General features: G+C 43.2%; 3 protein-coding genes and 1 pseudogene across 3 annotated transcripts; 2 read left to right on the top strand and 2 right to left on the bottom strand.

Annotated features, from left to right (window-relative positions):
• Positions 1 to 22,543: 22,543 nt before the first annotated feature.
• On the bottom strand, positions 22,544 to 25,510 carry LOC136505082 (protein NRT1/ PTR FAMILY 4.3-like). The gene is made up of 5 exons (XM_066500179.1): positions 25,403 to 25,510; positions 25,102 to 25,319; positions 24,369 to 24,809; positions 24,093 to 24,214; positions 22,544 to 23,418 (listed from the first exon to the last, which is right to left on the bottom strand). The coding sequence occupies exons 1-5, from the start codon at positions 25,488 to 25,490 to the stop codon at positions 22,596 to 22,598; spliced, it is 1,692 nt and encodes a 563-aa protein (XP_066356276.1). The 5' UTR covers positions 25,491 to 25,510; the 3' UTR covers positions 22,544 to 22,595.
• A 4,988-nt stretch (positions 25,511 to 30,498) lies between these two features.
• LOC136505083 (protein NRT1/ PTR FAMILY 4.3-like) lies at positions 30,499 to 53,767 on the bottom strand (annotated as a pseudogene).
• Positions 48,538 to 52,714, top strand: LOC136505080 (uncharacterized). Its single transcript, XM_066500178.1, has 8 exons — positions 48,538 to 48,634; positions 49,012 to 50,239; positions 50,376 to 50,827; positions 51,075 to 51,290; positions 51,370 to 51,981; positions 52,082 to 52,144; positions 52,221 to 52,348; positions 52,468 to 52,714. The coding sequence occupies exons 2-7, from the start codon at positions 49,155 to 49,157 to the stop codon at positions 52,343 to 52,345; spliced, it is 2,553 nt and encodes an 850-aa protein (XP_066356275.1). The 5' UTR covers positions 48,538 to 48,634; positions 49,012 to 49,154; the 3' UTR covers positions 52,346 to 52,348; positions 52,468 to 52,714.
• A 7,274-nt stretch (positions 53,768 to 61,041) lies between the features above and the next one.
• Positions 61,042 to 63,392, top strand: LOC136503333 (uncharacterized). Its single transcript, XM_066498446.1, has 6 exons — positions 61,042 to 61,057; positions 61,195 to 61,559; positions 61,666 to 61,719; positions 62,286 to 62,360; positions 62,494 to 62,528; positions 63,006 to 63,392. The coding sequence occupies exons 1-6, from the start codon at positions 61,042 to 61,044 to the stop codon at positions 63,235 to 63,237; spliced, it is 777 nt and encodes a 258-aa protein (XP_066354543.1). The 3' UTR covers positions 63,238 to 63,392.
• Positions 63,393 to 72,089: the final 8,697 nt, after the last annotated feature.

The raw sequence follows: 72,089 nt of genomic DNA, 5'->3' as shown, positions 1-72,089 counted from the left end.
TAGGCATGTGTTCAATCTTGTCAGAAGTTCCAACAACGGTACGGTCCTTAACCGGCATAGACGGAATCATATGAGTCAGCCTACGCATAGACTCCGCTCGGCCTTGATTTCCATCACCCCATGGTTCTGTTCCACGATAGCAAATATAGCCAACCGTGCTCCGGTATCCACCTATATCTCGTAGGTGACAGGAAATCACCCGACTTCTACTGGTCTAAGCATGGCTAAGCATATGTTCGATCCTGGACCTACACAGGGTTAACGGTGTATATATATAGACAAGGAATTTATATGCATCAAGTGATTCCATTCAATTCTTATAACCTAATGCATCAATCATAAGGACTTAAGTAATTATTTGTAAAATACTAGGAGACTTAGAATGCCCTAGGGCTTGCCTTTCAGAAAGGACGTGGGGCGGTGATTAGGACACTCTGGAAGCTCTTCAGGAATCTGCTCCTCTCCTTCGGGAGCTGCAGCTTGAGGATTCTCCTGCTGGTCCCCTTCCTCTACTTCGTCGAACTCCAGCAACGTTATTTCTTCCTCCGATCCTAGATGCATGAATATGGCATAAGGTATTGCGAATGTATGCATGCCGACAAGTACAATATGATGATACATGATGAATGCATTCTTGCAAGAAATCTTAACATCATGGTACTGAAGTAATAACCAGTGTATCGTGTTTTACTGAGTAGGTGCATATCTCTTCTTGATTATTTAATTAACTACTTCAACAACTCATGTACCACACTACAAAACAGCAGCTACTTATTTTACTCATAACTGCAGTTCTACTTATCCAAATGTGATGATCTTGGACTTTCTAGAAAGCTTATGAAATTGCCTACAACTCTTATTTAATCACCAAAAGCTAATTCACAATGTATCTTAACCAAAACAGACAAGCAACCCAATGCTGTCCAGAAATTCCAGAGAGCAAGCAATTCGGAAACACTAACTTTGAACAGCCATAACTCCTAAACCCTTTGGCCTATGGTCCTGAAATTTCAACACAAGATACATGAAGAAGTTTTATACAACTTTATTATTAACCATTTTTACAGAAACACCATTTTTACCATGCAACACATCAAACTATAGAATCTGTCCTAAATCCCGCTCAATTCGAATTATAAAGCAACAATACTTCTTCTTCATATAAGTATTCAAATTTTTACAACACAAAGTCTACCAATAGTGCAAGCATACCAAATACACTCAAGAAAACATAATGGTGGAGCCCAAAATATTTGTTTAAATGCCTTTATCATTTTATTTAGATACTTAGGTTAAATGATAAACCTATACAAAATGTGTATCATAAATTCTCAGAAATTTACAGTGCCTTACTAATGCTACCAAAAGACTACTATAACAGTTTCATGCCATTTTACCAAGTAGAACATTCTATATAAAAATGACAAGGCAGAAAGGCTTGAAATAGCATAATTAGAAAACCCTAGTGAAAAGTGTCAAGCAACAGATGTTATATTTTTCTTAGCATCCATATGGTACTAGGATAACCTCCAACAAATTTCATGAATATTGGATTCATAAATAATTTATAAGAATTCATACAAGGATTACCTATTTATAAAAGAAAAATCTATAACTACAAATCTATACATGCACTGATCCTCAAATTTTTACCAGAGCTCATACATGTCAAGAATAGCTTACCACAAAAATTTCATAATTTTTGGAGCAAAGGAACTCTAGATATTGATTAAACAAGTTTACATACATTCAAAAACACATTCCAAGTTTCAATTTAAAACCTCCAAAAATTCTACTACAAGTGTCAAGATTATATGTTTCCTAAATACTAAACTTCCTCAAGGACACTACAAAATTTATTCCACAATTTTTGAATCTACACAACTAGAGATATAAATATTACAAAACAACATGAAATCTTGAATCAAATGAGCTATCCTACTCCCTACTGTCGCTGACCGGTGGGACCCGTGAACCAGTGACCCCACTTGTCAGCGAAATGAAACAGAGCGGCGGCATTGTACGATGCTTGCGCGGCTAGAGCTCATCACTGGTGAGTTCGCCGGTGGTGCCATCTACACGTCATGACCCCCACGACCTCTTGGACCTATTGACCTACTTGACCGAGCCTACCGTCGGAGCTAGGCATGGCGGCGGCCTTCATGGTGGCACGGCAGAGCTGGACGGCGGCGCTACGCCGATGGAGGCCACGGTGAAGCAATCTAAAGCGCGGATGAGCTTCTACGGACTCAGGTCAACCTAGCGCACAAGATTGCTCGGCCAATGGTGGAGGGAGGTGCTCTAGCCACGGTGACGGGCGCGGCAGTGATGCTCCGGTGAGCTCATGCGTGGTGCTAAGGCTTACCGAGCACGGTCAGCGAGCACGGGTGGATACGGCAAGTCACGGGGGTGCTGGTGGAGCAGCTGCGGTGGTGGAGAAGCGGCGAGGGTGAGCTGGCGTCAGCAATGGCGACAGCGGCGCTCGGTGCTGAGGCGGCTGCTGCTGCGGGCGAAGAAGGAAGCCGAGGAAATGGAAATGGCGAGTGCGCTCAGTGTAGGCGGGTGCTGGGGGTGATGTAGTGCGCGTTGGCCCGCCTTGGCCACACTGGGCAGGGCGCCGATGATGCACGGCCGTTGCTGGCCACCACGCGGCACATGAGCCCTACCGATGTCGGCCACTGAAACCGACGTTTCGAATTGGATTCAGTTCATTCAGTGAACCAATGCCGAGCCTGACGACATAATTTGCAATGAAGAAAACTCCAAGACCGTGGACTTTCAGCAAAAAATTCCTACACCAAAGTTGAAGCCTAATGTACCAGCCCCACTTCTTATTAAAGAATCATGTGCTAATTCGTAACCAAAACCGAGTTACATCATCCCTAAAGTCAGCTTATCAGCCTATCAGTTCCAAATGACTTAGAAAAAAAATGCTGAGTGTTGAAATTGTTATTTTGCTGATTTTTGTGAGCTCCAAAAGACTAAGCTATGCACCTTATCATCTCATGACCCAAAAATAAAAGTTGTTCCCCATATCAAATACTACAACTTTGCTTTAGTGACCACCTCCATGCAAGGTCTCTAGCACATAGTTCAAACTTGGTCAAACATGTTACATTCAAATGATGGTATACCTTCAAACTAGGGCTTAATGACCTATTTACCCCTAACCATTAATATCAAAGTTGTTCATAATGATACTCTAAACGTGTTTAAGCTAATTCCAAGGTCACCCAATCATTTCATGCATTGGTCACACATAAAGCTATCTAGGTCAACCCATGTAACCTTACTTAAGTGCTTGATCATGAAGGGTGACATTCATGAACCATGTTCCCTTTGCTAACTTAAGTGTTGCTAATATGTTTTTGTGACCCATATTAATCAATTACATGTTTACACTCATGATCATATGCAGATACACATGGAAACATGAAATAATAAGAAATGTTGCATATGTTTCAATCGAATGTTTCAAGTGTAAATGCTTATATATGAATGCTTGATGATAATGCTCATGCTATGCAAGTCAAGTTATGCAAGGCTAACACCTAGGGTGTTACATCATCCCTCTCTTCAAATACTGAGCGCTCGGTCCCAATGGTCAAGTGATGACCGGACGAAGCACAGTGCCACGATTGGACGCAGGACCCTAGCGTCTAGTCACTTCTAGTAAGGTTCTAGCTATGACCGGACGCGTTAGTTTGATCATGACCGGACGTTAGACCCCAGCGTCCGATCAAAGACCGACGCCAGCATCTTCACTGCTTCCACTGAGCGGACGCACCAATCTAGTTGTGGCCAGCGTCCGGTGCACTCTGTGAAACCCTATCTTTTCTGTACAGTACGCTGGTGGCACCGTCGGACTATCCGCACTCTACGGGCGGACACTCCACCGATGAAGTTTCTTACCCTTGCTCCCAAGTGCTAAACATAATGTGTATCACCTTTGTGCATGTGTGTTAGCATATTTTTCATAAAAAATTTTCAAGGGTGTTAGCACTCCACTAGATCCTAAATGCATATGCAATGAGTTAAAGCATCTAGTGGCACTTTGATAACCATATTTCGATATGAGTTTCACCCCTCTTAATAGTACGGCTATCGAACCTAAATGTGATCACACTCGCTAAGTGTCTTAATCACCGAAACAAAATGGCTCCTACCACATATACCTTTGCCTTGAGCCTTTTGTTTTTCTTTCTTCTTTTCTAAGTCCAAGCACTTGATCATCATCATGGAATTGCCATCATCATGTCATGATCTTCATTTGCTTCACCACTTGGAATGTGCTACCTATCTCATGATCACTTTGATAAACTAGGTTAGCACTTAGGGTTTCATTAATTCACCAAAACCAAACTAGAGCTTTCAATCTCCCTCTTTTTGGTAATTGATGATAACCCTTACACAAAGATATGAATTGAAATTCAATTGAATCCATGTTGCTTGCCCAAGCATATTTACCATGTGTAAAAGGATATGGACAAGTTTCATGAACCCCGTATGGTAGCAATTGCTCCCCCTACATATGTGCTAAGAGTTTGGATTGTAGCTTGCACATATGCTTAGATAGGAAATATAGGAGACAATGTCTACCAAATGATGCTAAGGTATAAAAGATGGACCTTTGAAGCATGATACCAATTGGAGTGCACTAATATACCATCCTTAGCACCATTAGCATCTAGACATACACAAAAGCTAGAATACCCCGTGAGATCAACATTAGAAGTAAGGGTCTAGTTTTTATAATGAGAGCATGAGTCTGGTTACTTAACCTATGCATGCTAGTTTTTTATTTCATCATTCAACCCTACAACTAGCTTACACCACACAAGCATTGATATTGAAATTTAAAACTTGTGCCATGCAAGCAAACATATGAAATGCACATTCAAATGCACCATACAAGTTCATGAGCTTGCTCCTCCTACTTGTGTGCTCAAAATTTTAATTGATCCCTTTCCTTTGTCATATCTCTCCCCCTATGTCAAATTCTCCCCCTTTATTGTCTTTTCACTATCTTAGTACACTAATATATTTGTTTTTCTCCCCCATAGTACTAATATCACTAATATCTTTGTTTTCTCCCCCTTTGTCATCAATGACCACAAAGGTTCAAAATGTAGATAGGTTGGGATTATCAATGTCAATCAATGGGATGAGGATTATTTTCCTAAATTTGGTTCAATCTAGAATACTTGCCAAAGACATTTAACTCGGTTTGACCCAAGGACAAGCTTCTTCACACCTCCAAATAAGGGTTATCTTGTACCATGTTGAGTTAAACACTTAGAGCTCATTTTCTAGATTAAACACTAGGTTTACAAGCCCACAAACATGTCATATGCTACCACTAGACCAAATAAAGCATAGAAGCAATAGTGGTACCATACAATTATCAAATTCATTTGATTTTCATGAATGAGCCTATTAAATGTGAAAAATGTCTAGATGCACTAAACATGTCCTTAGCAAGGATGTATGCCATGCCAATCAAATTTTACCTTGGATTGCTCGAAGGAGAGGCATGTCAGATAAGTGGGGGTGCATCAAAACATATTTGAGAAATCCAATATATTCAACTCATTCCTTAGCTTGCAAAACATTTTCTCATCCAATGGCTTGATGAAGATATCGGCAAGTTGATCTTCGGTGCCTATACTCTCAATGCAAATGTCTCCTTTTTGTTGGTGATCTCTTATGAAATGGTGGCGGACATCAATATGCTTTGTTCTTGCATGTTGAACCGGATTGTTGGTTTACTTGATTGCACTCTCATTGTCACATAGCAATGGCACTTTCTTGAACTTGATTCCAAAATCACTCAAAGTGGCCTTCATCCAAAGTATTTGTGCACAACAGCTACCGCCGATATGTATTCGGCTTCGGCGGTTGAAAATGCAACACTATTTTGCTTCTTTGATGACCATAAAATAAGTGATCTTCCCAACAATTGACATGTGCCTGAGGTGCTCTTCCTTTCAACCTTGCATCCCACATAATCCGAGTCAGAGTAACCAACTAGCTCAAACTTTGCTCCTTTGGGATACCATAAACCAACATTTTGTGTATGCTTTAAGTACCTCATTATTCTCTTTGTAGCCTTCAAATGACTTTCTCTTGGTGAGGATTTAAATCTTGCACACATGCACACACTAAACATGACATCCGGCCTTGATGCGATCACATAGAGTAGGCTTCCAATCAAAGACCGATATAATTTTTTATCCACCATATTTCCACTTGCATCACTATCCAAGTTGCCATTTGTTCCCATTGGTGTACTAATGGCTTTGCTATCACTCATGCCAAACTTCTTGAGCATGTCTTTGATATACTTGCCTTGACTTACAAATGTACCATTCTTTAATTGCTTGATTTGAAGACCAAGGAAGTAACTTAACTCTCCAATCATGGACATCTCAAACTCATTAGCCATCATCTTTCCAAACTCTTCACAAAAGTCTTGATTGGTTGATCCAAATATGATGTCATCAACATGGATTTGCAACACAAATAAATCTTTTCTAATCTTCTCAATGAAAAGAGTGGTGTCAACCTTACCCATCATGAACCCTTTAGAGAGTAGGAAGTCCCTCAATCTCTCATACCATGCTCTAGGTGCTTGCTTCAAGCCATAGAATGCCTTCTTCAGCTTGTACACATGGTCGGGCTTCTTGTCATCTTCAAAATCGGGAGGTTGCCCAACATATACTTCTTCATTGATGTAACCATTGAGAAATGCACTCTTAACATCCATTTGATAGAGCTTGATGTTGTGGGCACAAGCATAAGCTAACAAGATTCTAGTTGCTTCCAATCTAACAACCGGGGCATATGTTTCTCCAAAGTCAAGACCTTCAACTTGTGTATAGCCTTGTACTACCAATCTTGCTTTGTTCCTTACTACTGTCCCGTCTTGATCTTGCTTGTTTCTATAGACCCATTTGGTTCTAATCACATTGTGTCCCTTTGGTCTCTCTACTAATTCCCATACTTGATTTCTTGTGAAGTTATTCAATTCTTCATGCATAGCATTCACCCAATCAACATCCTTCAATTCTTCATCTATCTTCTTTGGTTCAATGGATGACACAAATGAAAAATGTTCACAAAATGAAGCCAATCTTGATCTTGTTTGTGCACCTCTTAAAATATCACCAATGATAGTGTCCAATGGATTATCCCTTGCAATATTGGTTGGTGGGAGGATTAGAACTTGATTGCTTGCACTTTCTTGATCATTGGGTTGAGATGATGCACTAGCCACTTGATTTTGTTCATAATCATGGGAGCCACTTCTACTAGCTTGATTTGTATCATCTTGCACATTTGAGTTAGAGAGTACTTGCACTTGATCATCTTCATCATCATTCACTTGCCTAGGCCTTAATTCACTAACAACCGTGTTTTTCATAGAATTTGAAAGTTAAATGCCTCTAACATCTTCCAAGTTCTCATTCTCTTCTTGTGAACCCTTGGTTTCATCAAATTCAACATCATGAACTTCCTCAAGAGTACCACTATCTAAATTCCAAACTCTATATGCTTTGTTAGTAGTTGAGTATCCAAGTAGGAATCATTAATCACATTTATTGCCAAACTTACCCAATCTAGTACCTTTCTTCAAAATATAGCATTTGCAACCAAAGACCCAAAAATATGCAATGTTGGGATTTCTACCATTCAAGAGCTCATATGGTGTCTTTTCTTTCAATGGGTGACAATAGAGGCGGTTGCTACAATAGCAAGCCATGTTGATAGCTTCGGCCCAAAAAGATTGACTCGCATTGTACTCACTAAGCATAGACCTTGCCATATCAATGAGTGTTCTAGTGTTCCTCTTAACAAGGCCATTTGATTATGGAGTGTACTTGGCTGAGAATTGATGTCTAATTCCAAGTTCATCACACAACTCATCAATTCTAGTGTTCTTGAACTCACTACCATTGTCACTTCTAACTCTCTTGATGGTTGTTTCAAATTCATTGTGAATGCCCTTGACAAATGATTTGAATGTTGCAAACACATCACTTTTGTCCACCAGAAAGAATACCCATGTGTATCTACTATAATCATCCACTATCACAAAGCCATATTTGTTACCACCAATGCTAGTGCATTGTGTTGGTCCAAACAAGTCCATGTGTAATAACTCAATTGCTTTACTAGTGCTTATCAAGCTTTTCTTAGGATGGGTGTTTCCAACTTGTTTTCTGGCTTGACAAGAGCTACAAAGCTTATCTTTCTCAAACACTACATCTTTCAAGCCTTTAACCAAGTCATGCTTAGCCAATCTATTCAATTGTTTCATTCCAACATGACCAAGCCTTCTATGCCATAACCAACCCATGCTAGACTTAGTGAACAAACATGTACATAATTTAGCTTCACTAGCATTGAAATCAACCAACTATAGATTCTCATATCTAAAGCCTTTGAAGATCAAGTTAGAGCCATCTACACTTATGATCTCTACATCATCTACCCCAAATATGCATTTAAATCCAAGATCACACAATTGAGCCATGTATAGCAAATTGAAGTTCAAACTCTCTACTAGCAACACATTGGATATGCTCATGTCATTAGATATTGCAATCTTACCCAGCCCCTTGACCTTGCCTTTGCCATTGTCACCAAATGTGATACTATCATAACCATCATTGTCATTGGTGTTGATTGAGTTGAACATTCTTGCATCACCGGTCATGTGTTGAGTGCACCCACTATCAAGAACCCAATGCCTTCCTCCAGCTTTGTAATTGACTACAAAAAAAGATCAATTCTTTTTAGGTACCCAAACTTGCTTGGGTCCTTGAAGGTTAGTGACCAAGCTCTTTGGCATCCAAATGGCTTTCTTCTTTGAGCCCATCCATGGTTTACCAATGAACTCAGCCTTTACACCATTTGCACCCTTGGTAAGCATATAGAAAGAATCAAGCTTAATGGAGGATACATTAGCTTGTGACTTTTTGTTCATGCACTTTTGCTCTACATGACCAACTTGCTTGCAACTAGTGCAAAACCAACCATTGTTCTTCACAAAACTAGTCTTGTGAGGAGTAAAGGCCGCCTTGCCTTTCTTGGGGGTATAGCCCAATCCCTCTTTGTAGAGAAAAGCTCTTTGGTTACCCAAGCACATAAGCAAGCGGTCCTCACCACCATAGGCCTTAGCCCAGGTGTGAGTGAGCTTATTAACCTCCTTCTTGAGGGTCTCATTCTCAACCATTAGTGAGGCATCACAAGTGAAACCAACACTACTAGATGAGGTGGAAGTAGAAGTACTACAAGAAGGGTTAGCGGGAGCAACAATGATAGCCATAGATAATGATTCATCAATTATATCACAAGTTAAGCCTACATCACAAGTCTCAACATGCTTTTTTTATTTTGCTCATCAAGCAAAGAGGAATGAGCTTTTTCAAGCTTCTTGTGAGCCTTGCCAAGCTTCTCATGGGCTTCCTCTAGCCTCTCATGAGTTGCTTTGAGCTCATCAAGGGCTTGCTTAAGGGCTTTTACTTCCTTATTCAAGCTCTTGCATTCCCTTCTCTTAATCTCAAAGTGTTCTTTAGCATCTTCTAGCATGTCATATAATTCATCTTTAGTGGGTTCATCATCATCACTATCACTTTCATTTTCATCATCATGTTCATCATCACTTTCATCATCACAAGTTTGTACCTTAGTGGCCTTAGCCATGAAGCATGATGGTGTGTCGAAGAGAGAAGGCTTCTCAATGATAGCAATCCTTGCAAGTGCCTTCTTCTTGGTGGTCTTGTCATCGTCACTATCATCATCATCACTTGAGGAAGCATCACTATCCCAAGTGACCACATATGAACCACCCTTCTTCTTCTTGAAGGTCATTTTGTCCTTCTTCTCTTTCTTTTCCTTCTTGTCCTTCTTCTTGTTGTCATCACCGTTGTCACTATTGTATGGGCATTGAGCAACAAAATGATCCTTGCTTCCACAATTGAAGCACCTTCTTTACTCTTCCTTGTTCTTAGATGAAGATTTCTTCCTTCTAGCATGGTAGCCTTTCTTCACCATGAACTTGCCAAATCTCTTGACAAAGAGAGCCATCTTCTCATCGTCATCATCATCCCATGAACCTTCATCTTCACTTGATGTATCTTGCTTTGCCTTGCCCTTGGATGATGTAGCCTTGAATGTCATACTCTTCTTCTTGTCATCCTTCTTCTCATCTTTTTTCTCCTTCTTTTCTTCCTTCTCATCATCATCTCTATATGTGTCATAGGTCATTATATCTCCCAACACTTGGTTGGTGTCATGGTGTCCAAACCACTCCTCACTAGAATAGTGACCAATGTGCCAAATCTTGAAGGTAAACATCTCAAGAACTTGTGGGAGAAGTCCTTGTCCTTCACCTCTTCTCCAAGTGCTTTGAGATCATTGACAAGCACTTGAAGCCTATGAAACATCTCCAGCACATTCTCATCCTCCTTCATCTTGAAGCTTGCAAAGTTTTCTTTGAGAATGTATGCCTTTGCACTCTTCACGGCTTGAGTGCCCTCAAATGATTCCTCCAACTTCTTCCATGCCTCATGAGCTCTATCAATGTTCTTGATTTGCTCAATTGTTCTTTCATCCAAAGCATCATGGATGGCACTAAGAGCAATGTCATTATTTTGGAGAAGCATTTCTTCGGCGATGGTGGGAGCCTCTTCATCATCAATCTCAATCTTGGTCTCCACCGCCTTCCAAACCTTCCTATTGATTGACTTGATATAAGCTGCCATCTTAGCCTTCCAATAGGGATAGTTTGAGCCATCAAATTGGGGTGGCTTCTTAGTACTATTGATTTGAGCCATTTTTACACCGAAGGATGTTAAGCCTCAAATCACGGTGACCTCGGCTCTGATACCACTTGAAAGGTCCTAATGGCTAGAGGGGGATGAATAGCCTATAAAAAATTTCTACAACAACACTCAGCAAACTGGTTAGACAATTATGAGGCGAAGCAAGTGTTGCGCTAGCCTACTAAAATTGCAAGCCACCTACCACAATTCTAGTCTCTATAGTCTCTATCCACACAATGGCTATGTCACTACACTAAGTTAGTGTGCACTCAAAGACTAACTAAAGCGCCACACTAACCAAACTAACAAGCTCTCACGACTAACTACACTAAAGAGCTTGATAACTAGTTTGCGGTAATGTAAAGAGAGAGAGAGCAAGATGGTTATACCGTCGAGTAGAGGAATAAACCAATCAATCGCAAGAATCAATACCAATAAAGACCAATCACCTCGAAATCAAATGATGACACAATGTTTTTTACCGAGGTTCACTTGCTTGCCGGCAAGCTAGTCCTTGTTGTGGCGATTCACTCACTTGGAGGTTCACGCGCTAATTGGCATCACATGCCAAACCCTCAATAGGGTGCCGCACATCCAACACAAGATGAGGATCACACAAGCCACGAGCAATTCACTTGAGTACCTTTTGGCTCTCCATTGGGGAAAGGTCAAGAACCCCTCACAATCACCACGATTGAAGCCAGAGACAATCACGAACCTCTGCTCGACAATCCTTGCTACTCCAAGCCGTCTAAGTGGCGACAACCACCAAGAGTAATAAGTGAATCCCACAGCAAAACATGAACACCAAGTGCCTCTAGAAGCAAACACTCAAGCAATGCACTTAGATTCACTCCCAATCTCACAAAGATGATGAATCTATGATGGAGATGAGTGGGAGGGCTTTGGCTAAGCTCACAAGGTTGCTATGTCAATGCAAATGGCCAAGAGAGTGAGCTAGAGCCAGCAATGGGGCTTAAATAAAAGCCCACATGAAATAGAGTCGTTGTACCCCTTCACTGGGCACAGCTCAGGGCGATCGGACTCTCCGATCAGATCGATCGAACGCACCCTACCATTGTTCAGTCAACGGATGGCTGCCATGTCATCTCTCTCTTCAAATACTGAGCACCCTATCCCAACGGTCAAGTGATGACCGGACGCACCATAGTGCCATGACCAGACATAGGACCCCAGCGTCCGGTCACTTCCAGTAAGGTTCCAGCTATGACCAGACGCATCAGTTTGATCATGACCGAACATAGGACCCTAGCATCCGGTCATTTCCAGTAAGGCTCCACTCATGACCGGATGCCCGACTAGACTCACCCAATGTCCGGTCAGTCACTATCTCCTCTGTGCGCTACCACATCAGTAGGACCAGACGCACCCTGCCAGTGTCTGGGCATGAAGTGACCCAGCGTCTGGTCAAAGACAGATGCCAGCATCTTCACTACTTCCATTGATCATACGCACTGGTCTAATTGAGGCCAGCGTCCGATGCACTCTGTGAAACCCTATCTTTTTTGTACAGTGCACCGATGGCACCGTCGGACTGTCCACACTCTACGGGCGGACACTCCGCCAGTGAAGTTTCTTACCCTTGCTCCCAAGTGCTACACACAATGTGTATCACCTTTGTGCATGTGTGTTAGCAAATTTTTCACAAACATTTTCAAGGGTGTTAGCACTCCACTAGATCATAAATGCATATGCAATGAGTTAGAGCATCTAGTGGCACTTTGATAACCATTTTTCAATACAAGTTTCACCCCTCTTAATAGTTCGGCTATCGAACCTAAATGTGATCACACTCGCTAAGTGTCTTGATCACCGAAACAAAATGGCTCCTACCACTTATACCTTTGCCTTGAGCCTTTTGTTTTTCTTTCTTCTTTTCCAAGTCCAAGCACTTGATCATCATCATGGAATTGCCATCATCATGTCATGATCTTCATTTGCTTCACCACTTGGAATGTGTTACCTATCTCATGATCACTTTGATGAACTAGGTTAGCACTTAGGGTTTCATCAATTCACCAAAACCAAACTAGAGCTTTCACCATAACACCTATCCTAGTCGGCTTGACATTCCAAACAACAGTGGAATTCAACCCCACTACCACCGTAGCATTGATGGTTTTGAACTGCCAGTTTTCTTCCTTAGGAGGCCTCCCTATCAGTCCAATCAAAAGTGGAAGTATCACACCGACGCTTTTATTGCTACGGCAGTGAAAGTGGTGATAGTGATAAGTCAATCTATAGTAGTGTATCCTTCTTTTCTTTCTTCTTCTCATCCTTATCATTGTCACTATTGTCGGGGCAATCCGCTACAACATGATCCTTTCTCTTGCACTTGTAGCGTCTTCTCACATAATCTTTGTTCTTGAAATATTCTCTTCTCTTTCTTGCACCATAGCCCTTATTCTTCATAAATTTGCCAAACTTGTGCACAAAGAGAGCCAAAGCTTCATCATCAATATCACTAGCTTGCTCATCATCACTTGATTCTTCTTTCTTAGCCTTGCTCTTGCTCTTGGATGATGATGCGGCCTTAAATGCTACACTCTTCTTCTTGTCCTCTTCTTGGTCAACCCTCTCCCTTTCCACACAGTATGTTTCTTGAGTCATGACATCACCTAGTACATGGTTAGGGGTTACATCTTCCAATGCCAAAAGTCATATCTAGACCCATCACACTGTAAACAATTTGGTCAAATTCACACTCATGCCGCCTAGGCCAAAAACAAAATTCAAAGTTATACTCACCTTCATTCTTAGATAGATGTGTAGAAGTAGCGGCCATCATATTCTTAATCGTCCACGCATCAGATCCGTCACATTTTGTATGTTGTGGTAGAAGCAAACAATCAAAGGGAGCACCACCTTTTCTTTCTATCGAGCCGAACTTGAGGTACCATCCATGAGCACTGCCCAATTGTCGACGAGATAGGCCAAATGGTAATAAAAATATTGAGAAACAATTAAGAGGGTGAGACAAATTCGGCCAAGAGGGGAGACAACAACAACTAACCTACCAAGAATCAGAGGCTAGGGTTCTATGCCTATGATTTGGGGGCATGGATGTGGATGTTTGATGACCAAGAGCTAAAATGAGATGGGGCAAAGAAATATTAACAAAAGAGCTGGGAGTTCTTCTGTAAAATGTGTCAATAAAATGGTGGCAAATCTCTAGCCCTATCCAGCGGCGACCCATCTTGGCATGCCAGCTAGGAAGGATAGCGGACTGGGTATGTAGCCATTTGGACATGTACAATTGTACAGGCACCCGATAGGAGTTGATGTACTCATAAATCAAAAAACGAAAATTCAGGACCAAAGTGGCACCTTCCTACCAAGACCACCATTATATTTTACTCTTCTTGAAACTTATCCGTATTTCTTGTTTGGTGGAAACATATATATCCATCAACCTTGAACTGATAATTAATGAGTCTATCTATAGGGCACTTGAGTGCTTTGGAGGCCGAGAACACTCGATTTTTTCTTCATGACTTCTTCTTTCTCAAGCCCGACGCGCCGCCGCCGCCCACCGCTCACATCCCCATCACGACACGGTAGAAACCCTACCGTGGCCGGCGAGACCCTACCACCCCCATGGCGGCCTCCTTCTCCCCCCTCCCCTCGTAACCGCCATGGCCATGTGGGCGCCCCTGCCTCGACCTGGCTCGGCCACCTCTACCGCCGCCAGAACCCTAACGCCGCCCTCCTGCCATCCCCACGGTTTGGGCGTCCTGCCTCCCCAAAGCCCCTTCTAATCCCGCTGGAGTTGGGGAAGAAGAGGAGAGGCCAGAGATGGAGAAGAATGAGAGGGAGAGGAATCAAGAGGGAGAGTAACACTCGAGTGTTATTTAGCATTACTCAAATTAATTTCATGTTTTAGAAAGTACAACACAGATTGAGAACATAGGAATGTTAGCATGAACCACCCATGGCCCACACTACTACACCTTACATATCGTCATCCAATGTGGCTTTTTGATGACCAAGAGCTAAAATGAGATGGGTAAAAGAAATTAACAAAAGAACAGGGATTTTTTTTGCAAAATAGGTCAATAAAACGGCAGCAAATCTCCAGCCCTATCTAGCAGGGATCCTTCTTGGCAAGCCAGCTAGGAAGGTTAGTGGACCAGGCATGCACCTGATTGGACCTGTGGAACCATACTAGCACCTGATAGGCACTACTGGATTCAGGTTCTTTGCCGAGTGTGGCACTCGGCAAAGAACACACGGCAAAAAATTGATCGACAAAGTCCTCTTTGCCGAGTGTCTTTCATCGGGCACTCGGCAAATAAAAGCGATCATCACGGCGCCGGCCCCGTTGACAGTCGCTTTGCCGAGTGCCAACCCTGCAGGCACTTGACAAAGATTTTTTATTTTTTTAAAAAAAATCTTTGTCGAGTGCCCTCTATCCGGCCCTTGGCAAAAATGTTTTATTTTTTTTTCTAAAAATTATTTGCCGAGTGCCCCCTGGCCGGCGCTCGGCAAAGTTTGAATTTTTTTTTAAAAAAAATCTTTACCGAGTGCCCTCTGGCCAGCACTCGGCAAAGTTTGAAATTTTTTTTAAAAAAAATTTTGCCGAGTACCATGGTACCATGGTCATGGCACTCGGCAAAGCTAGAAAAATGGTTTTCCGAGCGCCCATTTTTCCAGCTTTGCCGAGTGTTGTGACCATGGCACTCGGCAACGGGGTCCTTTGCCGAGTGCAACACTCGGCAAAGTGACCCAAAACGGCAATTTTTAATTTTTTTTACATTCCATCATGACAAATAAATTCATACAAACATATATCACATATATATCTCATCCATCATATATATATCTCATTCATCACATATATATCTCATCCATCACATATATATCTCATCCATCCACACATCCATCCGCACATATCACATCCATCACAATATATATCACATATATAATAATAAGTGCTCAAGTCCATCCAAATAAATCCACAAGTCCATCAAAGTCCACAAGTACATCACAAGTATATCACAAGTCCATCACCAAGTGAACAACAAATGAAAAAATACAATGTGCACTCATCTCGGCCACTGCGACTGTGGTGAAGACCCAGCTCCATCATTCGGAGGTGCATGAGGTGGATTATTCGAACCACCATCAGATGGAGACTGCACAAAGGAGAAAAGATTACATGTGAGACAAGATTATTTGGATAGCTAATCTAGGAAGGTAGAGGCCATACAAGCAAAGCACAAGTGAAAGTAAAAAACTTTCATACTCACATGAGTAGCTGTAGCTGCAGGACGCGGAGGCGGAGGTGGAACCAACAGCCTAGCTGGCAGAGAGAAGCCAACACGTTGCCCAAGCCCATGTAGGAACTCCATAATGTCCGTCAGCCTCTGCGCCTAGGCCTGCCGCTCTACTACCCGGCCTCCAGCTCCTAACGTTGTCTCATTTCTTGTTCTAGCCGGGCCTGCAATATTTCACTCCAATGTTTCAGTAATGCAAAGCTAATTAAGGTGTGTAAAGATCAATATATGACAAGTAAAATAGGAATAACCTCGAGTGCGTCGACCCGGTGCTGTGCAGCGGTCGGCCGTGTGCGAATGGCCGGGCTCTCGCTCGTACTCCGTGCTCAGATCTAGGAGAGAGAGGGAGTAGAGGCCGTGTCAACGTACCCATGCTTGTTTGTATCTGGTGAGGCTATGGCTGCCTTGATGGTGTGCTGGACCTTGCATCTGCAAACGACGGTCCCAGGCATCCCTGTGCATCTTGAGGTACTCCTCTATGAACCACCTCTCCACCATCATCGCCCAGCACTCGGGATACGCTTGGCACCACCAGGGAATCATCTACACGTCATCAAGTATTGGACATATAAGAAGATCAAATTAAACCAACTTAATCTCAAAATGAATCAATATTGATGTTCTTCATTTACCTCAAGGTACTGCTCCTGGGTCAGCTGCATCTCTCTTGCGTCTTTCTTGGTTTTCCTCTCTCCAAGCTTCGACCCGTAGTAGGTTACAATGGCCTAGATGCGCACCTCGTGATGCATGTCGATGATGAGTTTTTTACAGGCTTTGGTAGTCACCTACTCCGCCCTGGCCTCAAATCCCTCCTCGCATCTGTAATAAGTCTGCATACAAAAGTGATGTATCCATTCATTATTTCAAGAAAAGTCCAATGAATGCGACGTATTGAGCAATGTTGTGCAAGGGAGACTTACCCAAAACTCTGTCTTCACCCGCGCCGCCTTGTTGGGGTACTTTGCATCGGGGGTGATGGTGTAGTGGTCAAACGAGTAGGCCGGCTCCGTCTTCGATGTGTACATGACAATGCCAGGGAAGTGTTGCCTACACAGAAGACCCAGGATGCCGTTGACTAGCCGTGCGCTACCACCCGACACAACCACCCAGCTCCTGCACAAGTGATTAAGAAAAAATATTAGTTTTTTTCATCATATCATATGAAGTAGTGGTGATAACATATAAAGTTACTTACTTTTGCCCTTCGGGGTGAATCACTGGGCGTTGGTGAGGAAGCGGAACCTGTGGGAGGCTCGCGAGACCTTGCAAGTAGACACTTGAAGAGGAGTCGGAGAAAGCGGAACCCATGCCTGCAGCCTCCCACGGCATGGGAGGAGACTCGCCCTCGTGCGGCCCCTCCTCCTCATCCGTCTGCCAAACCAGCTCCTCGTCTGACTCGTCCATAGGCACCACCTCCTCCTCTAGCTCCTCCTCACGCGGCGTGGGAGGAGACGGCCCCCTCCTGCGGCTGGCTGTCCTCCTCCTCCTCCTCCTGTCCGATCCCTCCGCTGCCCCCTTCGCCTCCTCCTATAGTCGGCATGGTCTTTGGTAAATCGAGTTCATGGACCTATGACGGTCGCTCGCCATCTTTGTTCAATCACCTGCAATAAAAAAGAAAAACAAGACGTAATTAGAAATAAGTGCAAAATGAACAAAACATAATTACAAAAAACATAGTAATACATGTATTCGAAATATATGCAAAAAATGAACAAAACATAATTACAAAAAACATAGTATTACATGTAATAGAAATAATCTTCATGATTGAGATTAGCCGGATCATAGGTCTCGTCATCACTATCAACATTGTCCAACTCATCAACACTATTCGAAGGAGGAATGTTGTCTTCATTGTCATTGCCTAAATGTAATCGCTCAAGCATTTGTATGTCCTTCAGATTTCGCACCTCGTCTCCAGCGTCCTCGTCATCATCCCTTTCATTGTCTACTTCCATTCCTATCTCTTCGTTTAAGTCTAAGTCAAACCTCCCTTGTAGCCCCTCTTCTTGATAGAACTCTCCATCATATATGTTTGGGTTGAAGTTGTAATCTTCATCGTTTGGGATAGGTAGTTTACCGTGTGGCAATACCTAGTGCACAATAGACCAACCCTTAAGATGTTCGGCGTCTTTGCACACGTAGACGTATAATAAACCTAGACGGCCTGTTGAGCCACAATGTAGACATCTTTTCCTAGATAGATGGAATCCTGTCGAATCTCGACTAGCCCAAGCTTAGGGGTTCGTCTCGTTACTCTAGGATGAAACCAGTGGCATTTGAATATGATAGGAGTAAGAATTTTGGAACCATAGAATGATAGTTCATACATTTCTTCAATTCTTCCATAATAGTCGAGTCCATTAGTGCCGGGCATAACAACTCTGTTGTTTGTGGTTTTTCGATTGGGCCAACTCTGCTCGTAGCTTGCTGTGTGAAAACGATATCCATTCACGTTATAACCGGTAAATGACTTGACCCTAACGGCACAACCGTTTGCAACCTGTCTCAGCTCGTCACTTATAGGCGCATCAGTTTGGGCTTTCTGTTTGAACCAACAAATGAAATCGGCCTTAGGCCTTCTCCAGGTCTTGCCACGACTAGGAGGTTGCATCTCTTGATTTGGTCTATCGCACAATGTTGCCAGGTCCACTCTAGCCTTAGGGTTGTCCTTAGACTTTTTAGTGTCCATGAATGTTGCCCAAAGTGTCTCGACGATATTCTTTTCAGTGTGCATTACATCAATGTTATGTGGCAGAAGAAGGTCATCGAAATAGGGGAGCCTCGTCATGCCCAAGATATGAGTCCACATATGTTGCTCACCATATCCCACAAAACCACCTTCTTCATTGGGCACGAGAGCATCTATCTGAGCATGAACCTCGGCACCAGTCATCATCCGCGGTGCAGGGTTTGTCACTTTGACACCTTTCGTAAAGTTCTTGATGTCTTGTCTGAATGGATGGTCAAGAGGTAGGAATTGACGATGTCTGTCAAACGACGAATACTTGCCACCCTTCTGCAACCAAATGAACCTCACACCTTCCTTGCATATTGGGCATGGGAACTTCCCGTGAACACACTAGGCGCAGAATATCCCACACGCCAAGAAGTCATGCAGGGAGTAGTGGTACCAAACGTGCATTTTGAAGGTTGTCTTTGTAGCTCGATCGTATGTCCATACCCATTCGTCCCAAGCATGGACCAATTCATCAAACACGGGCTCCATGAACACACCCATATTACTCCCTGGGTGTCCAGGAATTATCAATGACAAGAATACGTTATGTCGTTGAAAGGAGACACCGGGGGGAGATTAAGGGGGATAACGAAGATGGGCCAACATGTGTATGGGGCAGCCATCATTCCATAAGGATTGAACCCATCTGTTGCCAGCGCGACGCGTACATTACGAGCCTCATTTGCTTTGTCATGATGTTTGTCATTAAAGTGGATCCAAGCTTCACCATCGGATGGATGTACCATCTTGTCAGGATTGTACCGTTTGCCATTTTTGTGCCATGTCATCTGTTTCGCGAATTCCTCGGTCATGTATAGCCGTTGGATCCTTGGTAGGAACGGAAGGTACCATAGGATTTTCACGGGGATCATAAGTTGCCTCTTCTGGCCATCATCAGAGTCTAGCTCCAGGTACCTGGAGGTTTTACACTTTGGACAGAACTTTGCATGCTCGTGTTCTTTCCTAAATAGGACGCACCCCTTCGGACAAGCATGTATCTGCTCATACAGCATCTTAATTGCACGAAGGAGTTTCTGTGACTCGTACATGCTCTTTGGCAAAATGTGGCCCTCCGGAAGCAGGGTGCCAATCAGGACCAACATCTTATCGAAGCCTTCTCGACTCAAGTTTAACTCGGACTTCAACCCCATTAAGCGTCCAATGGCATCCAGTTGAGACACCGTTGACCGATCATGAAGGGGTTTCTATGCCGAGTCCATCATGTCGTAGAACGCCTGTGCGGCTGCCTCCATCTCCTCCTTCTCACGTCCCTCATCGAACTATCCTTGGTGAAAGTCATCTAACATGTCTGCTACCTCGGCTTTAGCATCAAAAGCCTCCACCCGTGGTCTCACCACCTCCTCTCTCATACGATGGGCTTCACCATGGTGGACCCACCAGGTGTAGTCCGGTGTAAATCCATTCTTCACAAGATGTTTACCCATTTCCACCTTGTTTACCCATCTCCTGTTTCCACATTTGCTACAGGGACACAAAACTAGACAATGTCCTTTAGCAGCCTTGCCAAATGCACTGTTCAAGAAAGCATTGGTCTTGTCCATCCATTCATTGGTGTAATCACTCTGACTTCTCTGGCCCATGTACATCCACTAACGGTCATCCATCCTCTAACATATGTATCACCGAGCAAAGTAACCATCAATTGCATCTACATGGTGTTCCTACTGTCTAATAGGTGAGGATAGGTTCTAATCCCACCCGCGGATGCATAGATGAGGTTAGTCTCCATGCTCTACTCCTATCCGAGACAGAATTTTGGCAGCACCTCCCTGCTGCTCTCTAGATACACGTCCTGCCAAAGAAGAGTGCGTATTCGGAGAACAACAGGGAGGTGATGCCGAAACTCTATCTCGGATCGGAACAGACCATGAAAACTAACCCATCTACACATCCACGGGCTATCCAAAAAACATGGACAATCCAAAACAGATACAGTCGTAGATATGGCAAGATCTGCATACCTCCAACCATATCTCTTTCGAACGGGAGACGCCTAACTGGGTTACACGATCTACGACCATGATACGGAAAGAGGGGTTATACCTAGGGTGGCGGTGGAGTTAGGCTAGCGGGGCCATGGCGGGTCGGTGCAGTGGCGAGGCGACGCGGTGCAGGTAGACCCGCAACGGCGAGGAAGACGATCGAGGTCGCCGAGATACTCCGGCTCGGCTATGACGGCTCTTCTCTGCAAAAAAAGAACAAAATACTATCTCAGTTCAAAATTTTGGCAGAACCTCCCCTGTACGGTGAGGTATCCAAAACCTGCAAAAAAACATACGGCACGATGGCTGACAACCACATATACATATGCATTCAATTCAACATATCATTGCCAAGTCACATTCATCCACCACCACCGCCGCCGCCGCCGCCACTCTACTCTTCTACTATTACAACCACCACCACCACCGCCACTCTACTCTCCTACTACTACAACCACCACCACCACCACCTATTACTACTACTACTACTCTACCGAACTCTACTTCTACTAAAACATACTACCACTGCTACTCTACTACTCACCTATGGTGTCGGGGGCTGGGAAGGCGTCGGGGTCGACCGAGGCGCACCAGGGACGGGGAGAGGATGACCGGGGTCGCGCCGAGAGGGCCTGGGCGGCGCTGCCGTGGGCCGGGGCGCGGGCCGCGGGGTTGGAGCGGTGGGCATGGGGTGGTGGGCGCCGGCGGGCCGCAGTGTCCGGGGCAGCCGGCGGAGGCGTGCCGGTGTGGGCGGGCCGGCGGGCGAAGGCGGCTAGGGCACGCCGGCTGGGGCGTGCACCAAACCTTCTCAAATTTTTATCACATCCTCCACATACGATATCACGACATCTCAACAAGTTTCATGATTTTCGGACTTCGTTTGCATTTTATAAAATTTAAAAACAATTCGTCCGCAAGTTCGTGGTCATGTTTCGTGAACAAGATGTTCGAAATTTTGGGTCCGTTCCTGGATACGGCCTCACACTACACTCAATACCATGAATATTATTTTTTGAATCATTAAATTCCATTATTGCATTTTCCAAAAAAATTCAATTAAATGAAATAAATTAACTAAATATAGCAAAAAGTCATAAAAATGTACCAAATTTTAACATTGAGTCTCATGTACTGTAGGAGGACTCGAGAAAAATTTTGAAGTTCAAAAGTGAGAAAAAAAATAGTTTGCCGTTATTCTTTGCCGAGCGTCAGGGTCTGGCACTTGGCAAAGAAGTGGTTTGCCGAGTGCCTACCCGCTGGCACTCGGTAAACCTGGACAGCAGGCGGCGGCCGTTACCTGATGCCGCTTTTTGCCGAGCACCAGGGTTTGCCGAGTGTCTGACACTCGGCAAAATTCTTTACTGAGTGTATATCATTGCCGAGTGCGACACTCGGTAAAATAGCTCTTTGCCGAGTGCCCGACTTTTAACCCTCAACAAAGAAAGTTGCACTCGGCAAATGATCTGTTTCCCGTAGTGAGGAGTTGATGTACCCAGAAATAAAAAAAAATTGAAAATTTGAGACCTAAGTGTCACCTTCCTACAACTTTAGAAACCACCGGTATATTTTACTCTTCTTGAAAAGTATCCGTATTTCTTATTTGGTGGAAACATATACTTTCATTCACCTGGAACCGATAATTTACTTCATGTTTTAGAACGTAGATTGCGAACACTGAACACAGGAATGTCAGCATAAAACCACCCATGACCTACACTACTACACCTTATATATCGTCGTCATTTAATGTGGCTTCTTGCATCCTCGGATCATGTCTGTAGACGTACCTCCACGAGCAGAGCAAGTAGAGAAAGAAGGATACGAGCCCAAATACGGCGAGGAGCCAGTAGAACAGATCGAGGCGGCTGGCATTGAGGTTCGCGCCGTCGAGCCAGCCATGGCCCCCACCACGGTGTGCGGTGGCGTGGTTGACCACCTGGATGAGGAAGCTCCCAAGCCACGACGAGACGCCAAGGATGCAGAAGACAATGGCACCACCGATGGACTTCATGCCGGCGGACGCCTCGCTGTAGAAGAACTCGAGCAGGCCGACGAAGGAGGTGACGTCCATGACGCCCAGGAGGAAGAACTGCGGGATCAGCCAGAACACGGACATCGGTGTGGCGGCCGCGGCCACGCCCCTGCGGCGGCGGCCCTCCACCACGGCGGCCACGGCGAGCGCCACGACGCTGAACACGAACCCGACGCCCACGCGCTGCAGGTGCGTGACGCCGCCAGCGCGCCCCGTCACGCGGCGCAGCCACGGCACGATGGCGCGGTCGTAGGCGACCAGCGTGAGCATCTGGAAGACGATCGGGACGACGAAGAGGCTCGCCGCCGGGATGCTGATGGCGCCGAGGCGGGTGTCCATGGCCCCGCCCTGCTGCACGGTGAGGGAGAGGAGCAGCGGGATGGAGACGTTGCCGAGGATGGAGCTGAGGAAGATGGGCAGCATGCGGAGGATGATCTTGGCCTCTTCCACCTGCGTCACCGTGCACAGCGACCACGCCCGCTTGTCGCCGTCGTCCACCGCCGCCTTGTCCAGAAACCTTGAATAATGTATATGGTGATGAAAAGTTGGTCAAACTGTCACCACACCAACTGGGTATGTACACGACAAGATGTCATTATAATCACGACAACAAAGTTTGACGAAATGATCCACAGACAGAAGCTGGAAACAAATATCTAAAGAGTTTAATTTCCTTATAAAATTATCCAATGAGCACTATATTGCAAAATTAGATGTGTTTCCATTAATTCCTCCACATGTCTTATACTATTAATATGTATCCATATATTCATATTTCTGACATATTCGATACCAATCTACAAATATGTTTTTTCTTTATAACTAAATATTTTAAAATTTATAGTTATTTTGATAGCAATTTTTTTTAAAGCTTGACTATAATGATCCAAGTGGGCCGGGGCAGCCCGCGAATCAACATATGTAGACTTAATTATTACACATGCTGTGAGTTGCCCACATAATCAAGTTTGTATACGTGGTTTTGTGGCTTAACCTGCTTTCATCTCTATATATCTTGTTCAAAATGTCAAATATTTACTGTCACCGGAGGAAAATTGCTTTCAGACGTCTCTTTCTGACACCTTAGTTTCACTTTCACACTTTTCACGCCGTTCTGACCGAGAGTACTACTAGATCGAGTTACTTACTAACTTACAAATGAGAAGTGAACAAGACACCAGCTTATCTTACTTGAAGTCTGGGGTTCTCTCCATCAATTCAACACTCTTGCCCGTGCCGGCAGTGAGCTCATGCATCTCCAGTAGATTCTCAGGTATTGATAGCTTCCTCTTCCGAAACGCAGCTACGAAAACCTGCAACAAATGCCTAACAAAATCAGAATAAATTATTCACTTCAAAATTTCATGATATGTTTTTGTTTCACAACAGATTTTATCAAGTTTCAGTTCAATACATGTTTTTGTTAGTTTAACAACAATTTCTCACTCGGTGGATGAACCTATGTACCTGAAGTATTCTTGTGAGGGGGCTCCCCATGGGCTTCTGGTGCCGGTAGAATGGCAAGCCAAAACCGACGACGACCATGCCGACGAACACCATGAGAGCAGCAAGCGCGAAGCTGAGTCCCCATCCCTCGTTGTCCTGCACCCACACCAAGAAGACGAGACCCACGAACCCTCCCAGCGAGATGGAGAAGGCGAACCAGTTGAAGTAGCTGATCTTGGCGTGCATTTCCGCCGGGTTCTCGCCGTCGAACTGATCGCCGCCCAGCGCTGCCGCACATGCGCGCATTGAGCCCTCTCCGACAGGGATCAGGTACAGGCCCAGGGTGAGCAAGCTCAAATTGCGGCCGCTTACCACAGTGCACTGGTTGGGGTGGTTGATCATGTCGCACGGCGGCGGGTGAAGCGACGGGAAGTGTGCTTGGCATGCTAGGAGCACGTAACCCTGCAACAGAAAAGAAAAACTCTTCTCAGCTCACTGAGAGTCTGAGACCAATTCTCTCCGAATTTCTTTCTACGTTTTCGATCCATACATTTCAGCTCCCAATAGGATATTTGGCGAGATTTCAAAACTTTGACCAGAAGCTTGTCCAAAACTCTATGTATTTGTGACTGAACGGTACATTTGCCAAATATATATATATGTATTTAACAAAAAGATGCAGGACATATATATGTATTTAACAAAAAGATGCAGGACTAGGTACTCTATCTATTAGCAAATGATATATACTTACCATGATCTCAATGGGTGCGAAGATGAGGATGGTGTAGAAGCGCTTGATATAGGAATCCGAGATGAAGGCACCAAGTAAGGAGAAGAAACAGATTGCACCAAAAAAGTTGGTGGAAGTGGTTGATGCGTCCTTGACACCCATGTGCATCGTCCCATGTAAGTAGCTCACTAGGTTCAATATCAGCGGTATATTTGATATATTTGCCATCACAATTAGGACTGTAGACACAGTTGAACATAGCATCAACCACTTATATACACAGTAAAAGAGTACACCTAATGATGCTGTTTATTTTACTTACCGTGGATGAACACGCTGGCTCTCACTCCACCATGCCTCTTTCCCGTAACAGGTTGTCCCTTCCAGTCCACAAGGCCTTGCAAAGCCATAGGTTCTGCTGTGACGTACTTGAGCTCCTTCCTATCTTTGCAAGCAACAAGTATGGCTTGAACTAGTGCTTTTTTATAGCTGTGGAAGATGTGCATCCCATCACATGATTTGTGGAAGCAAGCCGCCACACACCAAGTGGTCCAAGGTGTGTGCCAGTTTTTCTCTTGCGACACTGACTCGTATTTACTAAAATATATCGAAGTCTAGATCGGCTGTAGTTGCTGCTGACTCGCAGGTGGAGAAGCACGGTGGCCGCTGGCCGGCTCGGGGCGAGGAGCGTGCCACTTGGGGAAGAAGAAGAAGCAGCTGCGCTGCCGGTGTTGGAGAAGTGCCGCGGACGGACCACCGAGTGACCCCATTTGGCCTGTGCGGAACTGGTGGGACGGAGGAAACCAAGCTGAGTCTTTGTCTAACATGATTTTATTATTATTATTATTCTTTGTGTGGACCCAGTTGAAGGTGAAGTGTTTGCCCTTCATGTGCAGAGCTCCAATAAAGCATACAAATCACCAAGCGTGCTCTCCTTCTTTGATACCCCTTCTTTTTCCTTTTGCATGATTCCAGTTTCCACACTATCTACAATTCATTTCATTACGCAAAGAGAGAGCACTAATGTTGTTTTCCGTCACCACATGCAGGACGTCGTCAACAATGCATTGTAACGCTCCCACTACTCTACTACGTATATAAAATTAGAAATATATTTGGTTATTACAATAAGAAATCTCATTATTACCCCTAATAACATGGTGATCCAACGGATGTATCTTCATGACTATGACTTATCCCTTTCTTGATGAATTATGTTTATTTCCATACCATACAAAACCATTACTATAATTTTCTTATGTATACTCACTTTGAAATTAGTTACACCACAATTGTTGAGACTTCCACACCAATCCAAAACAACTATCTACAGATCTCTCTATAAAATTCCCGTAGCAATGCGGGGTATCATCTAGTTCTGTTTAAATTAATTGTACAAGAAACTTTGTCCCATCATGAGGTTGTTTCATGTTCACTGGTGTTATTCTCTTCTCCGTGCCTCTAGGGGTGAGTTACTTATGGTATCAAACTATATCAAATTTTGGCTTGACAAAATTGGTAGTTTATTTCTCTAATTTTCTATTTGAATCTCACTATTGGAGGCACCACTGTGGAAACGATTGTTAGACTCGGTCAAATATAGTTTCCAGGGGCAGTTTCATGCCATCGATTGTAAATGAAAGGGCCGGGTGGATACCTAGAGGTGATGAATAGACTGCAAACATTTTCACAAGAAATTAGCAATTAAAGACATAGTTAGCTACAAGATTCAACCAAGGCAAGCCTAACCGGTATTGCAAGCCGGCTTGGCCGGGTTTGACTATCGGACCAGGTCAAATGGAAAACACGGCTCAGTGGGTACCAATGTCTACTTAGCCGACTTTCCCTAAAGTCCTGTAGAAAACTAGTAGATCTGCTTCGCCTCTTTCATGTTAAACCAAACTTGTGTGGGACTTCTCGGTGAGTTCCTTGATATAGGTTCACATCCCTACAGTCACAAAAACACAAGATATGCAATATAAGTAAAAATGTGAGGCAAACCAAAGGATAGATGTAGTGATATATTTCCTAGAGTTCATATCCCCACTTGGATCATAGGTCTCCGTTGTGGAAGTCGTGAGTCAACACTCTGTGGGTACACTCTAGCCGGGTTGCTCTGAACCACTTTCGACGATTCTACTAGATAACCTTTTCTCCTTTGAGGGCAAGATCATAACCCACACAAACTTGTTGTAGCAACCCACAATTTTGGATGCTTGTTGGCAATGCCTAGCCACCTAGGAGGCTTAACCTCCAAGAGTATGAAATGCACCAAAATATGGACTTGCTCAAGTGCTCAAAGATTTGACAGCTCACTCTTTGTCACACAAACTTTCTCATGCCTTTAAGATTCTTAGATAACAAGGCTCTCGACCCAAACTAAGGATTTCACTTTCTAATCACCTTACACCCACACAAGGAGGTTTGGGAGGGAACCATTGGCTTTTTGGTCATGTATGGAATGTAAAGGGCATCAACAACCAACACAAAGGGGAAAGGGAGAGCAGTTTGTAGGTTTATCTAAAAAAACTAGCTATTGGAGTCCGACTTAGCAAAAGCAGGCTAACTCGGTTTCCTAATTGAAAGCCCTAAGTTTGGTTGTGGTAACTGAGTGATAACTAGTGGACTAATGCTTTAATGATTTGTGATTGAGTTAGGTTCCTCATGATGGTGATGAGCAAGGCTAGGATGCGGTGGAAATTGAGATCATGCCATATGAAGCAAGTGCTCACCCATGAAGTGAATAACGAGATGAAAACAAGCCAGAAAGTAAAGGTATATGCTAGGGCCTTCCATTTCACCGGCCAAGATGCAACACAGTGCATGGTAAGGTTTAGGATAGATAGTGTACTATTAAGAGGGAACTCTAAAGCAACTACGATTATCTAGTGCCACTAAATTTGAACTAACTTTACATATGCATTGTACCTAGTGACATGGTGAGGAAGAAAGTGAAAATCCTTTGAAAATTATTTTTTGAAAAGCTAATTCAGTGACAGGCCGCAAGTGATGGTGTTCAAGATGGAACACATTTGGAGTTATTATATCTTAAAAGCATTTGAGAGATGAACTTGGTGCAATTTTTCTACACCCAATGGAAATATCTGGTTCCCTAGCTTGGGGTCACCGGAGAATAGGATAGGCCTTTAACCCTGTTTGTGCCAATTGTTGTCTATTGTCAAGAAGTCACCAAAATCTCCGGTGGTGGGGGTTCGGCAGCACCACATAACAGGTTTTGGAGATTTTGGTAGCTAGGTTTGCTACCCAGGCCTTCAGTTGTGTGCTAGAGAAAGTGACTCAAAGGAGGACATGTGGTGATCACTACCTGTGCGCGAGGGAGATTTCAAACTAGTGCAACGCATTCTTCGGTGGCGGGCACTAGACTTATGTGGTGACCCCCTAGAGTTCTCGGGTGATTCAAGACACCACTAGATGTATCCGGTGGTCCCCACCAAAGTACCATCGGAGCATGTGGTCTACTAGCCGTTAGCGGTTCAAAGACTACTTTCTAGGACAGAGGCTCTGCAGAGGCACAGAAATTCTCTTGTGATCATTCCACCTGCTGCACTCGAGAAATTCTTCTCTTCCATAGCGGAGTCGTCAAAAAGTGTGTTGACGTAGATTTGGATCACACACCAACAAGGCTAGCACGCTCGAGGTCGTACACAACCTAGATCGTAGCAAGAATGTGGTAAATCAGCAAAACCGACCGGCAAACTGGTTAGGCCTATTTGATGCTTGTTTTCGCCTAGTAGACTCCTGAACACCTCCTGAGAAGACCCATCGGGAAGGGCACAAGAAGGTTGTCCTAGGGTCGGCAAGGGTACCTAGAGAGAATTAGGATAAAAATGTAGTAGATGTGTTTTTTAACGATTGAAAGTTGGATCTCTCAATCGGTTGAGAACCTCGTTTATATATGGGGGTTGGTCTTACCCCAATAGAAATTAACTCCAAGATGTGCCCCACATGTCCTCTATGTGAAAACACGTTCCATAACTGAGGTGGAATCCAACCGGTAGGTTCTTAAACTGGCTTGCCCGGTTTTTGTGGTGCCAGGCTCTTCAGTTGAGCCATTGGTTACAGGTCAAGTTAGTTTGGGCAGGGTTGAGCCTTTTTTTTTGCTTGGGCTCTGATTCTTTCTGTGCTAAATATTTTTCTCCATTACCTTGACGTCAGGAACTTATTATTGAAGTCCATTCTCCTTGTTTAGCACATTTTGACCCTCAACAAATGGCTCATGCAAGATAAATAAAAACCTAAGCATGGACATCCTGAAGAGCGCAAAAAAATTCCCATCTCCATGGGACCTTCACCTCTTAGTCGTAAATCTCAAATCCATCCATTAATCCAAAAAAAGAGAGAAAACATTCTCAAATAGTATAGCCTAAGACAACAACTATGCACGACCAGAGATGATTTTTGTTTGCTATAGGCTTCAAAAGCCGCCACTTGTGTGAAGGGGATTCATTAAAATTAAGGCGAGCTTGTTCAATTGCCTTGGAATCATGGCGGAGCCACCCTTGGGCCGGGGTGGGGCGGCTGCCCCAGCTACCGATGAGCTCGCGCAGACCCCAGACCCTTCTTCCCTAACACTGGCGTCCGGCGGCGAGGACGAGCAGACAGCCGGCGGTATGGAGGAAGAAACCAGTGGATGGGCCTTTTCTACACTTTATTCAGCCCAGGCGCCTACAAAGGTGATAGGCCCATTGAAAGCCCACCGTCGCACACTCCTCCTTTCCCAATCGGTGGATTCGTTCATTCCCCAATTTCTGAGTCATCGATGACTGACGCGGCGACACCCTAGGTGAGAGTGAGGAGCCGCCTGCCGCCTACCGCCTGCCTCCCTCTGCGTCCCTCTGTGGGTGCGCCACTGCCCGGCCGCCCGCCTCCCATGGCCCACCGCCACTTGGCGCTGCACCGGACGCTGGGAAGAGCAAAAGCAACCGAGCTGGCGCGACAGCAGCGGAGCAGCCTCGCCCTACGGTCGGCCAGGATGCAGCCATGCAGGAGCTGTTGATGGAGGGAGGAGAGGAGGAGGTCCACGAGGAGGGTGAGGGTCTACCCAGCATTGAATCAACTGATTAAGAACTATTAGTTTATTCTTCAAATTTGTGACTTAACATCTTGTGTTTCTCATCGACTTTTCATCATAATACGTGTGATTGCATCGTTTTTGCCATAATATGTTACTGTAGTATGTGAATGTGGTGGGATGTAAATGTGATGTCTTTTGGTTCAGTTTCTCGTTACAACTCCGCCACTCCCTTGGATCACACTGGTGACAGCGTGCGTAGAAAAGACCGGGTACAACTGCGATCAGTTACGCGTCGGACGTTGTTTTAGTATTCCTCCACATCTGGCTGATCTGGGTCCCGGTGATAAGGCTTGGCATGTGTAGACAGTGAGTTTTCTCTCTTGGGCTATCAGACCCTAATACTTACTTATTTGATTGATGATGAAAATTGCATGTTTAGAACACGTCAACTAATAATTAACGATAACGATGTCATCGTCAAAGCGCCGCATCTAGCTTCTTGGATGCGGGAGACACCCTATGATCCTCCGTCGCCGACTGCATCCTCGACGGATGATGCCTGTAGGTGTACCTCCACGCGCACAACAAGTAGACAAGCAAGGCGACGAATCCGAAGAGCGGAAGCAGCCAGTAGAACAAATCGAGGCGGCCGGCGCTGAGGCTGGCGCCGTCCCACTACTAGCCTCGGCTTTTTTTTTCTTTTCTTTTCTTTTTTTTTTTCCGGGACTAAAGGTCCCTGCCCAACGGCTATCCGCGGGGCAGGGACTTTAGTCCCGGTTTAGTCCTGATTTGGGTGATGCACCGGAAATAAAGATTAATCTTTAGTCCCGGTTTGACTCCCTAACCGGGACTAATTATCCTGGCCTATAATTCAGTTTATTTCTTCCTCCCCGAGCCCGAGTCATTCCATTCAAACTCACTGCCTCTGTTCTTTAGCTTGCTGTTGTTCTTGCTCTCTCCCCCTTAATTGGTGTTGCTCTTCGATTTTGGAGGTAACAAACTTAATCCTCTTATGTTTTATCAGTAGCTTATCTCATTTTGCGATGTAGATGAATGTGTAACTTTATATGTTAGACTTTATTATGATTTTATATGTAATTTTTAGCTCAAAATCACATGATGATTTGCATATATGTTTGGATAAACAAAAGTTAAATTAGTTCATCAAAATCACGCCTCGCTCGTCCTCACTGGAGCACGCGCCATCCTCATCCCCGGTGACTTACGTGATCTTAGAATTAATTTTTCCATGAAATGAAAAACTTAAAAAATTGTTAGAAAATTGTAGAAAATCCGTACTAGTTGAACTTGCGGACCGTATTCAGCTCGGCAAGCATGTTCTCTGCCGAGCGGTAACGGACGTCAAGGAGGAGCTTTGATTCTACGAGGGAGAGCGGCAACGGTCGTGGAAGACCATGTTCCCTTTCTCGTAGAATCGGAGCTCTTCTTTGGCCAAGTACGGTGCCGTCCGGTGGAGAAATGCTCGCCGAGATGATCACGTAAGCAAGGTCAACTAGTACGGATGGTTATTTATTGAAACATATTTTTGAGCTATAATTTGATGGATATTTGATAACTTCAGACCTACAAATGTCATCTACAAATGTTACTATCCTCGACAACCTAAACGCCGGCGAGCTCACCGATATCGAGCAGGTCACTTAGAATTATTTTTTCCATGAAATGAAATACTTAGAAATCATGCCTTTTATTTTTTAGAATTAAATTTTCCATGAAATGAAAAACTTAGAAAATAGTTAGAAAATTGTAGAAAATCCGTACTAGTTGAACTTGCGGACCGTGTTCAGGTCGACGAGCATGTTCTCTGCCGAGCAGTAACGGACGTCAAGGAGGAGCTTTGATTCTACGAGGGAGAGCGGCAACAGTCGTGGAAGATCGTGTTCCCTTTCTCATAGAATCGGAGCTCTTCCTTGGCCAAGTACGGTACCGTCCGGTAGAGAAATGCTCGCCGAGATGATCACGTAAGCAAGGTCAACTAGTACGGATGGTTATTTATTGAAACATGTTTTTGAGCTATAATTTGATGGATATTTGATAACTTCAGACCTACAAATGTCATCTACAAATGTTACTATCCTCGGCAACCTAAACGTCCGCGAGCTCGCCGATATCGAGCGGGTCACTTAGAATTATTTTTTCCATGAAATAAACTACTTAGAAATCATGCCTTTTATTTTTTAGAATTAAATTTTCCATGAAATGAAAAACTTAGTAAATAGTTAGAAAATTATAAAAAATTCGTACTAGTTGAACTTGCGGACCGTGTTCAGCTCGGCCAACATGTTCTCTGCCGAACGGTAACGGACGTCAAGGAGGAACTTTGATTCTACGAGGGAGAGCGGCAACGGTCGTGGAAGACCATGTTTCCTTTCTCGTAGAATCGGAGCTCTTCCTTGGCCAAGTACGGTGCCATCCGGTGGAGAAATGCTGGCCGAGATGATCACGTAAGCAAGGTCAACTAGTACGGATGGTTATTTATTGAAACATGTGAAATCCGTACTAGTTTTGTTTAAATATATCATTTTAGAAAATATGAAATTTACACTAGTTTACAAAAATAAGTATAGAAAGTAGATGACAACTGGTACCGGATCCTCGGCCTCTCGTTCGGTTGCGAAACGACTTAGGCCAGAACTCCCTCTCATTATCTGCGGTAAGTCTAAGCAGAAGATTGTGATGGAGTACCGAGTCAAGAGACAGGGACCCAACAAGGGTCGTGTTTTCTACAAGTGCCCGGATCGCGATATGAGTTTCTTACGCATTTTATAATTATGGCTAATTGACCTGCTTTTCTTGGATATTTTTGACTAAATATTTTTTGGCTTTAATTTCAGTGGGAGGGCAATGGATGCGATGGTTGGTACTGGGAGGAAGATTATGCTACATACGTGCAGAATTTGGGTGCGCTTGAGGTAGCGGCTGCTGATGATGAGGCAGTGAGCCAGCAGGAGAAGCTTATTGATATTCAACAGAAGAATGATTTGTCTGTTTTAGTTGCGTACGATCACGAAATAATTATGTTACTGAAGTGCATTGTAGTTTTAGTTTGTTTAGTGATAGTTGGGATTGCTTACGTTGTAGCTAGGCTTAGTTAATTAATCAACCGTGTGTGTGTCATCTATGTTGTGTAATAAAATACTTAATTATGTTCAAAGTTTTCATAATTTGTCGTGTAATACAGATTATGTCACGCCATTGGATGTATAATGCCGATCGCCGCTCCCAAGACTTTATTGAGGACATGCACTATTTCTTAGGTGTGGCCGAGGCAAATAAACGGGATAGTTTCATATGCTGTCCATGTGCCATATGTAAGAATTTAAAGAAATATTCAAGCTCAATGAGTCTTCATTTATATTTGCTTAAGTCAGGTTTCATGTCAAACTATATATGTTGGACTAAGCATGGAGAAAGCGGGGTCATGATGGAAGAAGGTGAAGGAGAAGATTTAGACATTGATGACATTATTGCTCAGTATGCTGCCTTTGATGATACTACAATGGGGAGAGATGAAGAAGAGGTAGCGGCAGAAGATGATCTCGGTGATGCTCTTGGCGATGCCATTCGTGATGCACAACAAGAATGCGAAAGTGAAAAAGAGAAAGTTAAGTTCGAGCGCATGCTTGAGGATCATAGGAAGTTGCTATACCCGACGGCCGAAGAGGGGCAAAAAAACTGGGTACAACACTGGAATTGCTACAGTGGAAGACAAAAAATGGTATATCCGACAAGGTATTTAGGAATTTATTGAACCTCATAAAGAAGATGCTTCCGAAGCCAAATGAATTGCCCACCACTACGTACGAAGCAAAAAAGGTTGTTTGCCCTTTGAGATTAAAAATCCAGAAGATACATGCATGTCCTAATGACTGCATCCTCTACCATGGCAATGAATACGAGAATTTGGATGAATGCCCGGTATGTAAAGCAGCGCGGTATAAGATCAGGCGCGATGATCCTAGTGACGTCGAGGGTAAACAACGTCCTAGAAAGAAAATCCCTGCCAATGTTATGTGGTATGCTCCTATAATACCACGCTTAAAACGTTTGTTCAGAAATAAAGACCATGCAAAGTTGTTGCGGTGGCATAAAGAAGACCGTAAGGTAGACAATATGCTAAGACACCCAGCTGATAGGTCCCAGTGGAGAGCGATAGATAGGGAATTTCCAGAGTTTGCAAATGAGGCTAGAAACTTAAGGTTCGCCTTAAGTATAGATGGTATGAATCCTTTTGGGGAGCAGAGCACTAGTCATAGCACTTGGCCAGTTACTCTATGTATCTACAACCTTCCTTCATGGTTATGCATGAAGCGGAAGTTTATTATGATGCTGATCCTCATCCAAGGTCCGAGGCAACCTGGCAACGACATTGATGTCTATCTGAAGCCATTAGTTGAAGAACTTCTAGTTTTATGGAACAAACCAGGTGTACGTGTCTGTGATGAGTACAAACAAGAACACTTTGACCTACGAGCAATGTTGTTCGTAACAATCAATGATTGGCCTGCTTTAAGTAATCTTTCAGGTCAGACAAACAAAGGATATAATGTATGCACACATTGTTTTAATGACCTTGACAGTATATATTTGAAAAGATGTCGAAAGGTCATGTACCTTGCCCATCGTCGATTCCTTCCTTTGAATCACCAAGTAAGAAAGAAAGGTAAGCATTTTAAAGGTAAGCTAGACCACCGAAGGAAGCCTCATAACCGAACCGGAGAAGATGTACTCGCAATGGTCAAGGATATGAAAGTAGTATTTGGAAAGAGACAAGGCAGCGAATCTGTTCCCAAAGATGCTAAGGGACACGCACCCATGTGGAAGAAGAAGTCCATCTTTTGGGAGCTACCCTATTGGCAAGTCCTAGAGGTCCGCAACATAATCGACGTGATGCACCTGACAAAGAATCTTTGTGTGAACCTGTTAGGATTCATGGGTGTGTACGGGAAGCCAAAGGATTCACTTGAAGCACGCCAGGACTTGCAGGGCATGAAAGAACGAGACAACCTTCATCCAGAGAAGATAGATGATGGACGTCATTACTTAAGTCCTGCTAGCTACACACTTAGCAAAGAAGAGAGGGATAGCATGTTCGAATGTCTAAGCAGCATCAAGGTCCCATCGGAATTCTCCTCCAATATAAAGGGTATAATAAATGTGCCAGAGAAGAAATTCCTAAACTTAAAGTCCCACGATTGCCACGTGCTTATGACGCAATTGCTTCCAGTTGCTTTAAGAGGATTTCTACCTCCACATGTACGTCTAGCCACCGTGAAGCTATGTGCATTCCTCAATGCAATTTCTCAGAAGGCAATCAATCCAGTGGAACTAGCTACTCTACAGAATGATGTGGTTCAATGTCTTGTCAGCTTTGAGTTGGTGTTCCCTCCATCCTTCTTTAATATCATGACACACCTCCTAGTTCATTTGGTGAAGGAGATTAGTATTCTTGGACCTGTGTTCTTACATAACATGTTCCCCTTCGAGAGGTTTATGGGAGTCTTGAAGAAATATGTGAAAGTCCGTTCTAAGCCTGAAGGAAGCATCGCCCAGGGCTATGGAATAGAGGAGGTCATTGAGTTCTGTGTTGACTTTATTCCTGACCTTGCCCCGATTGGCGTTCCCGAATCGCGACATGAGGGGAGACTCAGTGGTAAAGGAACTTTAGGGAAGAAAACATATATTAGCATGGAAGACGATTATTTCAATAAAGCACACTACACAGTTCTTCAGAACTCGTCATTGGTGCATCCGTACATCGAGATACATAAGGAGTTCTTACGATCCAAGTTTCCAGGGAAGACTGAAGCTTGGATTAGGCGTCAGCACATGGAAAGTTTCAGTGGTTGGTTGCAAAAAGAATGTCAAGGCGATGACAATATTGATGAGCAACTGTATTTGTTGGCTAGGCAACCATCATGGCATATCCTCACGTACCAAGGGTATGAGATAAATGGGAATACATTTTACACAGTTGCCCAAGATAAAAGGAGCACCAACCAAAATAGTGGTGTTCGCATAGATGGCACAGATCCAAATGGGAATATACAAACATATTATGGCCGCATAGAAGATATATGGGAACTAGACTACGCACCTAATTTTAAAGTCCCTTTGTTCCGGTGCCAATGGGTGAAGCTGACCGGAGGAGGGGTAACAGTCGACAAAGAGTATGGAATGACAACAGTGGACCTCAACAATATTGGATACAAAGACGAACCATTCGTCCTTGCTACCGATGTGAGTCAGATGTTCTATGTGAAAGACATGTCTACAAAATCAAAGAGAGAAAAAAACGAAGACATCAACTTAATGATCAATGAGCCAAAGCGCCACATAGTTCTTTCTGGGAAAATAAATATAGTGGGAACTGAAGACAAGTCAGACATGTCAGAAGATTATGAAAGAAATGTCTGAATTCCACCCTTCATAGTGAAGAAAGATCCAAGCATCATGTTAAATGATGAAGACACTCCATGGTTACGACAAGATCATAACCAAGGGTCATACGTCAAGAAAAAATTCACTGTTGTGCCCGCATGATACAACGATGCAAATCCTAGATTGTCTCCAATTGAAAAGTTTTGAATACCAAGTTTGTTCAGCTCATCAAGATATACAATCCTTATATAGGCCATTTTTTCATTTGAGAAAGTTTGAACAAAATGTAGTTCAAATTTCACAAGTGTGTGACATAGTTTTAGAAAGTCTATGAGAATCAAGGATTTGTGACTAGTGTTTGATAAAACTTTCTCAAATGGAAAAATGAGCTATGTAACAATTGTAGATCTTGCTGAGATGATCAAACTTGGTATTCAGAGATTTTTCATCTGAGGTCATTTAGTATCTCATTTGAGCAAGTTTGACCAAGTCAAATTTGGTCAAATGAAAAAACAACACTTTGACTCTAGTATTCTGAACTCTAAATGACTTCAAATTGAAAAGTTTTGAGTACCAAGTTTGTTAAAATCATCAAGATCTACAATTGTTGTTTTGGTCAACTTTCCATTTGAGATAGTTTGGACGGTTTAAATTTGTGATTTTTAAATTTCGACGCCTACAAACTAGTTTTCGGAACCCTAGATTGTCTTCAATTGAAAACTTTTGAATACTAAGTTTGTTCAGCTCATCAAGATATACAATCCTTATATAGGCCATTTTTTCATTTGAGAAAGTTTGAACAAAATGTAGTTCAAATTTCACAAATGTGTGACATAGTTTTAGAAAGTCTATATGAGAATCAAGGATTTGTGACTAGTGTCTAATAAAACTTTCTCAAATGGAAAAATGAGCTATGTAACAATTGTAGATCTTGCTGAGATGATCAAACTTGGTATTCAGAGATTTTTCATCTAAGGTCATTTAGTGTCTCATTTGAGCAAGTTTGACCAAGTCAAATTTGGTCAAATGAAAAAACAACACTTTGACTCTAGTATTCTGAACTCTAAATGACTTCAAATTGAAAAGTTTTGAGTACCAAGTTTGTTAAAATCATCAAGATCTACAATTGTTGTTTTGGTCAACTTTCCATTTGAGATAGTTTGGATGGTTCAAATTTGTGATTTTTAAATTTCGACGCCTACAAACTAAGTTTTCGGAACCCTAGATTGTCTCCAATTGAAAAGTTTTGAATACCAAGTTTGTTCAGCTCATCAAGATATACAATCCTTATATAGGCCATTTTTTCATTTGAGAAAGTTTGAACAAAATGTAGTTCAAATTTCACAAGTGTGTAACATAGTTTTAGAAAGTCTATATGAGAATCAAGGATTTGTGACTAGTGTTTGATAAAACTTTCTTAAATAGAAAAATAAGCTATATAACAATTGTAGATCTTGTTGAGATGATCAAACTTGGTATTCAGAGATTTTTCATCTGAGGTTATTTAGTGTCTCATTTGAGCAAGTTTGACCAAGTCAAATTTGGTCAAATAAAAAAACAACACTTTGACTCTAGTATTCTGAACTCTAAATGACTTCAAATTGAAAAGTTTTGAGTACCAAGTTTGTTAAAATCATCAAGATCTACAATTGTTGTTTTGGTCAACTTTCCATTTGAGATAGTTTGGACGGTTCAAATTTGTGATTTTTAAATTTCGACGCCTACAAACTAGTTTTCGGAACCCTAGATTGTCTCCAATTGAAAAGTTTTGAATACCAAGTTTGTTCATCTCATCAAGATATACAATCCTTATATAGACCATTTTTTTATTTGAGAAAGTTTGAACAAAATGTAGTTCAAATTTCACAAGTGTGTGACATAGTTTTAGAAAGTCTATATGAGAATCAAGGATTTGTGACTAGTGTTTGATAAAACTTTCTCAAATGGAAAAATGAGCTATATAACAATTGTAGATCTTGCTGAGATAATCAAACTTGGTATTCAGAGATTTTTCATCTGAGGTCATTTAGTGTCTCATTTGAGCAAGTTTGACCAAGTCAAATTTGGTCAAATGAAAAAACAACACTTCGACTATAGTATTCTGAACTCTAAATGACTTCAAATTGAAAAGTTTTGAGTACCAAGTTTGTTAAAATCATCAAGATCTACAATTGTTGTTTTGGTCAACTTTCCATTTGAGATAGTTTGGACGGTTCAAATTTGTGATTTTTAAATTTCGACGCCTACAAACTAGTTTTCAGGAACCCTAGATTGTCTCCAATTGAAAAGTTTTGAATACCAAGTTTGTTCATCTCATCAAGATATACAATCCTTATATAGATCATTTTTTCATTTGAGAAAGTTTGAAGAAAATATAGTTCAAATTTCACAAGTGTGTGACATAGTTTTAGAAAGTCTATGAGAATCAATGATTTGTGACTAGTGTTTGATAAAACTTTCTCAAATGGAAAAATGAGCTATGTAACAATTGTAGATCTTGCTGAGATGATCAAACTTGGTATTCAGAGATTTTTCATCTGAGGTCATTTAGTGTCTCATTTGAGCAAGTTTGACCAAGTCAAATTTGGTCAAATGAAAAAACAACACTTCGACTCTAGTATTCTGAACTCTAAATGACTTCAAATTGAAAAATTTTGAGTACCAAGTTTGTTAAAATCATCAAGATCTACAATTATTGTTTTGGTCAACTTTCCATTTGAGATAGTTTGGACGGTTCAAATTTGTGATTTTTAAATTTCGACGCCTACAAACTAGTTTTCGGAACCCTAGATTGTCTCCAATTGAAAAGTTTTGAATACCAAGTTTGTTCAGCTCATCAAGATATACAATCCTTATATAGGCCATTTTTTCATTTGAGAAAGTTTGAACAAAATGTAGTTCAAATTTCACAAGTGTGTGACATAGTTTTAGAAAGTCTATATGAGAATCAAGGATTTGTGACTAGTGTTTGATAAAACTTTCTCAAATGGAAAAATGAGCTATGTAACAATTGTAGATCTTGCTGAGATAATCAAACTTGGTATTCAGAGATTTTTCATCTGAGGTCATTTAGTGTCTCATTTGAGCAGCTCATCAAGATCTACAATCCTTAATGAAAAAACAACACTTTGGCGGGCTGCAAAAATTTCAGGCCTTCAGTCCCGGCCCAGGCCAGGAACCGGGACTAAAGGGTGGGCGGAATTGCCCGCCCAAAAATACCTTTAGTCCCGGCTGGTAACACCAACCGGGACTAAAGATCCTTTAGTCCCGGCTGGTAAGCCGAGCCGGGACTAAAAGGTTGGACCTTTAGTCCCGGTTTGGCTTACCAGCCGGGACTAAAGGATCTTTAGTCCCGGTTGGTGTTACCAGCCGGGACTAAAGGGTCCCGGCCTATATATATCGATCGGTTCATCTTCTACTTTTCGATCTAGAATCGATCTCGTCGTCTCTGCAGCACCTGCGCGCGCCGCCGTCGTCGTCTACCCTCGCCCGGCCTCGATCGTCGTCTCTACCGCGCCCGCGCCGCCGTCGTCGTCGAGCCCCGCCCGGCGGCCATCGATTCTTCGCCGTACGTCGTCCTCGCGTGGCTCTGCTCGGCCCCGTGGCCGGCCAGCACGCCCAGCCGCCATGCATGCATGGCCATGCATGCATCCATCCATAGCCTGTTTTATTTAGATAGTTTTTTAGATACTTTTTAGATAGTTTTTTTAGGTAGTGTTTGATATATATGTTAGATTTAAATGTATTAAAATTTAATTAGTAGTTTATTCTTAGTTTTAGATAGTTTTTTATATATGTTAATTAGATTTAAATGTATTAAAATTTAATTATTTCTTTATTTAGATAGTTTTTTTAGATAGTTTTTATTATAGTTTTTGATATATTTAGTAATTATTATTCTATCTCTCTCTCTCTATGTGTTAGATTTAATTTTGATTTAGTAAAATTCTATCTATGTATATATGTTAGGTTTAATTAGATTTAGTAATTAATTCTATCTAGAGATTCTATATGTATACATATATATATATGTACTTAATTATTTCTATGTGTATATATACATGTACTTAATTATTTCCATGTGTTGAGAGAGAGAGAGAAAATTGTATCTAGAGAGACATTCTATGTGTTATCACATGCATATCTAGAGATATATACATATGCACTTATTCTATGTGTTGAGAGAGAGAGAAAATTGTATCATTCTATATGTATATATACATGTACTTATTTCCATGTTTTTTGGATCGAAAGTGTTTTTTATTCGATTCCAAAGCCTATACCTTATTATTGTTTATCCTTATGAAATATTATGTGTTATTATATTTAATTGGATTTAGTAATTCTATATGTGTTATCACATGTACTTATGTTATGTGCCATAGTAATTCTATATATCTATGTGTTATCTTGAAGATACAAATGGCTGCTCCAGATGATAACTTGAATGATGACATAATGGCAAATATTATCAACGCCGTCACCAATGTGGATGACACGAGTCAGTACTTTGCTGATTATGATGATATCCTGAATATGCCGGTGGTTGAAGATCAACAAATTGTCGCGCAAGAAAATACTAGCGAGGTATATTCGATTATCTATCATCTCTTATAGATGCATACGTACGTATATTTGTTGTTAATCGTTGTGTTTCTACTCATGTAGCCGGTCTCTGGATTTACATCAACCACCGGCAAGAGTAGGAAAGTCCGAGGGCCAAAAAAACCATTAGAGGGCTGTTTCATAATATCAGAATTTGACACCGACACCGGCAAACCATTGGGACCACATGCTCAGACATATGTCAATCAATGTGGATTCATTGTAAGGGATAGGATCCCAGTTAGTGCTCGTGAATGGAAGCAGAAGATATCCACTCCTAATGTTAGTTTTGTATCTGATCGTGACAAGAACCTAGCTTGGAGAGATATCACTCAGCATTTCACATTACAAGCAGATGATGCTTTGAAGGAGCTAGTGAGGGATTGGACAATGAAGAAGATGACAACATTGTTCCAGAGTTGGAAGAAGACATTGTATAAAAAGTTTATCTTGAAGAATGAAACACCGAATTTCAATGCTAAGGCATTTGTCAAGTTGGAGTCCCATTGGGATGACTTTGTACAATACAAGACATCTCAAGAGAGTGAGGAACGTGTGATGAGGAATCAGCAGAATGCCCGACAAAAGCAATACCATCATCGCATGGGATCAGGTGGTTATAGGAGTGCTATTCCCAAGTGGCAGAACCTAGAAGCATAGATTACTACCAAGGGAATCATACCTGAAATAATAGAGAAGAACTGGCCTCAACGCGCGAAGAATTGGTTCTACGCTCATGGGGGAAGCCTAGACCTAGACACTGGCAAGCTAATTTTCGGCCAAAAAATTGAGAGAGCAACACAGAGACTAGCTCGTGCTAGGGAAGAAGCTGATAGTGGTGTTTTCAAGCCCAACAGAGAAAAGAATGAATTGACATAGGCCCTAGAGAATCCCGAACATGGTGGTCGAACAAGAGGCTATGGGGCGGTTCCGTGGCTACAAGCATTCCCAGCAGACAGGGATACCTATAGAAGCCACCAGAGAAAGAAGGATGAGGAGGCAGACCGAATCCGTGTATTGGAGCAATTTGTTAATGAGTCACGACAAGCATTGCTTGAATCACATGAACGAGAAAAATCTCTTGAGGCAAGAATGCAGGAGGAGATCAAGAGGCAAGTGCAGCTAGCAATGAGTCAAATGCAATCGACGCCGGGAGTCACCATTAGCCCCGTTGGTCAGATGAAAAGCAATTGTGCTTCCACGGAGCTGCCAGTTATTCAAGGTGATGCTGGGTTGCGCTTCCCTGTTGATGACATTACCGAGCCTCTAACAACATGTGAGCTGCACATTTCAGATGGTAATAATGCATCAATCATGGTGGTTGTCGGGGTTGTATCTCGAATAGACCAAACAAAGACACCAAGAATCCATGGGTCAGTTATTCAACCTGGATATGCTAGCGTCTCAGTCGATAGAGTGCTCAAAGGTTACAGCAATGTTTCTCTTGACATTGAAGGCGGTGATGGGGAGAAGACACTAGGAGAAGCAGAGAAGACATTTATTCAATGGCGCAAACGCTTCATCATCATTCCTGGGGCGCCACCACTTCCCCTACCTCACCCTAGGTACGAATGATAGTGAATGAAATATTATTTTTCCATTAATTTTATATTGGCTTCAAAAATAATTGACCATAACTTGTTTTTGTAGCAGGGTCTCTCCCCCAGCCTAGCCCAATCATTCATTCCCCATCTCATCACAGCGTCGCGGGGGGCGAGACGACTTCATCCCCACGGCGATCTCCAACTCCTACACCGGCCCCATCGCCTCCACAACGATCTCCAACTCCTACACCGGCCCCACCGCCTCCACAACGATCTCCAATGCCTCCACGCCGGACTCCAACACCGGTCTCATCGCCTCCACGCCGGTCTCCAACAACGCCCCTACCACCTCCACAGCGACGCACTACAAAGACGTCTAAGGTCCCAGCGGCAAAGAAGACCCAAAAAAAGAGTTATTTCTCAAGAAATACTTCCTGAAAAGACTGATGAGCAAATAGCAGCTGAAGAAGGCAAAAAAGTGAAAGATTTTTTTATAGATATCCAAAAGCAGAGACAAGCGAAGCTTAAGGAGAAGTCGTACTTTTACATACCACGAGATCAGCTGAGGCAGAAGGTCGAAGCTCACAAGAAAAAGATGCTTGAAGTTCGTAAGCCACCGCCACTATCAGACTATGACCGCTCCCTCGTGAAGTCACATGATGCACATAAGAAAAGGAAAAGAGCATCAGGGAAGGATGTCCCACAGCTCGGACAACAGAAGCAACCAATGCAAAATCTTGTTGTTGCTAATCAATATGGTTCCAACATAGAAGTCTATCGACCAGACAACTCTGAAGAAGTGTCGGTTCAAGACCTTAATGATTTTTTTTGAACAAACTGGTTTAACCTTGGATCAAGTGACGGGCAAAGCTCTAATCCAGAACTTGGAAGTTGATACCTGAAAGACTTATAAATTTGGCAAAAGTCTGTACAACCCTATGGCTCTGAATGAATTGGGTACACAAATGTACTTGCTCAACAAGTGGTACATGTAGGCGTGTGGCAGGGGTGAGCAGTGGATCTTTGTCAGATTTAGAGACTATCATTACTTCCATGGAGATGACATCTTACATATTAGTTTCGAAGAATTGCATCAACTATTCTACTTGGACGCTCTGGACAAATCAATCATTAGCTACTTTTGTTTGTAAGTGATTCTTACTTTTATTTAATAAACTCACTTCCATGCGTACGTGTATATAATTATCCTCACATGTAACTTATATTTATATACAGATTCCAGATGTCAGAGCTCCAAAGAATACAAGACACCAGTGTTGGCTTCATTGATCCTTATATCGTATTCAAAACCGATATTATTGTCAAGGACCACTGGGTATCTGAAGCACAGACGAATATCATAAAGTTCTTCGTGAAGCAGCACAATAAGACAACAATACTTTTTCCGTACAACTTTGAGTAAGTGTTAATAATAATATAGTCTACACATTTTATGTAATATCAATACAACTTATATGCATGTACGTGTGTGTATAAACCAATGCAGGTTTCACTGGATACTCATTGTCATTGAGTTAAACTCAAGTCAGTTAGTAATCTTGGACTCATTGAGAAAAGAGTGAGCACAATACCAAGATATGATAGACATTATCCAGGGGTAATTTCGATCTCTCGCGCACAACTATTATTGAATAGACTTTGCCATAATTTATTAACGATCGTACATTATTGGTCGCACAGGGTTTGGAAAGAGTTTATTCGGCAACACCGCAAGGATTGCAAGGCACCACTTAATGTAAGGTGAAATACCAGTAAGTAGTACTATATATACTTCCTCACGTGTTTAATTACTATATCGTACTTCAATTTACGTGTGAGATGATGAGAATAATCTTCTTCTCGTACAGTGGTGTTTACGGTAGGAACCAGGTAATAACTTGTGTGGATACTACGTTTGTGAATTTATCACTGCATACATAAGAAGAACTCCTAAAGATGTCCTTAGAGTACGTATATATCAAATTTTATTTATTTTTAAATGAATATATATATATATATATATATATTAATACTTTTCCTTTTATTTCAAATGCAAGACTGAATGGTTGAAACGAAGGGTCATGCAAAAAGACCATCTGAAAGCAGTTCAAGAGTCAATAGCAGGATATCTTCTAGAAAAAGTGCTAAATCCCAACGGCGAGTTCTACTTTGATCTAAGGAACTAATGATGTAAATTAAATGTTTATTGATATCGTTATTTTCGAGAACAAGATTATGAAAGTGTTGTATATATACATATATATCTATAATATATATAGTTTCATACTTTATTCGAATATAATAATGCTCGAGATGAGAATTAGATGTAATTATATGCGTGCGTGTATTTATATTAGCAGCGTAGAATACGTATATAAAAACATATTATATATTAAACAAATATATGTAACTGAACTGAAAATAAATTAAACAAAAAAAAAGAAAAAGAAAAGGAACCTTTAGTCTCGGTTGGGGTTACCAACCAGGACTAAAGGGTGCGGCCAGGTTTGCTCAGCTGGAGGACCTTTAGTCCCGGTTGGTAACACCAACTGGGACTAAAGGTTCATCTTTAGTCCCGGCTCGATGACCCGGGACTGAAGGTTTCATCTTTAGTCCCGGGATCGTTGTCCCGGCGTGGTAACCGGAACTAAAGGCCGTTATCGCCCAGAACAACAAATCCATTCTGTAGCAGTGTCCAGCCACCCAGTGCCCCTGTCGTGGCGCGCGGTGACGCGGTTGACCACCCGGATGAGGACGCTCCCGAGCCACGACGCGACGCCGAGGATGCAGAAGAAGACGGCGCCCCCGATGGACTTCATGCCGGCGGAGGCCTCGCTGTAGAAGAACTCGAGCAGGCCGACGAAGGAGGTGACGTCCATGACGCCCAGCAGGAAGAACTGTGGCGTCAGCCAGAACACCGACATCTCGGCGGCCGCGACCACGGCGAGCGCCACGACGTTGGACGCGAACCCGACACCGATCCGCTGCAGGTGCATGATGCCGCCGGCGTACCCGTGCCGCGGCGCAGCCACGGCACGACGGCGCGGTCGTACACCACCAGGATCAGCATCTGGAACACGATCGGGATGACGAACAGGCTCGCCGGCGGCACGTGGGTGCCGCCCAGCCGTGTGTCCATGGTCCCGCCCTGCTGCACCGTGAACGTCAGGAGCAGCGGGATCGGCAGGTAGCCGAGGACGGAGCTCACGAAGACGGGCAGCATCCAGAGGATGATCTTCGCCTCCTCCACTTGCGTCACCGTGCACAGCGACCACCGCCGCGCGTCGCCGTCGTCCACGGCCGCTTTGTCGAGGAACCTTTTTTTTTTGAAGAATTAATTACAAGAGGCTATGATTGCATTTATATAAATGTACTTTTTTGTATCTGGAAATGTTTACTTATATTGTGAAACAGAAGGGAGAGTACTCTTCTACGTGGGGTTCTGGCAGACATGGATGGAGATAAGCCCACTTACTTGAAACCTGAAGTTCTCTCCAGCACTTCGATGCTGGTGGTCTCGTGCATCCCAACCAAATCCTCAGGCACTGAAAGATTCCTCTTCCTAAAAGCTGCCACAAAAACCTGTGGTTCACACAAAAAATGATCACCAGATTTCACAATATATTTTCATAGAAAAAATAGCACAATATTTTCCATAGAAAATAGTGCTAACACTTTCAGTACAGTTGAAAATCTTGCTAACTTTCCAAACGGAGATAATCAACGTCTATATGATGTCTACCTGAAGCATTCTTGTGAGGGGGCTCCCAGTGGGCTTCTGGTGGCGGTAGAAAGGCAGGCCGGCGACGAGGACGGGGGTGCCGAGGAGCGCGACGAGCGCGGACAGCATGAAGCCGAGGTCCCAGCCCTCGTTGTTCTGCACCCACACCACGAACACCAGCCCCACGAATCCGCCCAGCAAGATGCAGAAGGCGTACCAGTTGAAGAAGCTGACCTTGCCGCGGACCTCCCGCGGGTCGTCGCTGTCGAACTGGTCGCCGCCCAGCGCCGCCGCGCACACCCGCACGGCGCCCTCGCCAAGGAAAACAATTTCGGCGAAATTTCGCCGAAAAACCCGAAATTTCGTATGTTTCGGTGGGTCCCGAAAAAAATCCCATGCCGGTCAAATTTTTCAGCTGAATTCGGCCTCCCCGCCTAAATCGCGCGCCAAAAGGCCCAGAACGCCGATTCCCACCGTCCAGCCCACCATATAGTCCCCGAAACCCTAAATCCACTCATTTTACTCCCCCAATTCCCCAAATCGACCTCCATTGCAAAATCCTTCAGCACCACTCCCCCAAATCGCCCTCACGCACGCCTGCGCCGCGCGCCCGCCCTCACTTCTGCGCCGCGCGCCCGCGGCACCAGCGCGTTGCTGGCGCCCGCCCTCACGCCTGTGCCGCGCGGGTGGCCTCTCCCCGGCTCCCCGCCCGTGCCGGCGCGCCGCCAGCCCTCCCCGCCCGTGCCGACGGTGGTGACGGGGTTGCCGACGGTGGAGGACCTAAATCACAAGCGGGGAAGGCGGAGGAGCTGCCGACGGCGCGTCACTCCGGTCGCTGCCACAAGGCCACCGCCACTGCCACTGCCACCTCCGGCAGCAGATAGTGAGTACCAAGTTGCTAGATCTGAGCTAAACAAGCCGTTAAGTGATTCGTTTTCTTTCTGTGTCATGTATATACGGGACAAAAATATTACCTCTTTAATACTCAAACTCAAGAAAACAATGATCCAAAAAGACAAACATGCATGGGCAACAGTCTCGAAGGGTCAAGTGTTTGCTGATATATACGATAAAAGAACGTGTTGTGTCAAAATGGATGACATCAATTGCAATGTAGATCAAACATTGGATTTCGATTTTCGTTTCTACTAAAACGATGGCAAATAGAGGTCAACCCTTGTTTCTACTGGTTGATTCTTATCAAAAGAATTGGTGTGATCCATTTCCTTACCTCCTAGTATATCAATAGAGTACTAGTTAGTTGTAGAATATGTCCTAAGTTCCTATACTAGCTCCTTAGCAAAGATAGAGAAGTGCATGCCAGTTGAAAACCTGTGCTTATGATCCTCACTGAATGATTCCGCTATGTATAACTGTTCTGCTATAGGATGCACTCTGTTAGCAATTAGTTCCTCTGTTTATTGTTGCCTACTCGGCTGCTGCGTCTTGCTGTGGTGCTACCATTCTAGGCTGCTGCAAAGAGAGATGTGGCACCAGTCCTCTGGATTTTCCTTGAGAAGCTTCCATGAATCTCAATCAACCATGCATGTTATTTGCAGCTTGCTATTGTGTGGATTGCTCAAATTCAGAGAGAGAGCGAAACAATCCACTACGCTCCCAAGGTTTAGGTCGATGCTATTTGAGCTCTGCATGGGGATATATATGGCGAGAGCAACAAAAATATGATAAATTCTACTTGCGAGTGACTCGTGTGAGCACAAAATGCATTGGCTCTTATATATAGCATTGTTGCCTCCAGTATTTAACAGTCTACAAGATAGTTACAAACGTGACAGACGCCTCACAACAAATATGTGTCAGATCATCATAATTGCAATATATATAATCATTGTTAAATTATTATTAGAGAATTTGTGACAAGTCGATGAATCAACAGGTCAAGGAAAAATAAATGCAGCACTTTGCATTCAGACATGTCCAAACCATAAGGAAACAAACACCAGAAAGAGTAACATGAGTCAAATGTTGCACCAAGAACACAATGATTTATAGATCCTATTTGCTCACATTACAGTTGCCTGTGTGATGAGCACCAAGTGCTAGCAACTAGTTAGTAGTACAGAAATCATCACAACGCCATGCTGAGGATAGAAGAACCAGATGCCAATGCCATTGGTGGGCAAGACAGAACGGCTGCGACGGAGCGGCAACGTTGCAGCAAGGTACTTGGTGGCGGGCGCGACAGCTACTCCGGTGGAGCCGGCGATATTGTGAGGAGTAAAACAGGTGAGCTTGCATATGATTTTGCAATGGAGGTGCACTGCAATGGTTTTGCACGACATTTGATCATTTTCTAGTGGTTTTACATTATCCAGCACATAATTTTGTATTGTAATGAGCTTTGTCTATGTGTCTTGTGCATCATTGTATATATATTGCCATCCTTGCTGCATGTGTTTTACACCATATCCTGATTTACTTTGTGCACAGCCCACACTTGTTTAGTGAGGTTCTAAATATTTTGTATGGTAATATGAGCTTTGTCTACGATTTCAGTTTGCTCAGATTTCTGTTAATACTCAGTTTGCTCAGATTTCAGTTCAATATAAGTTAAATCACATTTTGGTACCAAGTTAATGTATTTTCTTTCTTTTGAACTGTAGGGACTGAGGTGCGTCTACGAGGACCAATTACGGAGGCTTGGAGCCATGGAGATAAGTGGAAAAGCAATGGTTTCAGTTGTGCTTATTGTTCGATTAAAAGGGATAGTGGAGGTGTGACCCGTCTGAGGAATCATCTAGCTGGAATGGCGGGGGATGTGGTGTCATGTGAAAATGTGCCAAAGTTTGTGAGGAATATAATGTTGGCAGAGAGTGCAAGAGGGAGAAAGAATAGGGCTGATGCTAAGGAACATCGTCTCTATGTGGAAAAGGCAATTATGGAGGAAGCTTATGGAGATGCTAGAAGGTCTAACATTCCTCGTGATGAAGATGGGCAGCTTGAATGGGCATTAAGGGAATCAATGAGGGATATAGGGAGGTCAGGTGTTAGCTATTCACCATTGTTTGGGGCAAGCAGCAGGAACCAGCCTGTATGTGGTGAAAGATGCAATAGTAACACTCCACCTTCAGAGAGAGCAAGTGGCTCGGGGAATCAGACTACAATCAGTAGGTTCTATCGGAGTCCTAGTGTTTCTCAAGCTCCATTTGATTTAGATTTGGCACGCAGCAAGGCACCATCGCAGCCTAGGGTGGACATTATGCTGCAGGGGGATTCCAAAATTAGACTTGGAAAAATTTGGTCAAAGTGGTTCCAAGCCAATGATATTGCTGGAACAAAAGCTAACTGCCCATATTTTGCATCAGCCATTAAATTAACCCAACAGCTTGGAGAAGGAGTGGCTATTCCATCGGGAAGAGAGATAGATGGCCCTTTGCTGGATTTGAACTATGAAGACTTGCTAGCTCAAATGGAAGATCATAAGGAAAATTGGGCTCGATATGGAGTCACTGTGATGTGTGATTCATGGACAGGACCATACAAGATGTGCATCATCAATTTCATGATATTTTGCAATGGCCGCATGTTTTTCCATAGTTCTGTGGATGCAACTGGTCATTCCCAAAAAGCTGCATTTATTTATGGGCATATTAGAAAGGTAGTTGAAGATGATGTTGGGGCAAAGAATGTTGTTCAGATTGTGACTGATAATGGTTCCAACTACAAGGCAGCTTGCAAGCAACTTGTAGCTGAACATCCACATATCACTTGGCAGCCATGTGCAGCACATACTATCAACTTGATGTTGAAAGAAATATCATCTTTTGCTGAGGTTGATGAAGTAGTGCGAAGTGCACAACGGATATGCAAATTCTTCCACAGCCATAATAGGTAACTCTCCTATCTTTGACTTGTTTATGTTTAGATTAGAAGAAACAATCAATCATAGAAACAATCAACTCTCCCAGCTGCTGAACATGCATTTTCTCCATGTAGAAGTGTAGCTCACATGTCCTTATTTTTCCAGGCTTCATGCTACGATGAGAGAAAAGATAGGCGGAGAATTGACTCGATGGAATGCCACCAGATTTGGCACAGTTTTCTTATTCTTGCAAAGTTTTTGGGACAGAAAAAATAAATTTCAAGCATGGATGGTGTCCAATGATTGGGCAAATAGTGAATGGAAAGATGATCTAGACTATGAATTCACATATGATTGCTTGACAAGTAGGGTGTGGTGGGAAGATGTGGAGTTGGTGTTGAAAGCTGTCACACCACTGTATTGTGTGCTTCGATTTGCTGATCAACAGAAGAATGGGACAATATCTGGATTCATTCCAAGGATGTTAAAAGCTCAGAGAGAAATATTTGCTAAATTGAAGCATGATAAAAAAGCTACAAAGGATCTCCTAGATAGGATCAATGAAGTAATAAATCGGAGAACTCGATATCTTCTCAATGAAACTCTCATGCTTGCAGGTACAGAATTAAGAGTTGCACTGAAAATTCTATAACTTATGCCTTTTTCATGTATTTTTTTGTTGAACTTGCTCATAGAACTGGTAGACTTGTTGTAGACTGATCTATAGCGTTTTTCATGCATTTGTTGTGTTGTTCGTATCAATATTGGCAGCCATAAACATCTTACAATATTATTAGCTGCTGCATTCTATTTCAGTTGTTGGAGTTTTCTAACTAATACTTCTTTACATATTCCCATTCCTAGCTGCTGCACTTGACCCTGAATCGCTGTATCACTCAAAAATTGCACAAAATCATTCTGCTGTACTAGCTGTAGTTGTTGCACTCAAAAAGTTAGCAAGCTCACCAGAGGAGGCATCCAAAGCTATTGACCAGTTTACGAACATATTCAGTCAAAAGAAAATGTTATTTGGATCATTAGAGGCTCGGAGCTCAGCACTTCGTGGTCAAACCAGTCCAGGTATTATATTTTCTTGGCCAAATCAGTTTGCATATTTGTTTTTGTAAACTAAATGCTAAATTTAATCAATTCACTGCAGCTGATTGGTGGAATTCATATGGAGGTCAGTGCAAAGATTTACAGAAACTTGCGATACGCATTGTTTCACAATGCAATTCATCAAGTGGATGTGAGAGAAACTGGAGTACTTTTGCTCTGGTTCATACTAAATTGAGAAATAAGTTGAGTTATGACAAGCTTATGAAGTTGGTCTATGTTCATTATAATCTGAAGCTGTACATCCAACAATTTGAAGCTGATTTTCAAAGCCTTAAAGAGAAGGAGACAGATCCATATAGCTTGATGATGGATGCTGCTTTTTTTGATGAAACCAACCCCATCATGGACTGGCTATGCCACTCTAGGTCTGAGTCTACACCGATACTGGATGAATATGCCCTTGAGGCTGATGATTGGACCATGCCTGGAGGCTTTCTTATTGACGAGCTACAGATGGACATATCGGAAGTGGCCGCATTCAAGAGGAAACTTTGTTTCGGTCAAAAGGGCGGTAAGAAGAAAAGGAAGGTGCAATTGGAGGAAGATGAACCTGAAGATTTATTTGAAGATGACTCTGATTCAGATTCTCCACATGGTAGCCCAATATATGCTGAGTTACAGGACAGCAGCTCTGCTAGTTCTGACAATGAAGGTGATTGTGAGCTTTTTGTTCAAATAAACTATAGCAGTTGTGATTTCTAATTTACTGTGAATAACATGTGATTTTGTTGAAAATCTATTTTGCTTCCTAGGTGATGATGATGTGGAGGGAGACAAAGCTGATGGTGGTACGTCCGGTGTAACCAAAGGAGATGGTGAGTTTCAGTTTGCTTTAGCTGTTTCGGTTATTTTCAACATTCAAGTTCCTTTATGAAAATTATGATTGTGTAGGTGAAGGTGCTAGTGGTAGTAGAGTTCGTGGTAGTTCAAGTATTAGGATTGAGAAATCGGTTCATTTCCGTCCAAGGTCAACTAGGAAGAAGAAACCAACTCTCAAGAGTGTCAAAGATCTCTAAAAGGTTAGATGAAGAATCTCCCCACTGACTTGGTTATGTATTTATTAGCTTTCAACTTAGTTCCCATAGTAACTTAGCTACATAGACCTTACATGTGAAATTGTTGACTTACACTTTTGTAGCATATGAATGCTTTAATGGTCAATGGTGATGCAAACCGAAGCCCCAAAGGAGAAGATATGGAGCTGCAGTATGGTGCAAGTTCCAGCATTTTGCATATATTTGGGATGTATTTAAACATGTAATATTGGGCACTTCATTAATTTGCAATGCCATGGACATGTAATATTGAGACTTTCCAAGTCTCTATTTAGGTGTAATATTTGGGACTGTTAAGACTACTATTTGGGACTGTTAGACAGTTAGACTACTAATATTTAGGACTTTGCATTATCATGATGCACCGTGCTATGGATATATCAATTGTGTGTTATAACTTGTGATATATTGCTATTTATTATATGCAAATGTGATGTGCAAGGATTAGAGATAGTTTTAGTTGAAGTTCTGTCATTTTTTTTGAAAAAATTTAAATTTGTTTAAATTTGGTCCAAAATTTCCGAAATTTCCGAAATATCGCATTTATCGGCAAGTGACGAAATTTTTTTTCTACCGGTAAAAAAAACCCTGGCCCTCGCCAATCCGGATCACGTACCGGCCCAGCGTCAGCAGGCTTAGGTTCCGGCCGCTCACCGTCGTGCACTCGCTGGGGTGGTTCACGATGTCGCACGGTGGCGGGTGCGCGCAGCGACGGGAAGTGAGCTTGGCATGCTAGCAGCATGTAACCCTAGCCTGTCCATGGCAAGAGTTCAAGTATATTTTTGTGCTACTGACTGAGGTACGTATACATACTCACCACAATCTCGATGGGTGCGAATATGAGGATGGTGTAGAAACGCTTGACGTAGGAGTCGGAGATAAAAGCATATCAAAGAAGGTGAAGACGCAGATTGCACCGAAGAAGTTAGTGGCAGTGGTGGAGGCGTCGGCGATGCCCATATGCATCTTGCCATGCAGGTAGCTCACCACGTTCAACAGCATCGGGATGTTTCCAATGTTCGTCATCACAACCAGGACTGCAAATTAAACACAGTGGAAGAATCACCAGTTCACCACTATACCTTTGCATTGATTTATTCATACCCATCTTCAAATTGTTGTAAAATGATGATCACACACACTGTTCAAGATTCGTTTCAGCAACAAGAGCAATTTTTCCCGGTCACCTTTAGAAAATATAACTTAACTTGATTCTTACCATTGATTTTTTTACTATATATACCTGGCGATATTCGTTGTAAAACCAAAAGGAGATGGTTCATTTTTTACTTACAGTAGATGAACATGGTGGCTTTTACGCCACCTTGCCTTTGGGGGTTAACCGGCCGTCCCCTTCCAGTCTACAAGGCATTGCAAAGCCATGGCTCCTGCAGCTATTGCTCAGAACACCCATCGCAAGCCAACAAATTCACTTCACTTGACCAACGACGTCTCTTGGGTTTTCTGTGTCACTCTCCTTATGGTCTCTGCCAGCAACTAATGCTTTTTATAGCCAAGGAATGAGAGCAACCCATTCAATTTTTTTGTGGACATAAGGGCAGCTAGTAGGTAAACAAAACTAGTGCAGGTTGTCTCCATGACCATGACTTATTCGATTATTAAATAATGTTTGTAAGATTGTAATCTCAAAAGGTGATTGTGAGGGCACTTTCACCGAATCACAGCCTCACAGGATTGAATCACAGCCTCACAGGATTGATTTGATACCATGGAGCACTACTTTGTCATATCTAGATAGTAAGATGTGAACTAAGATGCGTTTACTTCATTATGTTTTTTTAACCTACCTGCAGGTTGGGCTTAATTAGCTTCCTTGGCCCGCACTATAGTTCGCTAACGCTCCTACCTCCTAATAATGGTCATGCATTAGGGTTCTCATTAAGTTAATGCCATGCATGGTGTATGACTTTTTCTCATCTTTTATTTGTCTTGTGAAGTTGTGAACTATGAAGGACCTTGTATGGGTGTATAAACAGAAGAAGCCTACAGGTGAAGAGGGGCATTACATGAGAAAAGATTATGGGTACCACACATGGAAGTATAATAGTTCTCCTATCATCAAGACAACAAGCAAGGTAATAAGAAAGAGGGGGAGAGAAACATTTTTAAGATGCAAGGAGCGAACATGGCGAAATGTGGGTTTGTGCTATATTTAGCACAAGAACGGTTTATTTGTGCCACATACATATCAAAAATGTCTATTTTGGTTAAATCAATTTGTGCTAACACGCACTACTACAAAAATGATTTTTACGAGACACGCCACTTTTATTTTCTGAGGCGGACACAATGGTTGTGTCTCGTAAAATACCCGACTATTAACGGAGGCGGTCATTTTATTTACCGAGGCACCCAAAAGACGACTGCCTCGCAAAATCGATTTACGGAGGCGGTCGTTTTATTTATGGAGGCGGTCAGGAAGTTCTCGCCTTCGAAAATGGAATTACAGAGGTGGTAAAAAATATCCACCTCGGTAAATCATTTACGGAGGTGGACATTTGTAAGACGCTCACGTCCATAAATCAGGCCCAACCTGCTAACCATGGCAGCCCATTACTGTCTTCATGTGTATATGTATATATATATATATGCGACTTAGAGTTTCGAACCGCACACCACATGACCTTTCCCTTCACCCATAGCCGCACACCACCTCTCTCTCCTCTCTTGGCTCTCTCCTCTGGAGCACCACCTCCTCCTCTGTCTCTCTCTCTCTCTCTCACCGGTGGCTGCTCGCGTAGGGCTCTCTCTCCCTCACCGGCGGCCGCTCTTTCTCTCTCCTCTCGCACAGGGCCTTCTCCGATGGCCGCTCGCATGGAGGCTTGGCGCACGGGAGCCCTGGCGGAAGAGCGCCATGCGGGTTCCCTGTGGAGGAGCGGCGCACGGGAGCCCCGGCGGCAGCTCGGCGCGCGGGAACCCCGGAGGAGTAGCGCGGGGGACCTGTCTGCAGCGTGGGGCCTCTAGTGGCGGCATGGGCAAGGTGGCCTCCACCTGACAAGGGCGGCCCCGATGCGCGGATCCGGTGGTGGTGGGCGGCCCCGACATGCGGATCTGGTGGACGGCGGTCCCGACATGCGGTCCGGTGGAGGGCGGCCCGACTGTGGATTCGGCGGTGGAAGGCGACGCCGACGCGTGGATCCGGTGGATGGCAGCCCCGATGTGTGGATTCGGTGGACGGCGGCCCCGACGAGCGGAGGGTGGCCCCAACGAGTGGTGGCATGCACGCGCGGATCTGGCAGCAATCACTACCAAAATGGTGGAATTCTCCTAGTGTTTTTAAGTAGTAATAATAAAAAACACTAACACTAATAATAGCACATGGGAATCTCACTAGGAGGCATTTGGTAGAGAAAATTTATACTAAATTTTGAATGGCAAAACACTAGGAGAACCCCACCTCACTAGAAGAAAATTAATATTATGGTTGTGGATGATAGTGGGCTTGGCGGGCACATCGATGGGCTCAGTGGGCTCTTCGACGGGCTCACCATTTTTTATTTTTTTAATTGATTTTCACATATGAATCGATGCAGGCGGACCGTTTGCCCACACAGCCTCACAAAAGAATACTATAGTAGTGACGATTCTTTAAGCTTCCGTGAACTGTTCTAGCTTACATGGGAGGGATACTGTTATGTGGTTGCTAGGATTGAGAGGAGAGAGTCGAGGGGAGCGACGGCGGTTGGCGTGAACAGTACCCGCGGCGCTACAGTGTCCGCGGGTACTGTTCACAGCGGCGGCGGCTAGGGCTGCAAGGGCGCTGGGGGAGGCCGGCCGCGGGGCTTTGCCCACGGCTGGCAAGAGAGAAGGGATTTCCTTCTAATCTCTTGCTTGATTCTAGATTGATACATCCCCTCTCATTATATAGAGAGGTCTGACTTGACCCCTAAGCAAACGACTAATTAACCCTAATGGGCTAAGGCCCAATAGGCCCTTGACTCCTCTAACACTACACCCCACCTGGACATGCAGCTCGTCCTCGAGCTGCAATCTAACGATGACACTAACGATGCCTCTACTAGACACAAACCTAACACCTAAAAATAAGTCTTTTACATCTCGGCTTATTTTATTGACCTGAAGAAGACTACGACTCTTTATTTTTGACTCTTGAAGATACGGCGGGCACCCTCCGCTTGCTGGACCAGCACGTGTGTAGCCACCTGGATCCCATGGAGACCATCGGAACGAGAGGGGTGCACGGGTATGGCTACCTAGAATTAGTGGCAACAGCAACCAGCGGAGACGTGCTCGTGGCGGACGGTGGTGGAATGCGATGGCGCTAGGCAGTGTGTTCCCGCCGGTGACAAGGAGGAAAGCTGCTCCCATATCGCCGGTGCCGCAGAGTTGGAGTTCGCCGCCCACGGAAAAAACATCATGCTTGCGCCTGAAGACAACAGCAGGTTGGCGCGGTTGCTGGTGGCCGTCCGACCAGGCGAGGTCGTGCCCCCCCTTGCCGAGGTCGATCGCCGTCAAGGCCGCCTCATGCATCTGCCGGCGCATCTCCTGCAGTCGGTGCCGCGCTAGGAGGCCGCGTGCTGCAGCCTGTAATCGCACCGTCGCAGACTGACAATCACTCTTCTGCGCAAGCGCCACTTGCACGATTGCTGCCGCAGTGGCGATCTGATCGCCCGGCTGTGCACCTGTGAATGGAGGCACCGGCACGCCGAGGACGAGGCCCGCCGACTGCACGCCCGCAGATGAGGGCACCGATGCCGGCGGCGGGTCCTGTGCGGAGGCCGAGGGCGCCGCGCCCGTGCTGTCCAGCGAGGGCGGCGTGTAGATGGGTTTCGACAAACCGGCGATCCAAGCCGGAAGCGGTGGCAGCAGCTGCTGCTGGGACGTCGGCGGCGGGTTCGGCTGCGGCCCCAGCAGGAACCCATGAATCCCGGCCACCATCTTGCCGAGGTCAAGGACAGCCGCCGTCAACTGCTCGTTCGTCATGACGCCCACGGCGGAGGACGACGCACCCGCGGCCATCTGCAGCGGGGGCACGGTGGTGACATGATCGAACCACATGATCGAACCAGAGATCTCTGATACCAGATGTTATGTGGTTGCTAGGATTGAGAGGAGAGAGAGCTGAGGGGAGCGACGGCGGCTTACGCGCTACAGTACCGCGGGTACTGTTCACGTGGTGGTGGCGGCGGCTAGGGCTAGGGGCACAGGGGGAGGCCGGCCGCGGGGCTTCGCCCACGGCCGGCAAGAGAGAAGGGATTTCCTTCTAATCTCTTGCTTGATTCTAGATTGATACATCCCCTCTCATTATATAGAGAGGTCTGACTTGGCCCCTAAGCAAACGACTAATTAACCCTAATGGGCTAAGGCCCAATAGGCCCTTGACTCCTCTAACAGATACCCAATTGGTTTTGGAAATGGTTACAAACTCATTGTGATGACCATTTCTCCAGTACTTGTCCATTGACACAATTGCTTAAAGGCATTTGTGTTGTGAAATATTATGCCAGCAGTGGTTACCTAAAATTACTATTTGCTGAAACTGTGTTCTTCAGTAGTATGGACGAACTCTATATAGTTGATTGAATTTGCTATATAATATAGAAACAATGCAGTAAAAGGCGGTCAAAATTGAGCCAATTAAAGAATTGTTTTGTGAAATGACAATAGTGCAACCTTCATCATTATCATCGAATGATCACATGTCCAGATTATATCTTTTCAAGACTTATCCAGTATATATGTGTTGCGATCCTCCTTCTATGGCTGTTATGCCATCACTTGTCTTTTTTTCTGGAAAGCGACTTGACACCATTTATAGGACCTCAGGATAGTATACGTCCTACTAACTTTATGAGCAACTGTTTATCAATTTGCAATTGTTTTTCACTGAAACTATACCATTGAAAGTAAATGGTTGTGAGTGCAGTCTTGGCTAGTATTATCTCATATATCGGGTAGGTGAACGAACATGCGAGACTTGTTAACTACGACCTCAATTCTAAATTACTAGTTATTTGGCTTCTGTAGATAATTTTTATCATGTATCTAGATATAGTGTATATCTAGTATATAGTCAAGATGACTTATAGTAGGTATGTACGCGTCGTGCTTAGTGACAACAGGTGATATATACACCATTGTAGAGCGGAGGTAAAGCAAATTGGACAGGGTACACTTATATTGTAGGTAGATGGATATATACCACATTTTCTCATCTAAATCTTTTAATCATGCACCATCGTAGTAGAAACAATAAATTTTATCAGCAATACTAATAAACTTAGTAACAATAAGTTTCATTTCTATGAGTACACGCATTTGAGTCTATTTATATCCATTAGCACTAAAAATTAGTAACTAAAATTAGTAGTGGATCCAAACCGACTTACTAATAAACTTCTTAATTATTAGTTATGAGCTGCTAACTATTGGTTCCATTAGAGTTTGGAGTTGCTAATAGGTGCTAATATATGCACCTTCAACTTGCTATCCAACCACCTATTAACAGGTGAATCTAAATGGCCTCCTACTAAAAACTAGCTAGCTCAAAAATAGCAGCTATATTATCTATTAGCTAGCCAATTTTTAGTGCTAATGATGAATCTAAATATGCCTTAATTTAATCACGGATCCACATTACAAGAAGCCTTGTGAGTCGATCAGTTAATTTCTAGCTTATGCAGAAGACGTGGATGCGTCTGTGTGGTGGTGGCGTGAATACCGTATTCTGAGTGTGTGCGCAGCGCAGTGTGCTTTTAGTATAAATTCTTAGAAAGAGCATAAATTATTCTTAAATTAGCCTCAATAAAGGGTAATTCCACTTGTTTCCCGAACTAAATCTTCACTGATCAGTTAAAAGTTACAAGACTTTTTTTTTTTGGCGAACCACCGCAGTGTGGCGTGGCCGGTGGCCCCAAGCGCACTTCACCTGAACAGGAAATGGTGCTGTGTAGCTATGAGACTAGCCCCTAAGGGCAGTCCCAATGGTGTATTGATGATGGTTTCTATCCTCATTAAATGACTTGCCACGTATGCAAAACATTGACATGGCAACGTAATTAATGAAGAAAGAGAGTAAAAATCATAGAAATGGTTTCTTCATGAAGAAATCAGGTCTACTCTTGACCCAATGCACCAAGAAACCATGAAATCGCCATTGGGGAGAAACCACCAGTTTCTAGGGAGCTCATGTCGCACTTCCATTGGAAGAAGAAGATAGAGTTGGGAGAGAGAAAGAGAAAATAATTATTACTCATAGAAACCATGGGTTGGAAAACAGTACTTTTTTGTTGCGGTATCCTATGTTATAGAAACTAATAGTTTCTTTCATTGGGACTGCCCTAAACGTCTCATTGTTCTCTGCACTACAACCCACTACAGGTGGAGGGAAGTATCATAAGTACAAAGCAAGTCGTTTTGGATATCGACACGGTCTTTAAGAAACGACTTTGACTTCAACTTTTTACTATAAAATATTTATAAAATATCGTCAATATATACTTTTATAAAGCTATATTTCGAGATGAATTTACTTACATCACTTTCATATTTTTAAACTCAACCCAAAAGAAGTTATTTGTAGTCAAAGTTTAAAATGTTTGACTTAAGACAACCTCAAAACGACTTGCTTTAGAGAATCGGAGGGAGTATCTTTATTTGCTTGGCCCGCATCTAGAGATTATTGGACATATGCTGTCCTGATAATGCTACTTTTTAGTAGGAAGAGTACATCATCATATTGACTTTCATTTGCTACCAAAAAGCTAAGGTAAGATAATCCTTAACAAAGAATAATACTCGTCCCTTTGGCATTATCCACGCACAGGTTCTGAGTTGGAGAACACACAAGATGCCCTCTACATGCCGTAATCCATGGGTTGTTCACAAACGAGTGATGTCCGTGAGCTATGACACATCACCGTCAGTGACCTCAGTTGCTAGTGCTGTTTAATTGGACAGGGAAATAACAGAGTGCAATATATATACGTGCCGGTAATTGCTGTATGGATAGTGCTTTGTTTCGCCACTCAAATAGCGGAGGACAACGAGGACCAAATGTACCTATCTCTATCTGTGTGTAATCACCCTCAACGATGACTTCTTCGAGGTAGGTAAGTGTTGAGCTTAGACCCTGCACTCAGCCCCATTCGCGGTTTTTTTTTTTTTTTTTGACAACAGCCCCATTCGCGGTTGGTATACTGGTATCAGGTCAACTGACCGCTCGATCCGGATAGCAACAAAGTGAGCCGGTAGACATACAGAAACACGCGCACTATTGTTACATTTTGTGGTCCTCAGGTTCTGTTTTGCCTGAATTTATTTAAACATATTTTTCATATCTCACAATTCAAAACCTCTACAAATTGTTGGATTTAATTGGAATTGACCAATTTCATTTAGCAATTAATCCAAAGGTAATTTCAAGGCTAGGATTGATGCTAGGTGAAATTCATGATGTGTTAGTAGCCATTGGAGGGATGATTTAAGGTGGGTTAGGGGTTGATTAGTGAGTTACTAGTAACGAACAACTACTAGTAATAAATAGGGAGAATTGCATTCTTGCCCTTGTCCAGTACTTTAATTGTGATTTTGCCCCTTTTTTTAACTTTGTGATTTTACCCTCGTTTTTTTCAAACGAAGCTCCCGTCTACCCCCGTTTTGTAACACCGTCTAAAATGCTTGGATTAAATGGTAAAAAAAAAGAAAAAGAAAAGACACCTATATGAAAAGACAATGATACCCCTCAGTCCCTTTCTCCTTTCTCATCCGTTCGCTCGACCCATTCCGACGAGAAGTCGCGGCCCGCACATGGTTTCGCGGCCTGGCAGAGGCGCAGCTGCCGGCGGCGGCGCAGCTCCTCCTCCCTCCTTCCCCCTCCCCCGGCGTGGCTCATCCTCCCTCCTTCCTGCTCCCCCCGGCGCGTCTCCTCCTCCCTCCGCCACACTCCGGCGCTCGCTCGTCCCAGCGTTGCCGGCTAGGGTTGCGCGAGCTCCCCTCCACGCGAGCGCGAGCTTCCTCCGGCGAGCTCCTCTCCAGGCGGCTTCCTCCGGCGAGCGCGAGGCGCTCTCCACCCCAGGCGCCGTCGGTAGCGTCCGCGGAGGCAGAGGCGTACACGGAACCTGAGTTGGTGTTGCTCGAGGCCCTCCTCGGCGTCCTAGGCCGCGGCCGCGCTGTCGCACCGCGCCAGCTCCAGGCAAGAGACTCGCGATTCACTAGACCTCTGCCGAGCGCACCACGTGCTTGCTGACATGCAAGTGGGCGTGTCACTGGAGGCTGACGCCTTTTTGTGGTGGTTGCAGGAAGTGGAGAGCGCCGTGCAGGCTCTCGAGGCCCTGGGAGGCGTTCCTGATCCGGTGCGATTATAATCTAATCAGCTTACCCGTGATAGTGGTTAATTAGTGAAGTCAACTGTCAAAGATTAATGCTTCAGGTGTCAATTATCAAATGGGTTAGCTTAAATCTTCCATATTTAAGTTGAAGCCGACTGTACAGAGAAATTCTAGTGAGGTTTGAACTTTGAACTAGCAGGTTTACAGCCTTAACAGCAATAATATGCTGGAGCCGAAGCTTCCTACTTTGGAGATTGTTTAGAGCTTCGTATGATTTATCCTTGCACAGAATAAATCAGTTAACAACATGTAATTAATATTACAGACTCCACAAGTTTAACTGAATGACACTATTGTTCCTTTTGGTAGAATTGGTATGATGTGACAATGAATATCTGGAACAGCTAAGCTCTAATTCTGGTGAGGTATTGCATTGATTTAGAATTCAAGATAAGTGACTCAGGGAGTTTTTAGTTTAGGAAAAAATAAACTCAAAACTCTGTTACCATATGTGCACCCAACAAAGCTCAAAATGTTCTACTTGAAACTAGAGGAAAGCTTGCCTTCTTAGCTTTATTGTTTCTCTGTAGAGGAGTTCTAGTTTAATCGAAGGTAGCTGGCAGCTCATCTTCACTACGAGACCAGGGACAGCATCACCCATTCAGGTGGAGTAAATCAAAACGCTTTTGTTTGAAAATACATGCTCCATTTACTATCTGTATATGTATTCTATCATCTTTGGATTGTGAAAGCTCTAGATGGATGACTAAATCTATTGTTGGTTCACATTTCATGAAGAGGACGTTTGTTGGAGTTGACTCCTTCATGCAGAGGTCAGTTTCAGAATGAACTCAAACAGTAAAGTGATAGTGTGATACTTTAGTGTGTTTATTAGCACTGGACATCTCACATGACTAATAGTCTCACCCTCAATGCAACAGGCAACATATGGTAAGTTTGTAGAGCCTTCAAGAATCAATGTTTATTGCCCCATGTTTATTTGTGTTTCCTGTCAATGATAGTTTGCATTTGTGCAAGACCATCTTATCTTAATGAAGAAAAAACAGAAGTCCTTACTCTACTCCTCTAGCATGCGTGATCTATAATTGTTGAAGCAGTTTGCCTTCTACCTGAAGGAAACATTATGCTATACTTACTTTTGTAAGTGCAAACATATAAATAAGCTGTGCACATACAGGGAGGGAAACGAACGTTTTGCAGTAAGACAGGGTGTACAAGGTTGTACAAATTATTGTGCGTAAGTGCATTTTGGTTTCCAGTTCTGACTCAGCTTTGAATTGCACTTGCAGCAAAAAAGAGAGTGGCAACACCTTTACCGTGTCCATGAAAGAAGGAGCTATTCAAGTTGGTGGTTTACAGTTTCCCTTGGATCCCCGGCCACCCACGGAGCTCCGTCCCCGCCCGCTGTGCAGTTTCTGCCAGCGCCGCTGTTTGTTCAGGCCAGCAGAGCAGCCAGCTAACGAGTTCAGCAGAGCCTTGTGTTTGATTGGAGTAGCTCTGTTCTTTGCCAAATTTCTCTGAATTTTGCATGTAAAAATTTTAGTCGACCCTAATCAAATTTGTTCTTGGTATATAACTCTACTAGTTTGGTTCAAGGGCAGAGATCGAGGAGCCACCACGGGGCCGACCTGCCGGCTCGTGCACACGGCTCGTTACATCTGTCATCATTATGAACGTTTTGGTCCCAAAATTTTGAATATTTATCAATATTAAATCTGAGTTCAAATAATTGTAAGTTGTGCCAAATATGTTTGACCAAATTTAATCAATTGTCAGCATATAATAAAAAAGTCTAATTCCAAATCAGGGTAAAATCGTAATTAGGCATAACAAACAGGGGCAAAATCGCATAGGCATTCATGTCCTTTTGTACAAAGTTTAACACCGTTAGGGGTGGATGACGGAGAAGGGGCAAACTGGTGCTTCGTGAACGGCACAGTAGGGGTAAATTCACAAAGTCAAAAAAATATGGGCAAAATCACAATTTTGATACAAAACAAGGGTACAAACGCAAGAGCCCCTAATAAATATGGTCTTCATGCACTACCGGACTCAGTGGCTTTGCCGAGTGCCAATTTGCACTCGATAAAGGCTTTGCCGAGTGCTGCACTCGGCAAAGACCACTCGGCAAAAAATGGGTCGGCAAAAGCGTCTTTGCCGAGTGTCTTTTGTTGGGCACTCGGCAAAGCCTTTACCGAGTGCCCGACACTTGGTAAAGTTGGAACCGAAAAAAACCCAAAAAAATGGGAAAAACCCCGAAAAAAATGGCAAAGTTGTCGAGTGCCCCCACCGGCATTTTTCGCATAAAATTTGCAGCTACGAGGCCGGTGAGATTCGAACTAGCGACCTTTCCCTCACGCCTCCCCCCCTCTAACCACTGCACCACAGTGCCACCTATGTTTAGATTCCGTTTTGGTTCCCCACATATTATACTAAACCGAGTGTAAATTGCTTGTTTGAGGCCTTAACGAATTCAAATAAAAAAGTTGTAAACTATAAAGTTTCATAACTTTTCGAGATCTACACTTTTAGTTTAGGAAGTTTTTCCATCCGAGGTCGTTTCCAAAATTTAAATTTCAAAATTTTGAAATTCAAACGCAGTTTTGCATGACAAGATGATTTTAAATCAAAAAGTTGCCAGCTACAATGTTTCATAACTTTTCGAGATCTACAAAGTTTATTTTGGTTGTTTTTCCATCCGAGGTCGTTTGAAAAGTTCAAATTTTAAAATTTTGAAATTCAAACGCAGTTTTGCATGACAAGATGATTTCAAATCAAAAAGTTGTCAAGTACAAAGTTTCATAACTTTTTGAGATCTACAAAGTTTATTTTGGTTGTTTGGTCATCTGTTCATCTGACATAGTTGTTCTAACATTGTTCACAAATCTTATATATCAACTTGGCATAGTTGTTCTAAATCACACTACCAGAGAGATATGTTAGATTTGTGAACAAATTTACTTTCACTTTGTCATATGAAGAAAATACCAAAACAAACATTGTACATCTTGATGAGTTATACAACTTTGTAGTTGAAAACTTTTTCATTTGAATTAATTTACTGCTTCAAAATGTGCTTTGAATTTTTCTTTGCCTAGTGTAAAAAAAACACTTGGCAAAGTGCTTCTTTGCCGAATGTAAAAAAAACACTCGACAAAGAAGCTTCTTTGCCGAGTGTAAACAAAACACTCGGCAAAGAGCTTCTTTGCCAAGTGTAAAAAAAAACACTCAGCAAAAAAACTTCTTTGCCGAGTGTCAAAAAAACACACTCGGCAAAAGAGCTTCTTTGCCAAGTGTCAAAAAAACACACTCGGCAAAAGAGCTTCTTTGCCGAGTGTTTTTTTTATCGAGTGTTTTTTTTTTGCACTCGGTAAAGAAGCTCTTTGCCGAGTGCCTGAAAAAAAACACTCGACAATCCACTTGGCACTCGGCACTCGGCAAAGAGCTAGTCTCTGGTAGTGATGGTCATCATTATCAACCAGGTTGATTATTGGGTTACGTATATAACGGAAAATTGATTTGTCGGTTATAGAGGTCTCCAGTTCACGACTTTTCTGCTTTCTTCGCCATCGCATCCTCTGTCCGATTTGTTTCAATTCATCCATATATAACTCGTCTGGCTCCCGGCTGTAGAACAAGCGAGAGAAGATACGTTCTGTTTTCCTGTGCGTTGCAGGGCTCCAAATCAAGCATGTCTGCATGAGGCATCCTTGCACATAGGAGTACTGTGCGCCAGGCATAGGATGAACACCCAGTTCGCTAGGCCATGAAGCCATGCAGCCCACTTCATGTCGTGTCACTTCCTCACTGAGAAGAGTCGTCACCTACATCGTCCGCCCTCACTAGCCGCGCGAGCTCGCAGCCCCGGCCCAGCCGGCACCGCTACCCAAACCTATCGCGTCACTGAATGGTGCTCGCGCCATGTGCACACACTGAAGCCGGCGAGGTGAAGAGGGTGAAGGCACACAGCATGAGCCCACGGGAGGAGGAAGACTAACGGCGTATTTGGTGCCCAGACACCGCACGCCAGGCTAACAATGAGTCAGCGGCGAATCCAGGAAATATTTTAGGGGGGACTGAACAACACTGCTGCTCGATCTTAAGTCTCAGCCCCCCTACACTATAGAACTTTGCTTAAAAATTCATATGGACTCTACAGTAATTTGCACTGATTCGGTTTGGGTAGGGGGGGCTTGAGCCCCCCCCCCCCGCCCCACCGCTAGATCCGCCCCTGCAATGAGTGATCGCAAACTTTTGGCACCGGGAAAAAAAACCACCTCCACACGCGTAAAGTTACATGCGCGTATTATCGCCTTAATCTAGAGGTGGAAAGACGCGGAGAAGAAAAAAATGTAGGACAGGGTTCCTGATACAAATATACAAGGGAGAAATAAAGTATAAAAGTGGTTAGTGTGATTTAGAAATAGTTTAAGATTCCTGACGTAAAATTACATTCTATCTTTTAGGCGCGAGATTTTGGAAATTATTGGAGTTGTAGCTTTTTTATGTCTCCCAATATATTGTGCAAAGGTTGAAAAACCTGTTTTTGGGAGTGTTTTTAGATACTGTTGGAGATGCTCTTATACTCTAAAATATTTAAAAATTTTATATGAATAAAACACGCAAAATAAATCATTGTATTTTATCAAGTATTTAAAATAACAATAAATTCCATTGAAGTTACTATTCTTTTATAACCAGATGTTGCAACACAAAATAAAATAATATGTAAATGTATGGTTTTTTATATAAAATAGTTTGTGGGAATTTTTTTCTTATTTTTTCTCATATTAATGCATACATTAATCCTTCGACATATAATAAATAATGTGTTCCAAAATACTAAGTTAGCAAGTCATCAAATCTTGCGTCCAATTTTCTAATGCACCAACTATTTTCGGTGAATTTATTATTAGATTAACATTGAATTCAATCCAAATAATTTAAATTCCTAGATTTAAAACAAATAGCAAATCATTTTTAAACCCTAAACATGCTCCGGGCCACCTATTTTCTTGTTCTCCTTTGTCTATGTGCTCAGGCCCATGACCTGTTTCAGCCCCTTAGGCCATAGGTAGCAGCCCACATCGTTGCCTCCACTCTAGCGCAACCCATTTGTCCAACGAAACAACGAAAAATCACAATTACACCCAACCTCCCGGGATCGAAGCTGTGAGACCTGAAGAATATAGACCAGCAGCCCATTTGGCCAAAGAAAATTTGTACCTATCCCTCAGCCTATAGGCAACAGTCCAGATCGTTGCCTCCTAGGCGCAACACATTTGGCCCAACAAAAAAATCATAATTCGAATGCAAAATAGTCTCATTTGGATTTGTATGTTGGTATCTAATATGGTGCTGTATGATGGCATATTATATGGACCTCGTTTGTTGCCATTAATATAACATGTGTGATATTGATTTTTGTTTATATGGATTGTTGGCTGAAATGCTGTCAATTTTTTTCTAAAAATTGTTGAGCTTTGCACTGATTGAATTGTCTAACTCTGTATTAAAATTGCCAAATTATTGATCTGAAAATAGAGATAAAAATAGAAATATCAAAATAAAATAGTGGTAAAAACGCATGGACAAACTTGTTCTTTTGTCTAAAAGTTAACAGCGTTAAGTGCACATCACAGAACAGGGGGTAAAGTCTCCCTTCGTTTTGAAATTCTAGGAGTAAAATCACAAAGTTAAAAAAGAGAGGCAAACCACCATTTTACTTCAAAATCGGGGTATAAATGCTTAAGTGCCCCTTTAGGATTAGTCTTCATGTTATCATCCTCATCTTCCTTTTTTGTTACTGTGGTGATTCTTTTGCCTATCAGTTAGATTGGTTAGGCGTTATAAGATAGGGACTTAACACTAATAAAATTTTATTATGCTTTTCTCTATAATTTTAGTATTTTCGTTTTAAGTTTTTGTTGACACAAAAATGTGGCGATGTGATCAACACACAGCAAGCCAAAAGATCTAAGTGGAACGAGACCAGAGATCTGTTTGGCTTCAACACAGAACAAGTCAATTCTGAAAACCCAACGACGTGCCAGTCAATTTGACCTGCAATTGACAAGGAGAGAAACTCTTATCAGTAGTTTAAGGTGGAACATGTCGGTGTTGCACCAAACAGTTCCAAATGTACGACTAGATAGCCGATTCAATGAGGCTATCAACTAAATAGTCAATATCCAGCATATTCACGAAATAAAGATCTTTAAATCAAGTATTATCGGCTAATATTAAATGATAATGATACGAATCAAAATAATCGATGCTCATGGAACATCATAGAGTATCATCGGCTAAATGGAACAAGATCGATATAAAGCGTCGAGCCGATAAGTTTGATAAAAAGAGTATAACATGCAAACAAATCGATTGTCTAATATAAATCAATCTACAAACAGTTTTGAGTCTAATCTATTATCATCAACAGTGATGATCGATCGGATCGATGCAGCTATGATAATGATAATAAACTACAGCCAAAGAATCTATAAAACCATCTATATGTTGATAGATTCACGAAAACATGCTATATGCATAAGAGTATAGGCAAATCAGCTAAAATAGCCGATGCAGTCATAATAAACAAACAAAGTACATATCTTGATCATGAACAAGACCACTAGTCGATAATTTCTAATCTAAAGTCTTACCAGTGAGGTTTGACCGGATCGATGCAGCTATGATAGTGTCATTAGATTAGATCTCATTAACTAGTGAGTTTATTCAAGATTGAAACATGTCTTTAGATGCATACTATGTTTGACTGGAATAGAGATAGAACAACCGATCTAGTGAAATTAAGCCATCAGTTATAAGATTTGAAGCGTGACCAGATCAAAGGACGACCAATTAAGATGGTATGATGCCGATCTACCTCTATCTCAATCGGGTGACTTTGTTATAATTAATAAAACATTAATTATAGCAAGATCGATAACTAGCGAATCAACCAAAAACAGCAAGGAAAGTCTTACCAATCTTAGCAGATTCGATAACCGGTGATATTGTATTAAACAACAAGTTATTTAACACAAGATCGATAACTTTGATCTATATTATGATTCGTTAGAGATCAATCAGCTGATGCAGCCTTACAAACTATGATACAGATCGATAACTAACTTATATTATGGCTCATAAAAGATCAATCAGCTGATGCAGCTTTACAAGCACAATACAAGTCGTAACAGTACTCAAAGCAAGCTGGAGGTTGATGTCGATACGGGACCCACCGGATACCCCATAATGCAGGGAGAAGATCTAGTCTAACTAGGATTTCTTTCCCTACAAACTTAGTAGTAGTATTATTCTGTAATCCTACTAAGAATCTTATTATAAATCAACTAGGACTCTGGCCTCCTAACTATATAAAGGAGGGCAGAGTTCCTAGAGAGGGGACTTGAACAACACAACACTTTACAATCAATCCAACACAAAGGATAACGCTGACTGGACGTAGGGCTATTACTCGATCAAAGATCGAGGGTCCGAACCAGGATAAAACGACTGTCTCTTGTGTTAACCGTCGAGTTCCGCATACGCTGAAGCCCGAACATACTGCCCCGGATACCCCCGTGGCAGGCTATCGGTGGTGAAACATCGACAGCTAGCGCGCTAGGTAGGGGCTTTCGGCGACTTTGCATCCGAGAGCTCGATGGACCTCGACAACATGATCTTCTCGACGGGATCAACCTTCATCTTCGGTTCATGGATCTATGAGGCAGGTGACAATGGCAAGCTCCAAAGCCATCTCCTCGAAAATTTGGATCACCATGAAGACCATTCTATTTTGGCGACTACGACAGATCAACTTGCTGGAAGATTCGCGCAGCTCGCGATGTCCGATCCAACTCAGATTTTGCGACTTTGCGCATCCGACTCAAACTCAGGTTCCACATCTGAAATAGAGTCTTACCTGAGTTCTTCTGAGAAACCGAGTTCTTTTCCGATGGGGCTTAAGAATGCGGCCTTGGCCTATCAAGAATACAACTCGGAGTACACTCAGAGTCTTTTCAAGAAGTTGGGTCCTTTTTTGTTTGGACTCCACAACATGGCAACGTCTTATCAAACATGGCCCGAAGGATTCCTCGATTCGGTGCTTAGAATGCCACTGAAAGGAGCCTAGGAAGGTCTCGTGTTAACTATAACATCTCAAGACTACATCGTCCACTAGCCAGATTTCGTTCCTAAGGATAGCGGCACCCAACTAGTCGACAATACGACAACAGCAATTCTACCCTACCAAGAAGGAGACTCAATCTACGACCTTAAAGCCTCTACTAAAGTTATCAACTATTTCGACAGTGTGGAAACCGATGCCGGTAGCGGAGCAATTCACGCATGAGAAGTATTCATGGTTCGCCATCCTCGATCACCATTGGTCCCCGCAGAAGCGCCCGATGTTAGGTCATCGGATGAATCTGAGTCCAACATATCACCCTTTACCTGGGGGCACGATGGTGAGACCGAGAGTTAGAGGCAAGCCAGAGAGAGAAAGAACAAATTGAAACAAGGACGTCAACGCCATGCTAGGCAGCGCAAGGAAGCTTGGATCAGATATGAGTCAGATCTAGCCGAGTACAATAGAAGAAAATTAGAGCGAGAGGTCAAAGAAGGACGAGCGGCGAATACACCCTGCGATAAGATCTGAGAAGCACTAGAAGAACTCAGGGCGACTTCACATCCCAATGAAAAATAAGAACAGCTCTGGGACTTTCTCCGATCAACAGTCCTAAGGACGCACGATGGAAGGACCCGCTCAAGACTACCTGTCAGGTCAACATCTCATGAGCAGGAAGATCAAAATCAAAGGAAGTCCGCTTTCAAGAGACTTGGACCAAGTGGAAGTCACAACAGAGAAAGTAGAAAAAAACCATAGTCAAAACGACTGAGTCGAACAACCAAGAAAGGTCAGAAGCAAAGCACCTACTCGGATAGCCACGCGAAACTACTCTCACCAAGACAACAGTTGGCAAGAAGGGGGTGCTGAATCAGAATACATAGAAGCCAGAAAGCATGATAGATTCCCCTATTTTGCAAACAGACTTGCTTCAATACGACTGCCTCACAAGTTCAAGCCGTCCAACCACTCCAAGTATGATGGCAAGACCGAACCAAGGCAGTGGCTCAAGATTTACTCGCAATCGATTGAATTGGCCAGAGGAGACGATGATATCAAGACCTTGTTCTTTCCCATGGCCCTAGAAACCATGCCCCTTCAATGGTTTGACAAATTGAATCCAGGATCAATCAGAAATTGGGAGGACTTGCAAAGAGCTTTCTGTGAAAATTTTGTGGGTATCATTACACACCCAATCACCCACGCAGAGTTAAAAGGACTTAAGCAGAAAGGAGGTGAAAGTCTCAGAAATTACTATCGACGATTTGGCGAACTATGAGCTCAAGTACATTGTAACACCTCGGGTGTTTTAAAACCCTAAAACAGGGCATGTCATCATATGCATTACAAATCATTTGATCTTAGTGAAAAATTTTATGTGCATTCACTAAAACAAATTTACCTTTATGTTGTATGTGTTGAATTGTGTTGTTTGAATCAAGTTCAAAGTTTTGCTTGGATTTGAATTTTCAAAAAAAACCCTAATTTCAGCATTTAAGTTTGCCCTGGAAAACCCATTTCAAAATCTAAGCACATTTTGGGGGTTGAGCCTAAAAGCTAGAGCTTGTTGAGTTCTACAAAGTTGGTTTTTGGAGCTTTCAAAGTTGTTTTATAAAATTTGAAGTAATTTGAAAAGGCGTAATTCCTTAAATGTCCCCTTTTTGAATTCAAATTTGCATTTCAAAAATGTAGACTGAATTAGGGGGTTTGTGCCCGGTTGATTGACCATCTTGCTTCGGCTTTGCCACGATGCCGTGGTGCTTTGTGCCCGGTTGATTGACCATTTTGTCCACCGCAGTCGCCGGAACACCGCCATCTATGACTGTTGCTCCGCCGTGGCTGCTGTGCACGTCGACCCACCTCTCCGTTGCTCTCCCGGTCCTGCTCCTTGCTCTATCGTGTTCGGGGTGAGCTACTGAACCTTCCTGTGTTGTTTGTTTAACCGCTACTAGTCCTGTTTCACCAGAGTCGCGCAGCTGCGCTGTCGTGGCTGCCATGGCCGGTGTCGTGCTCGGTCCTAGCCGTGTTTGGTCTCGTTTGTGCCACCAATAGACGCGTAGGGATATAGGGGACGTGGTGGTACCTTGGCCGTCGACGGTGATCACACCGGCGGCGAGAAATCATAGGTCAAAGCCGCTGTCGTCGTGGTCAGCGTGGGAGGTCGGGGATGACAGGTGGGGTCAAGGTGTTAGTGGCGGTTTGATTTGAAAATGGAATTTTTCTTTTTCAGAAATGAATGAAT

This window comes from Miscanthus floridulus, chromosome 14, assembly GCF_019320115.1.
Source record: "Miscanthus floridulus cultivar M001 chromosome 14, ASM1932011v1, whole genome shotgun sequence".
Taxonomy (NCBI): domain Eukaryota; kingdom Viridiplantae; phylum Streptophyta; class Magnoliopsida; order Poales; family Poaceae; genus Miscanthus; species Miscanthus floridulus.
This window is presented reverse-complemented; position numbering and strand designations above follow the sequence as displayed.

Bases quoted from the DNA above. Each gene is read 5' to 3' on its own strand.
- LOC136505082 (XM_066500179.1), bottom strand. From the start codon at position 25,490: ATGGCTTTGCAAGGCCTTGTGGACTGGAAGGGACAACCTGTTACGGGA. The intron at 24,215-24,368 runs GTACATAGGTTC...CATTTGTTGCAG, and splicing joins CCCTCACAAGAATACTTCAG to GTTTTCGTAGCTGCGTTTCG. The intron at 23,419-24,092 runs GTAAGATAAGCT...ACATTATTCAAG, and splicing joins GAGAGAACCCCAGACTTCAA to GTTTCTGGACAAGGCGGCGG.
- LOC136505080 (XM_066500178.1), top strand. From the start codon at position 49,155: ATGGCGGGGGATGTGGTGTCATGTGAAAATGTGCCAAAGTTTGTGAGG. The intron at 50,828-51,074 runs GTACAGAATTAA...TCCCATTCCTAG, and splicing joins TGAAACTCTCATGCTTGCAG to CTGCTGCACTTGACCCTGAA. The intron at 52,145-52,220 runs GTGAGTTTCAGT...ATGATTGTGTAG, and splicing joins CGGTGTAACCAAAGGAGATG to GTGAAGGTGCTAGTGGTAGT.
- LOC136503333 (XM_066498446.1), top strand. The intron at 61,560-61,665 runs GCAAGAGACTCG...TGGTGGTTGCAG, and splicing joins TCGCACCGCGCCAGCTCCAG to GAAGTGGAGAGCGCCGTGCA. The intron at 62,529-63,005 runs GTCAGTTTCAGA...TTGCACTTGCAG, and splicing joins GTTGACTCCTTCATGCAGAG to CAAAAAAGAGAGTGGCAACA.